This window comes from Silene latifolia, chromosome 3 (genome assembly GCF_048544455.1).
Source record: "Silene latifolia isolate original U9 population chromosome 3, ASM4854445v1, whole genome shotgun sequence".
In the NCBI taxonomy this organism is placed as follows: domain Eukaryota; kingdom Viridiplantae; phylum Streptophyta; class Magnoliopsida; order Caryophyllales; family Caryophyllaceae; genus Silene; species Silene latifolia.
Window position 1 is genome coordinate 42,319,192 of NC_133528.1, and position 72,089 is coordinate 42,391,280.

A 72,089-nucleotide genomic window follows, 5' to 3' on the forward strand; every position below is an offset into this window, starting at 1 on the left:
CACCTTGACGGGCTCATCTTCCACTTCCTCGTCAGTCCCATAACTTAGGCATCCAAGACCTCCTCTCGAAACGATAGGCTCTGTCGCAGCTGGAGCATCCAGCGGCTCTTCCTTCCCCAAACCGGCTCCTGCATTATCTAAAACAACAAATTCTTCCTCCTTCTTGCTCCCAATCTGGGGCGGAGGGGTTAATATAGCAGTAGTAATAGGGACAGTCAGTTCAGGAAGCACAAAGTACGATTTCTTTTCAGAAACCGTGTTACAGGTGACAGGCCACATGGGGTCCTTTTTCTTTGCCGGCTGGGCAAAAACAATGGAGTGCTTTCCCACTTTGAAAGTCAGGGTACCTTTACCGACGTCGATGATCGCACCAAAGCGGTGTGCGAAATGGTCTACCCAAAATGATGGGTATATGGTCATCCTCAGGCATGTCAAGGACAACAAAGTCAACAGGAAGAAAAACTTCCCTATTTGGACGGCACGTCCTCTAGGACTCCTATGGGCTCGACCGCAGATCGGTCACCATCCGAATCTGTCATCTCGTAATCGCAAACCTGGTCAGTTTAAGCTTCCTAGCTAGGCTTAAGGGCATGACACTTATGCTAGCTCCTAGATCACATAAAGCCTTTTCGATAGAAAAGGTACCTATGCTACAAGGGACGGAAAAACTGCCCGGGTCTTCTAACTTATGGGGCGCGCATGTGAGACAAGTAAGAGCAAGACTCTTTAGTTAACGCAACAATATGAACATGTTCAAGTGATTTTTTCTTTGACAACAACTGTTTCATAAACTTAGTATATCTTTGGCACTTGGTTAACTAACTCAAGAAAGGGTACCGAACATTTAAGCTACGAATCACTTTCTCAAATTTGCTAAAGGATACCTGTTCCTTGGTTGGCAAGAGTCTCTCCGGATATGGGGCTGTAAGGAGTACCTTAGCCCTCTCTTCTAATCTAATGCGCCGGCGTCCTTGGACTTTGGCTGAAAGTCCGTCACCTTCTCTTTGTTGAAGCTGGACCCCTCCTCAGACCGTCTCAAATGAGACCCATTGACCGTCATTGGGTCGAACTTCTTAGTCGGGACTGACCCATCAGCATTCAGGTCTGCCCCTAAAACCTTCGGGACTGTGGTACCCTGAAACAAGTGGTCTCGCAAATCATTTGGCATTAAAGGACGAGACTCTTCAATATCAGCAGTGATAGTGGTCGATCGACCACCCCCCTCAGTCGATCGACTGGTTTGCACAGTTCCAGAAGCTCCTGGAACCCGTGTTTCAGTCGATCGACTAGGGATATCAGTCGATCGACTGAAATTCCTGGCAGACTCCTTTTTCTTTGATTTGTTCGTTGAAGCTTTCTCTTTGCTTGTTCCTGGCTCATCTTTCTCGACAGCATCCTCAACCATGGCAGGACCGTCAAGGGTAGACCCGCTCCTTAAGGTGATTGCATTTAGGGTCTCCTTTTGTTCGGGTTGAGTGGGTAGGTGTCCGGGAGCTCGAGTGTTACTTTTACTAGCTAGTTGAGCAATTTGGCTCTCAAGTAACTTCATTCCGGCCTCTCTTGCTTGGGACTCCTTTAGCAACAGATTCTTAAGCTCCGAAAACTCAGAATTTTGCGTTTGTTGCTGCTGCGGCACATAAGGAGGCTTCTGGTATTGTTGTTGCTTTTGATGAGGCGGAACATACGGCTTCTTTCTTTGTGGTGGATGTTGGGTTGGATTTTGGACATTTTGGCTTCTCCAACTCAAATTCGGGTGGCTCGGCTCGAAGTATGTGTTCGTCTGCCTATAGTGTTGGAAGGCAGCGCAAGATTCGAATGGACTAGGGCAATTTTTCGAGACATGGCCCTCAACTCCACACCTTTCACGAGGCACGAAGGGACCGTCTGTCACAGCGTTGACTTGGTATATCCCTCCTTTAGAGACCCCTCCTAGCTCATACTTGTCAAATCTTGCAGTAAGAGCCTCAAGTGCGACTACAGAGGAAGATTCAAAGCAGCTCTCCTCCGATTTCCTCTCGAATTCCCATACTCGGCCTTGTGGGTAGCGAGATCATCAATGATCTTCCACCCTTTGGTTGCTCCCAAATTTTCAGCGAATCTCCCATTGGCGCAAAGCATCCAAAATAGCCCTCGATCGTCGTACAACCCATTGTAGAAATGATTGCACAAACTCCACTTCGCAATCCCATGGTGCGGTATGGTCCGCACCAACTTCTTGAATCGGACCCATGCCTCGTGGAAGTTCTCATCTGGCCCTTGTTTAAAGCCCGTAATTTGAGCTCTAATAGCGATCGTCCTTGAAAGGAGAAGTACTTCTTGTAGAACGCCAATGCCAGTGTATTCCAATCAGTGATCTCCAGAACGGTCTTGTCCAAATCCCTATACCATTCCCTTGCGGTATCACGAAGGGAAAAGATGAACATGGTCTCCTTGATTTGGTCCGCGGTCACTCCAGCTGGTGGGGGAATAGCGCTGCAGTAGTCAATGAAGGTCTCCATGTGCTTTGCTGCATCTTCATTTGCAGCTCCCCCAAACTGGTTTCTCTCGACCATAGTAATGTAGGCAGGCTTTGGTTCGAATTTCCTGGCTTCTCCCGGTAATTCGAACCCTTTGTACAAATCGGCGGCTGTCGGCTCAGAAAAACTAGCTATACTCGCTTCCTCGGCCATGACTGAAATTTCCGGAGAAGTAACTGTCTCGGCTGAAGATGTAGAAACGGGCGAAGAAGGTGGATTCTCCTCGAACAGCTCGTTCTCGTAAAAGCTAGAGTGAGAACTAGGCTCTTCCAGCTGTTGCTCTTGAAATAATCTCCTCTTAACGTGCAAAGATCTTTCAATCTCTGGATCAAATGGCAGTAATGGACCACCCTGAGACCTGCGCATAAGAGGAAACTACAACAAAATATAAGAACAGTTTAAGGAACGAATGTTCCTTAAACTAAGAAAGACTAAAAATAAAGACAACTAAAATTAGGACTATTGCCTCCCCAAGAACGGCGCCAAAATTTGATACCCGTCATTTGTGAGTACCAAAGATAAAATTTATAAACTCCTATTAAGACTAACCTAGGCTAGTGGTAACAGGGTCGATCCACAAGGAGGCAGTTGTAAATTCTAGTTGTTCTATGATCAGTCTAAGGTAACTATTATGGGGGTTGAATTGAGTTGGTCTAAGTCTAAAGCAAACAAAGATAATAAACTAAAAATACGATTTAAACAGATAAAAGAAAGGTACTAGGATATTCGGGTCATTACGACTTCGGCGGCAAAGCAAACTAGGTCGGTCTGAAATAAACACAAGTAAGGCGGGAAATAAGAGGTCCTCTCGGTCCACTCCTAACAATTAGCATCTCTCGATCTCGCTAAAGGTCCCTAATGTCACTAATACTAACTTTCGTCCTGAAAAGCGACTAATGGCCTAAACTATACCTATCTTTCGATCTTAGCACAGTTTAGTCGAATTAATTGTGGTCAAGCAACCTACCCTACCTTTCGGTCTAATGGGTCGGTCACAAAAGAGGTATCTAACTGGTCGCATGCATTCGATTCGTTAAATACAAGATTAAATTCAATCAAAACGAAAGGTAACCTTACAAGGTCAGTCGATCGACCAACAATGTCAGTCGATCGACTGACACGCGGGTTCAGTCCGTATCTACCCTATTGCCGCCTAGCCATAAATCGCCTACATCCTAGCACAAGCTATTTAGCTACTCATGGCGAAGGTAAAAACAACAATAAAACTTATGACTATTACGGAATTCATACTTAAGATAAATAACAACAACGATGAAGCGATAATTGGCTTGGGAATGCTAACTATCAATTCTATACTAATAATAAAAGCAATAAATAATAAACTGAATACTAGGGCAGAAGAGATACCGAAATTCAAGAGGAAAGATTAAGAACGAAAGAGCAGAAATTCCAATGCAAAAGTCGATATATCAAACCCTAATTACTCGGAAAATAATCTAAAACTATTGTGATCTGAAACTTAATGTATTCTCTGATATTAACTAGATGCCTATTCGATATGCTGCTGTTACGTTATATAGGAACTAACGCAACAACTTATCCCAAAACCTAAAACTTCACGGGCTTTCTAAATCTCGTCTGGAATCGAAGTCTGGTCGATCGACTACTCAGGATGGTCGATCGACTGAATGTCAGCAAACAGTAGCTTCTGGGATCCGATAGGTGGTCGATCGACTGATGATACTGGTCGATCGACCGGATTAGCTGCTACTCGACTTCTTTAAACTCGTGGATTCGTCTTTCGGGCCTTGGATTGCGCACCAAGCTTGTTCCTTAAGCGGTTCCTTAACGTCATTTGCAATGCAGCTTACTCGGGGACGGATTCGGCTTGATTTCCCGCTAAATTCTCCACATTTCTGCAATAAAGTACAAAAGTACGAAAGTAGAGGAAAATAGAGAAATATGGGCATATATGGCACAGTTGAGCTCTGAAATGCGTGTAAAAAGAGATGTAAAACATCATATAAATGGCACGCATCAACAGGCAACTACAACGGCCCTTTAACAACGCTTATTCACGAAAATCATCAAAACACGTTGTAGAATTGATGCCGCAAATTTTACCAAACTTAATTACAACGGTTCTGTGTCGTTAACGTTGTTATTGGTTTTAACAACGGGTCATACTTTCAAAACCGTTGTTAATATAAAAACTAATAACAACAGTTACATTTTAACCGTTGTTAATAATTTGGCGCAAAATTAGTGAAAAGTAATTAAAACGGTTTGTTTAGAACCCGCTTTTAATACTTTTTAACAACGGTTGTAGACTCAAGAACCGTTGTTATTAATGTTATGAAAATCTTAAAAACAACAGTTTGCTTTATTCTGCTATACGCTACAAAACACAAACACAAGCTAATACTGCTACTATATCATCCTTCATTCCTCCCTGATCGTCTGTCTGTCTTCATCTCCGTCACTGTTGTCACCGTCTTCTCTCCCTCATCGTGCTTATCAATCAGGTATATATATGTTTCTTAGCAACGCTTATAGATATAGGATTTTTTGGGTTATTATCTAATTTGTTGATAATTTAGCTTAATTGCTTTCCTAAATTTTGTTTATTTGTTTGCTTATTATTGTATTTTCTGAATTAGTTGCCTATTATTACGAATGTAGAATAATGACTCGAACTTGGATGATTGATGCAAATATGAGTGACCGCACCTACAAGGATGGTTTAGCTGAATTTTATGAATTCGTTTCGAACAATTTGAAAGGTTCTTCTAGTATTGCATGTCCTTGTGAAAGATGTGGTAATATTAGCTATATGGATATTCCGGACGTTAAAATACACCTAGAAAAGTAGAGATTTAGTCGATCCTATACACGTTGGATTTTTCATGGGGAATCATTAGAGGAAGAGAATAATTCTGAAGAAGATGATGTTGAGGTACACGAAAGGCTAACTGATGATCCTGAGTTTGCCGAGTTTTTTGAGTTGGAAGAGTTGGAAGTAGAGAAGTTGAATGTTGGGTCTATAGATAATGAAGAGAATGATGATGAGTCGATTGCTTTTGAAGATGTAGGTGATGACACTAGTAATTGGGATAACCTTAACAACATGTATGAGAAGTTGTGTGAGTCTGAAGCACCTCTGTATCCTGGTTGTAAGTTCACAAAAATGTCGGTTGTGGTGAAGTTGTATAATATCAAGGGGGCTAATGGGGTGAGTGACACGTGTTTCACTAGTTTTTTAGCCTTGATAAAGGAGTTGCTTCCTGATGGTAATGTTCTACCTGTTAAGACATATGAGGCGAAAAAACTAATAAGAGGAGTGGGCATGAAATATGAGAAAATACATGCATGTCCAAATGATTGCATATTGTATCGGAAATTATATCAAAACTTAATCAATTGCCCTAAATGTTTGTTGTGGCGTTATAAGGATAAGGAAGGGATCCCGGCTAAGGTGTTGTGGTATTTTCCATTGATACCAAGAGTCATAAGGATTTATGTGAATCCCAATGATTCAAAAATGTTAACTTGGCATGAAACAGGAAGAATAAATGATGGAAAGCTAAGACACCCGGCAGATGGTATGCAATGGACATCGTTCGACGCTAAGTATCCCTAGTTCGGCAATGAACCTAGAAACTTACATCTAGCGCTGTCCACTGATGGAATGAACCCACACGGAAACATGAGTAGCCAACATAGTACTTGGCCAGTAGTGTTGGCTATTTATAACTTACCTCCATATGTGTGCATGAAAAGAAAGTATTTGATGTTGTCAGTGTTAATTTCCGGCCCTAAACAACCTGGAAATGATATAGATGTATATTTGGAACCTCTTCTAGATGATTTGCGATTGTTGTGGGATAGTGGGATAGAAGTATTTGATGCATATAAGAACGAAACTTTCAATTTGAGAGCGATGTTATTGTGTACAATAACTGACTATCCAGCTTATGGCGACCTTTCTGGGCACACAGTTCATGGGAAAGAGGCTTGTCCATTGTGTAGGGAGGATATCGAGTCTGAATACTTGAAGTCTTCTCGTAAGTATGTGTATATGGGAAATAGGAGGTTCTTGTATCATGACCATTGTTATCGCAAGATGCAGAAAGCATTCAATGGAAGACAAGAACTTCGTCAACCTCCTAGAATTTTGAGTGGGCATGAAGTTTATCAGAAAGTAAAGCATATTGAGATAGATTATGGGAAGAAGAGCGGCTCTAAATTGTCTACTCGTGGGTATAAGAAAAGATCCATATTTTTTGATAAACTTCCATATTGGCCGACTGGAGGTCGAGGCATTGCCTCGATTTCATGCACATTGAGAAAAATGTCTGTGATAATATTATCAATACCCTTCTGAATGTTCCTGGTAAAACAAAGGATAACGCCGCATCTAGGGAAGATATAAAAATGATGGGTATTAGGCTAGAGTTGGCACCACAGAAGAGAGGTAATCGTACATTTTTACCGCCAAAGCCAGACTTATACCCTTTCACGGAATGAGAAAAAAGAGTTATGTGCATGCTTGAATGGAATTAAAGTGCCACATGGTTATTCGTCGAACATCAAAAGCCTAGTGTCGATGCAAGACCTAAAACTCACCGGGTTAAAGTCACATGATTGTCACACTTTGATGCAACAATTACTACCTGTGGCTATTCGTTCCATTTTACCTGAAAAGGTAAGATATGCTATAACTAGATTTTGTCTCTTCTTCCAGTCCATATGCGAGAAAGTCATCGATCCCGATGACGCGGATTCATTGCAGGACCTCGTTGTAACCTCTCTTTGTCAGTTTGAAATGTATTTTCCACCCTCTTTCTTCACTATCATGATTCATCTGACCATTCACTTGGTTAGGGAGATTTTGTACCTTGGGCCCGTGTACTTGAGATACCAGTATCCTTTTGAAAGATTGATGAAAGTCTACAAGGACTATACATCTAATCCGTATCGTCCGGAAGGTTGTATTGCTGAACGCGCTATTTTAGACGAAGCTCTTTCATATTGTTACGCTCATCTCTCCCCTGAGGAGTTGATTGGCGTTCCTAAGAATCGTCATAGTGACTGGATGACCGGAAAAGGTATTCGGGGCCGGGTTGAAAAAATTGTGACACGTGAAATGTTGCATTTAGCACACATGTATGTGCTAAACAACGAAGATAAGGTGCAACCTTATATTCAACAACACAAAGATGAGCTCAAATACGATCACCCAAACAAGACCGAGAAGTGGATTGCGAACGAGCATACGAAGACGTTTGCAGAGTGGTTTAGGAATATTGTCTTAGAGTGTACGGATCAAACTAGTGATGACATCTCTCCTAGGTTACTACATCTTGGTTTAGGTCCAAATGCCAGGGTCACCTTTTACAACAGTTTTGCCATTAGTGGATATACTTTTTACACCCGCGAGCAAGATGAGTTGAGCACAATGCAAAATAGTGGTGTGAGTTATGAATTTGAGGCAATGCACTTGGCTACTTCAAAAGATAAAAAGCCTATTTGGGGAAAATGCCTTTATTATGGTGTTATTCAAGAAATATTAGTACTAGATTACATTGATTTCACAATGCCTTTGTTTCGATGTAACTGGGTTGATAACAACATCCATTGTGTCCGAAAGGATAAGATGGGATTTACGTTGGTCAATCTGGGTAAGGTTGGCAATAATAAGGATGATCCTTTCATAATAGCATCCCAAGCTGAACAAGTGTTCTATGTCACCGATCCTATGGATAAGAAGTGGTCATTGTCTTGTCTATAAGGAGTAGAAGGAGTAGTCCATCCGATAATGGTGATGATGATCAGGATGTCGTTTTTGAGGGAATGGATCACTCTACCACTGTATCTTATTTCGACGATGTTGACACTGATCATGAGGACACTGAAAGCATCTATATGCGTGATGACCATGGTGAAGGTATTTGGGTTAACGAAGAAACTATGACATCCAAGAAACGTCCCCGATCCTGAGATAATTCATCAGGACACAGTGATATGGACGACCAACATTTTGAGTCATTTTCAGACCAATAATTTGATGGTTTAATTTATTGGTAAATCAATAATGGTCATTGTTAAATAAAAATTCCCAAATTTGCATGGCATGGTAAATCCTGTAGCTTAGATATGAAGTATGCATGCATGCTGGTGTTGTCTTATTTTCTTGATCTTATTATTAGATGTGGATCTTTGGTGTTGAATTTCTTTGAATAATGTTGCAAAGATATGGTGCTTCGATGTTACAAAGTATGTATTGTTACAGTTTGGACCTGTAATGGAATTACTGATAATTTAAAAAAAAAAAAAAAAGGTTCAACAATAACAACGGTTATATTTAAATTACCCGTTGTTAATACTTTCAACAACGGTTATAGTTACATTACCCGTTGTTATTACTTTCAACAACGGTTGTAGTACCCCTTCCCGTTGTCATTGATTTTTTTGACATATTTCATTTTGGCGCAAATTTGATGAAAATATATTACAACGGGTATATTTTAACCGTTGTAATAAAGTTTTGACAACGGTTGACTTTTATTGACCCGTTGTTATTAACATATAACAACGGTTTTGCTTTTAGAACCCGTTGTCAATAGTTTGTCTTAATAAAAAACTAATTTACAAACACATACAGCATACCATACACAAACACACACAACACCAGTTCAACCGTTGGTATCCTGAGTTTATTCTTCTCTCTTCCTCGCTTTCTACATTCTCGTCGTCGGCCGTCGCCCAGTTTCCGACGCCCAGATTCCGTTGCCTTCCCTTATCATCCTGCTCGTTCTCTTTATCATCATCATCATCAGGTATGTTCACTTTAGCTTTGTGTTTCGTCATTAGGGTTTTAAGACGATCATCTTTTTTCTTTTTCATGCATCTGTTTTTTTTTCGTCTTCTTTGTTATCTTTATCATCCCGCATCATCTACTTCACTCCTCTTATTAGGGTTTAGGATTTTAGAAGCTCAATGATGCGTACATATTATATAGACTTTTACGGTCTCTTTTGGCACGCATTTCTATGTATTTGAGTGATATTATGTCGCTTTATACCCCGAATAGGCTACTTTGTGCTTTTATTGCTATTTTGCATATTTGTAGCGGAAACCAACCTTTTGTGGCCTCGAGATAGTATCTCTGGAAGATGGACAGAAAAGAGGACGAAGGACTCATGCATGGGGAAGCGTGAAGACGAAAGTTAACCAAATTAAGCAAGTCAGGACTACTACGGAAGCTGAGAAGTGACTGAAGATCTCGATCGACCACATTTGGCTGTCGATCGAGAACACAGAGGAACACAAGCCCTCGATCGAGTTGTCCTGTGCTCGATCGAACTATCAAGCCCTCGATCGAGTTGCCCTGTGCTCGATCGAGAGCCTTAACCTCTCGATCGAGAGGTTCTCCTTTACGTGGGCTATTAAAGCCCGTAGGTTAATAAAACTACTCGTGAAGTTTTGTTATAAAAACAAAAAGACGAGTTACTAGGTTAACATCTTTGACCTATCATTCATTTTCCCATATACATTTTTACTGCGTTTACTGTTCACTGCTTGGAATTTTACGATCTAGGATTTGGTTGTTCTTTACGCCGGATTTGCTATTATAGTATAATTCTTTCCCTTAATCTCTTCTCTTGTTTATGTTTTATATTTGCTCTTTTAGTTTCATTATTAATTTCGGCCCTAATCTCGTTATTGCTTTATACTATTGTCACATCATGTTTTCCGTTAGCATTTCGTTATTAGTTGTGTTAGTTAATATAACTAGCATGCGTAGCTAATTTCTTTATATGCCGGGATGAGGGAAACCGTGTTAGAAGCATGTTAGGACGACTACTAAGGTAGTTATGCGGTAGGAACCAGACCTAAGCAATTTATTTGTAGATCGGTTAAATGAGTGCACGCAGGAGACCGTCTGTTTAGTTAACCCCCGACCTGGATCGAAAGATTGGAAGGGTAGACTTGCTTAGTTCTGATAATTGACTCCTATGAGGGCGAAAGTCAAGTAGGATGACCTTAGGGCGACTTTAGACCGAAAGGTATAGTCGGGTTTGAGACCGAAAGGAGATAACCTAGCCCTTCCTACTAATAAACTTGCCGACCTAGTTATCCCGATAGTGCTTAGAACACGGCGTACCGAAATCCTGGCATATCTCTCTTTATCTGATAGTTTATTTACATTTCTCCCTATTTTCTCTTTATACCCTTATTTTCTCTTCCCCTTAAACTTTAGTAGTTAGAACATCAAATTCAAAACCCCCAGTTTGTGACCGACAGATTAAACTACAGTTAATAGAAAAGCCTCTCTGTGGATTCGACCCGACTTCCCTAGCTATTTATAGTATAGGCTTGTTGACATTTATTTTTGGTGTTGAACGACACACATCACTCAATCTGTTGTTTTAAATTTTCATTCCTATTAGGGTTTAGGGTTTTAGATAATACTCTGCATGTAAGTTGTTAAGTTGTTCATTTCCTATTTCATTCATATTTGGGTTTTAGGATTATCATGGGTGAAAAACGGAAAAGAAGTCAAAAGAATAATAAGCCTGGTGAGAGGGGTGCTACGAAGTGCCCGAGAGCCCTTGCAGCTATAGCCGCTAAACAACCGATGGAAATAACATGGAGCTCGAAGGGTTTCCCTACTGGTCCAAATGCGGGTTTTTTATCCAGTTGGATTGGATGTTGCACAAGACAGTTTGTGCCTATCCATTTAGATGATGTTAGAACTTTGAATCCAAAATTGGCGGAGTTATACTTGGCTCGTGTAAAGGAAGCCTTTATTATACCCGATGAAAGCCATGATAAGTATTTAATGCATAAGGCAGCGGATGTCCACAGGCAGTGGAGGTGTGACGTTGCTAGGGATTGGTTGTATGTGGACAAGGCAACGGGGGAGATGCGTAAGAGCCCACCGGCAAACAAGTGTCCCACCATCAGTGAGGAACAATGAGATCTTTTCAAAGAGATGAGAACTACTCAGAAGTTTCAGGTTAAATATCCTCGCCTTTTAACGATTTACCTATCATTTTTTTAATTAATGAGTCCTTTATATAATCTTTTTATATAATTATTTGAAGGCTGTTAGCAGAAGAAATCGTGCTAACATTTCATGCAAGAAGGGGAAATGGTATGGTTCTCGAGGCGGTTACAGAAAGATAGAAGAGAACCTCGTAAGTAGCATGCATTATTCCCCGGCCTGTGAGACTATTTTTTTAATCACACTTGGACTTGCATTGATACACATTTACATGTATAAATGTTACCATGTTAATGTGTAGGTGGCAAAGGGAGTGACCAACTTGGATCGGCATGTAACTTATAAAGAAGGGCACACGCCTAAAGGATCCCGGTCGTCGCGTGACAAATATGATGAGGAAGTGTTGGCCAACATAGTAAGCATTATTTTATTAAGACGAGTTCATTACTAACTTTATTATTTTAGTCACAAATATAATATGAAGTTTATTTAATATATTATAGGACAACGTATTGAAAGAGGTAGAAGAAGGGAAATTCACTCCCAGTGGTCGTAATGACGTTCTTGCTAGAGCGATCGGCCGACCCGAACATCCAGGTCGTTTGAGGGGCGTCCCGTTACAGGTTGGAGTAACGAAATATTATGGGACAACTGCCCCGATAAAGAAGAAAAGGAAGACTAAGTCTGAGAAGGCTGACATGGTACCATTTATTCTATTATTTTCATTTAAGTTCAATTCACATGTTATTGTTGGGATAAAAATTGCTGAAACATTACATTCTAATTGGCACGCAGCTTCAGTTAATGGCATCTGTACTACTAAAGTTGAATGCTGGAGGTGATACCCGTCGTTGTGAGTACCAAAAATAATATTTATAAAACCTATTAAAACTAACAAAAGCTAGTGGTAACAGGGTCGAACCACAGAGAGGCAGATGTAACTATTAGTTGTCTAATTTCAGTCTAAGGTAACAGTATGTGAGGATTGAGTTGATTTGGTCTATAGCTAAAACAATAAAAGTAAAATAAACTAAACAGTAGATAAAATCAAGGATTAAAAGGGTGCAAGGATGGTCGGTTCACTATAGTTTCGGCGGCAGCAAACTAGGTAGGTCTAAAACAATCACGTGAGACGGGAAAATAAGAGGTCCTTTCGGTCCACTCTCACAGGTAGCATCTTTCGATCTCGCTACAGGTCCCTAATACCACTAATACTGACTTTCGTCCTGGAAAATGACTGAAAGGTCTAAATTAATCTATCTTTCGATCTAATTAATCTAGTCGTCTTAATTAAGCAGGCTATCTCCCTTCCCTATCTTTCGATCTTTATTGGGTCGGTCAAATCCTACGTATTCAACTAGTCGCGTGCACTCGATTCGTCAAACACAATAATTAAAACAATTAAAACGAAACAATCTCAGCGTGGCCAGTCGATCGACCAGGGAACCCAGTCGATCGACCGGCATGCGATTTCAGGCCATGTTAATTCTAATGTCGCCTAACCTACAGTTCCCCTACATCCTAGCACAATTAATTTAGCTACTCATAGTAGGAATGATAACAACAATGAAATTAACGAAATTAACTACTGAATTCATGCTTAAATTAACGGAATAAAAGGGTAGCATAAAACGATAATTATGGCTTCGGGAAACTAACTAACAATTCTATACTATGAATGATAAAGTAATGAAACTGAAAATAGGCAGAGGAATACCGGATGAAATTGCAGAAGAAAGATCCGAAAACCGAATGGTATTGAATACCCAACAATATTAAGAACCCTAATGAATTAACATAGCTAATGAAAACTGAATGTATAAAATTCTGGATGTATTAAAAACTGGATGTTTGTATCTGTAAACTACGTTACGTTATAAAGGAAAAGTACGCAACTCTTCTCCCTAAACCTAGAACACATTGGGTTTTCTACTCCTCGTTCTATTGATTCACGTCATAGTAGCGGCTTGGTCGATCGACCAAAAGCAGCGGTCGATCGACCGCTCTATGCTGAACAGTAGTTCCTGGAAGTCGTGCGTTGGTCGATCGACTAAAGGAGCCAGTCGATCGACTGCTTTAGCTGATACTTGACTTCTAATTCTCGTGGATTTGTCTTTCGGGCCTCGAAATGCTCACCAAGCTCGTTCCTTGAGTAAATATTTCATGTCAAATGCAATGCAAGATACTCGGGGACGAATTTAGCTCAATAGCTACTCATTTCCGCATAAATCTACAATATTACATAAAAATACGAAAGTAGATGAAATGGGGCAAATAGTAGCCTTAAACCACATAAATGAGCTCTGAAATGCGTGTAAAATAGGGTGTAAAACATCATATAATTGACACGCATCAAACTTCCCCAAACCAAACCCTTGCTTGTCCCCAAGCAAGAACTAGAGTCGATCTATAGGAACGAGTTCAATCTCAGAGCGAAATGCAATTGAATAGCCTAAACCAATTTAATGCAAAATTAACAATCAATCAGTAACGTGAATCATGCAAACGAGTTATGGAGTCGTTTAAAACTGCTGAACCGTCAACTATGGAGACTCATCAAATTGGACTCTCACGGGTCGCTCAAATCACTCAAATAAGCACAAGGTGAATTTGTGTAAAAGATAGAAAGAATTCATTTTGTTAGTGACACTCACCTAACTACGACCTATAAGAACATTGCCTGCAGTATAATATGAAAGTAACCTCTACAACCGTACATATGTATTCCAACCGAACAAATGACCATGACACATGCCGAGGTATATATGGGATATGTGAGGAAATGGGCAGGAAAGGCAAAACCTTTATGGGAATGTGAGGGTACAGGTGATCAAGCTAGTACCGTAACAAAACCATATTACAATATCCACTTCTTGCTCAAACTTCAATCGACACGGTGCTATAGCAAGCACAAAACTCACAATCTCCGAAATAACCAACTCCCCATAAGGTACAAATGAAACATGGGAGCAAAAATCGCCATTTAATAAAGACTTGAATCATGCGAATTGATTTTTCTTTTTCTCTTCTCGGGCGGCGGTCGATCGACCATAATTGGCAGTCGATCGACTGCCTCTACAGTACAGCACTCTTTTTTCTTTTTTTCGAATCATTTTTCTTCTTTTCTTTTTTTTTTCTTTCTTTGTTTCCTTCTTTCAATTTCCCAACATCATCTCAAAATGAGCATAGCTACCAAAAACGAAGTAACAATCCCAGAACATAAACTACTACCTTGACAAGGGCAGGCTAAATGTAGGATGCAGTTAACGGGACAAAAAGGCTATTTTTGGCAGTGTGGAGCTTATGGGTAAAATGAGAAAAGGGGACCTCTACCACATGTGTCAACTAACCACAAACCGAATGCATACAGGTATTAAGCAGATTAAGTTCATATTTATGCACATTTATGTAACATGTCTCATAAGGAGTACTACTCACAATCCTAGATAACCCAGTCATAGATGTCACCAGTTATAGGCTCTAATCCTCAGAAAATATGATGTAGTTTGCCAAAAATCAAAGTCAAGTCTAAGGTCCAGCAAAATAATTTAACGAAAACTCGTAGATATGCATATATGATTCTACTAATAACATGTCAATTAGCAAGGCTTAGGCAAAAACAGATGCAAATGTAATGTCATCATTGAAATACTACCATTCCGACTCAACCTATATGCTAAAATAAACGTGAAATTTTTTGAAATTTTAAAATTTTTCAATTTTTTTTTTGAATTTTTGTGTATATAAAGGAATTAAACAACAATGCAAACTTAAATGTAAACGTGAATGCAAAAACATATGAAATGCAACGCAAAACCCTTCCCCAAACCAAATCGCATAATGTCCCCATTGTGCAAAATCATGTAATGAAGAAAAGGAAAACGGGAATTTGCGAGAAAATTAAGTAAAGGACATGAAGTAAGGCTTAGAAACTCACAAGACTTTAAGCGCAGCAAAAGAAAACCTCCCCAAACCAGCATGAGCTAGGAGGTTTCAGTAGCCATTAGTGCTACCAATAGGTACCTGAAAAGACAACAATACCACGCATAAAACGAGAAAACAAAATTGGGACGGTAAAATTATGTGCAAAAAAAAATGAAAAATAGAAGAAATCAGAAATTAAGCAGAGAAAAAAGTGAAGGGAATACTCCCTTGACTCCGCAAATCGATCAAACTCAGCAGGGGAATGAACGAAAACAGGTACAGCAGCTCTGGGTGGTCGATCGACCACATCACCCAGTCGATCGACCAAGGTGAACAGCAATAAAAGCTTCTGGAAATCGCGGCTCAGTCGATCGACCATAGGAGGCAGTCGATCGACTGGCTGACCTGCTGTAACTTTCTAATCTCGTCTAATTAGCTCAATAACTTGAGCTATCAAGGTCTATAAACCTGCAAATGCACATAATAACGCGCCCAAAATTGCGCAAAACCCAAAGTAACCGACTAAAGTATTTAAAATCCTAAGCAACCGAAATAAAATGCGAAGTCTCGCGCACACAAAAGCAATAAATAAAAAGGTTCAATGAAAGCAAATAAAATGTATAGTTTGTGAAAAAGTCTCAATCAACTAATAGTTGATCAAGAACGGCCATGGAATGGCCCACTTGACTGGCGTCTGGCTATAAGAGGTAGCCTCAACAGTGCTCAGCTTCTCAGCTGCACTTGTCTCAGCAGAACTCAACGGATCAACATGTCGGACATCTTCCCATTCAATAACCTCTTCGGACTCGTCGGAATCCAGATCAGACTCCGTTGCTTTGACTGGCTCATCTTCGGGCTCCTCATCCGTGCCATAGCTAAGGCATCCTAGACTGCCTCTTTGAATGATTGGCTCCTTCACAGCTGGAGCAACATGTGGCTCTTCCTTCCCCAAACCAGCTCCTGCAATATCTAAAACAGAAGAATTTTCCTCCACTTTGCTCCCAATCTGGGGCGGAGGTGTCACAACAGGAGTAGGGGTAGAGATAGGCATATCAGGAAGCACAAAATAAGATTTCTTTTCAGAAACCGTATTACAAGTTACGGGCCGCATGGGATCTTTCTTCCTGGCCGTATGGGCAAATACAATGGAGTGCTTCCCTACCTTAAAGGTCAAAGTACCCGAACCAACATCAATAACTGCACCAGCAGTGTGCAGGAATGATCTACCTAGTATGATAGGTATGTGGGCATCTTCGGGCATATCGAGCACCACGAAGTCAACAGGGAAGAAAAACTTCCTTATTTGCACGGGGATGTCCTCTAAGACTCCTATTGGCTGGACCGCAGAGCGATCAGCCATCTGTACTGTCATGTTGGTCACTGCGAACCTAGTCAATTTGAGCTTCCTAGCAAGATTCAAGGGCATTACACTAATACTGGCTCCTAGGTCACATAAGGCTTTCTCAATAAGAAAGGTGCCAATATTACATGGGACTGAGAAACTACCCGGGTCTTCTAGCTTAAGGGGTGCAGTATGGCTCAAATAAGAACATGACTCCTCAGTTAGTGCGACAGTATGCACAGTTTCAAGTGACTTCTTTTTAGATAAGAGTTGTTTCATGAATTTCGTGTAAGCAGGCACTTGATTGACTAATTCGAGGAAAGGAACTTGCACATTTAAACTACGAATAACCTTTTCAAACTTATTAAATGATACTTGTTCCTTTGTCGGCACTAATCTCTCCGGGTAGGGGGCTGAAAGTAGCAACTTAGCCCTCTCCTCTAAATCTCTTATGCCAACATCGGTGGACTTAGGCTGGAAGTCCATAACCTTCTCCTTGTTGTAGCTTGTCCCTTCTTCAGACCGTCTCAAATGTGAACCATTAATCGATAAAGGGTCGTACTTTGGAACCGGAACGAACCCATCAGCAGTCGGGTCTGTCCTCAATATTTTCGGGGCAATAGTACCCCGAAACAAGTGGTCCCTCAAGTTATCGGACATCGGAAGACGAAAAGAATCACCGTCAGCAGCAATTTCAGTCGATCGACCAGGTTGGTCAGTTGATCGACTGACTTCAACAGGACCAGAAGCTACTGTTTGTCGTACTTCAGTCGATCGACCGGGTATGTCAGTCGATCGACTGACATACCTGCTGATCATCTTTTTCTTGTTTTTATTCGCCACTGCCTTCTTCTTGCTTCGTTCCGCCTCATCCTTTTCAGTGACGTCCTCAACCATAATGGGACCATCAAGGGTAGACCCACTCCTCAAGGTAATGGCATTAAGGGTCTCATTTTGATCAGTTTGAGTCGGTAGATGTCCCGAAGCTCGAGTTGTATACTTGCTAGCCAATTGGGCAATTTGGCTCTCCAACATCTTCATCCCGGCCTCTCTAGCCTGGGATTCCTTCAGCAAAAAATTCTTTAACTCATTGAAATCAGAACCTTGGGTTTGTTGCTGCTGCTGTGGGACATACGGAGGCTCTTGGAACTGTTGTTGCTTATGAGGGGGCGCATAGTTCTAATGCTGCTGTTGCTGTGGAGGTTGAGTCGGATTCAAGACATTTTGGCTACTCCACCTCAAGTTTGGGTGGACATTCGGCTCATAGTATGTGTTTGTCTGCCTATAATGTTGAAAGGCAGCGCAAGACTCGAAGGGACTAGGACAATTATCTGAAACATGTCCCTCAACTCCACATCTTTTTGGCACGAAAGGGGCCTCGAAACAAAGACATTTACATGGTAAATCCCTCCTTTGGAAGCTCCTCCCAACTCATACTTGTCAAATCTCGCCGTGAGAGCTTCTAATGCAGCTACAGAAGGAATTCAGCAGCTCTCCTTTGATTTCCCCGGGAATTCCCATACTCAGCTTTGTGAGTGGCCAAGTCATCTATGATCTTCCACCCCTTAGTCTCCCCCGTGTTCTCCTGGAATCTGCCATTAGCTGACGCATCCAGGATAGCCCTCTGATCTTCATAGAGCCCATTGTAGAACTGATTGCATAGGCTCCATTTCTCAAACCCATGATGCGGAATGGTTCGCACCAGCTTCTTGAAACGGACCCATGCCTCATGAAAATTCTCATCAGGCCCCTGTTTAAATCTCGTGATTTGAGCTCTAATAGCATTCGTCTTCGAGGCAGAAAAGTACTTCTTGTAGAATGCCAAGGCCAAAGAATTCCAATCGGTGATCCCATTAGCAGCTCGGTCCGGATCTCTCCGTACCACTCCCTTGCAAAGATCGCGGAGTGAGAATATAAGCATAGTCTCCTTTATCCGGTCCCGGGTCACACCGGTCGGCGGGGTATAGAGCAAAGCAATAATCAATAAATATCTCCATATGCTTGGCCGCATCTTCATTTGCAGCTCCCCGAATTGGTTCCTCTCAACCAAGTTGATATAAGAAGGCTTCGGTTCGAATTTCCTATCGCCTCCGTAATTCGAACCCCTTGTATAGATTTGCAAATTTGTCGGCTCGAGTGACTTGCTATAGTTGCTTCTTCAGCCATGACTGGAAGTTCGGAGATGTGATCGCATCGGTGAAGAAGTGGAAATGGGTGATGAAGGTGGATCCTCCTCGTATAGCTCGTTCTCGTAGTAACTAGACAGAGTACTCAGCTCTTCCTCTGTCGGCAATATCCTAGATGATCGTCTCAACTCACGCAAGGTCTTCTCAATCTCAGGATTGAAAGGTACTAATTCACCACCCTGTGACCTGCACATAAGAAGAAACTACAAAAAGAATATAAGAATAGTTTAAGGAACGAATGTCCCTTAAACTAAGAAACATACTAAAATAAAACAACTAAAAATTAGAACAATTGCCTCCCCGGCAACGGCGCCAAAATTTGATACCCGTCGTTGTGAGTACCAAAAATAATATTTATAAAACCTATTAAAACTAACAAAAGCTAGTGGTAACAGGGTCGAACCACAGAGAGGCAGATATAATTATTAGTTGTCTAATTTCAGTCTAAGGTAACAGTATGTGGGGATTGAGTTGATTTGGTCTATAGCTAAAACAATAAAAGTAAAATAAACTAAACAGTAGATAAAATCAAGGATTAAAAGGGTGCAAGGATGGTCGGTTCACTATAGTTTCGGCGGCAGCAAACTAGGTAGGTCTAAAACAATCACGTGAGACGGGAAAATAAGAGGTCCTTTCGGTCCACTCTCACAGGTAGCATCTTTCGATCTCGCTACAGGTCCCTAATACCACTAATACTGACTTTCGTCCTGAAAAATGACTGAAAGGTCTAAATTAATCTATCTTTCGATCTAATTAATCTACTCGTCTTAATTAAGCAGGATATCTCCCTTCCCTATCTTTCGATCTTTATTGGGTCGGTCAAATCCTAGGTATTCAACTAGTCGCGTGCACTCGATTCGTCAAACACAACAATTAAAACAATTAAAACGAAACAATCTCAGCGTGGCCAGTCGATCGACCAGGGAACCCAATCGATTGACCGGCATGCGATTTCAGGCCATGTTAATTCTAATGCCGCCTAACCTACAGTTCCCCTACATCCTAGCACAATTAATTTAGCTACTCATAGTAGGAATGATAACAACAATGAAATTAACGAAATTAACTACTGAATTCATGCTTAAATTAACGGAATAAAAGGGTAGCATAAAACGATAATTATGGCTTCGGGAAACTAACTAACAATTTTATACTATGAACGATAAAGTAATGAAACTGAAAATAGGCAGAGGAATACCGGATGAAATTGCAGAAGAAAGATCCGAAAACCGAATGGTATTGAATACCCAACAATATTAAGAACCCTAATGAATTAACAAAGCTAATGAAAACTGAATGTATAAAATTCTGGATGTATTAAAAACTGGATGTTTGTATCTGTAAACTAGGTTACGTTATAAAGGAAAAGTACGCAACTCTTCTCCCTAAACCTAGAACACATTGGGCTTTCTACTCCTCGTTCTATTGATTCACGTTATAGTAGCGGCTTGGTCGATCGACCATAGGCAGCGGTCGATCGACCGCTCTATGCTGAACAGTAGTTCCTGGAAGTCGTGCGTTGGTCGATCGACTAAGGGAGCCAGTCGATCGACTGCTTGAGCTGATACTTGACTTCTAATTCTCGTGGATTTGTCTTTCGGGCCTCGAAATGCGCACCAAGCTCGTTTCTTGAGTAAATATTTCATGTCAAATGCAATGCAAGATACTCGGAGACGGATTTAGCTCAATATCTACTCATTTCCGCATAAATCTGCAATATTACATAAAAATACGAAAGTAGACGAAATGGGGCAAATAGTAGCCTTAAACCACATAAATGAGCTCTGAAATGCGTGTAAAATAGGGTGTAAAACATCATATAATTGACACGCATCAGGAGGCAAGCTTTCCGAAGAAGAAGTGAAGATGATAGAGGATGTCATTTACAAAGGGGGTAATAAGGTACAACAGATTGGTCAAGAGGCCGCTACTACCTTGGCAATACATGAGAAGGAAGTAACGGTCTACGAGAATCAGAAAGATCAGGTACCTAATGCTTCTGAAGCTGTAACAACTAAAGCCGATCAGGTACCACCTAATACTTCCTTATTTTTCTTTTCTTTTTTTTTGGGTAAGATCAGGGGGTGTGTTCCCTGCCAACTCTAATACTATAACTTCTGACATCGTGCCATTGGTTAATTTTATTAGGTAAATAATGGGTCTGAAAAGGAGATGCAACTTGAGAAGACGGCTGATGGAAAATAGCATACATCCCCTTCAAGTCAGTTCCCTGTTTTCAGTAAGGTATGCATACATGAAATGTTTAATTAGTTAAATTTATATGAATTCTATTAAATTTTGGGATATAATAATGTATGTGTATATTCAGGCCGTAAACAAGAGGGTAGTAGTTATTTTTGCTGACCCTAAATTCGAAAATCCAAATGTGCGTGTTGGCTGGGGTCTCGTAGAAATGCACACCAAATCAGGCGCGGTAACTGTAGTAGTTCATGGCGAAAAACTTTTGCCGAATCATAGAAAAGTAGAGATAACTACAGTCTTTCCAGGCCATGAAAACTTTCAACTGCCTGTCCCAGTTCGTGACGACATTACCATTCTGGGAGATGCGGTTGGGAGTTTCATCCAATGGCCTGAAACTCACATCTACTTGGCTCGGTCGTCTCCGCCTCAAAGAACTTAAAGCGAGTTGGGGTTAGAAGAAATACCTTTATATATATGTTACATTTTTAATTGTTGAATGTTTTTATATGTTAAATTTATTTGTTATTTTTTTTTGTAGGGAACAAAAAAGCGAGCTTTGGCGGATAAGCCTAATGTCCGGGGACTTGATGAGGTATTTAATTAACTTCTCCATTTTTATGAAAACCTCCCTTTAATTTTTTTTGTTTATGTATTTCTAAAAAGCATGGAAATTTTTTGTATGTAGGGAACAGAAAAGCCGGCTAAGGCGGATAAGCCTAAGTCCCCGGACATGCCAACTACCTCGTCCAGACAACAACTTGATGAGGTATTTAATTAACTTCTCCATTTTTATGAAAACCTCCCTTTAATTTTTTTTGTTTCTGTATTTCTAAAAAGCATGGAAATTTTTTGTATGTAGGGAATAGAAAACCCGGCTAAGGCGGATAAGCCTAAGTCTCCGGACATGCCAACTACCTCGTCCAGACAACAACTTGATGAGGTATTTAATTAACTTCTCCATTTTTATAAAAACCTCGCTCCCTTATATTTTGTCTGTATTTCTAAAAAGCATGCATGGTAATTTTGTGTAGGGGACAAAAAAGACTGATAAGCCTAAGTCCCCAGTCATACCTGCTACTACTACCTCATCATTGAAAGAGCAGGTTGATGAGGTATTTAGTTAAGTACGCATTTATTTTTATTACTCCAACTAGGATATGTTACCTTTGGATTTTTTATTATTTTAATTATCTACATGTGTAGGCTGGTGGTAGTAGCACAAAATCAAAGAATCATTATTTCCCAGACCTGAAAGAAGTTAGGAGTTTAAACTCCAAAAAATATACTGGGAAGGATTACATGCAAAAAGTAAGAACGGTGACGATGAGGAAACTGCATGAGGAGGCTTGCCGTCGCATAGCCACCGAGCAATTGATAATTATTCCGCTCGAGGAGGATATTCTAGGGGTTGAGCGAGAAGAACTTATGTCATGGGATATGCTAGCCATTTGGGCTGGCCTAGACCAAATTGATGTCCAACACCTATTTGTTTGGATGAAGTAAGTTTCTTAATAAATAATTTCATATTCTAATATTCTGACTACTAGATAGTGTTTTAATTAAATACCGGAATTAATACCGTAATAATGTAGGATATTGAAATTGAGAGTGATCCCCGAGAAGAAGATTCCAGTTGATCAATACGGATTCCTGTGCCCCTATGTTTTATCTTTATTTTATCTGGAATTCTCGTTCGAAGATCGGGTAGATTATATTGCTCAGCAATTGGCGACAACCAAGAAGCTGATTTTTGCCGCTTATAATGAAAAAGGGTAATAAACAAATTAATATTACGTTTCCCCCTACAATTGCATTTTCATAACTAATATATGTACTTGTTAAAAATGATGATGTTTCTTGATGTAGGACTCATTGGGTGCTAGCAACCATCATGCCGACAAAGAAGAAAGTTTTTTGTTTGGACTCTTTACATAATCCACCAAGCGAGACTTTTAAGCGCTTGATTAATAAGTAAGTTTATAATACTGATTTATTTATAACAACATTAAGTTTCAATTTTTATTTATAGCAAAAAGCTCATTTTTGTCCCTAAAAAAAATGAGTGTTTTTTTTTTAAAAAAAAGGGCCTTTTAGAAGAGAAGACCTAACGAGCAGGATCAACCCACTAAAGATTCTGATGATGGCCCTGATTTTATTACGATAACAGGGGTACGTGCTCAAATACAATACATTAAGTGCAAAAATCTGTGTTTAATACTAATACAATACCTAAAGTTCAAGATTCTGATGTGAGCCTTCTCTCGTCTGTTTGTTTTTATGTAATAATAGGCCCCTCGCCAGCCGGATAGCATACAATGTGGATACTACGTTTGTCGGTTCATGTTAGAGATTATTAGGCGAAGATATATCCTTATTCCAGAAAAGGTTAGTAATTTAATAATGTGTTTATTACTTTTTTTTAAATTAGAGCTGATGTTGTCTTGCTTGCTGCTATACCATGATGTTGCTATGCAGTATTTGATGTTGTTACAATAATGTCTTGTCTTTAATTTGTTTTTTCCGCAGTATGTAATCAACCCGTCACCAGAGATTCAGCAGTACTCAAGTGTAGATATAGACGAGGTAAGGGACATGTTGGGCAAATACGTCTTAGAAAATAGAAATGCATGATACTCAGAGTTTAGATCAGTTTATTAGTAAATTTTTTGTTGAAGTTAGGGAATGCTGATTAGTTCATGTAAATTTAACTCCTTGTAAGTATATATATATATATATATATATATATATATATATATATATATATATATATATATATATATATATATATATATATATATGATCTTCTTTGTTGTGGTTGAATTGAATCTATTGAGTTCGATGAACCCAACCGTGATTTATCTTTGTCTTTGGTATATGGTCTTTCTTGATATATGCAGGTTTTTGAATGGCATGAAACAAATTTAATTTTTTAAAACATTAGGAGTTCGTAATAAAAACGGTTACTAAAAAAAACCGTTGTCAAGACCTTTAACAACGGTTACTAAAATAAAACCCGTTGTGAATACCTTTCACAAATACCGCGCATAATATTCAACAACAGTTTTTAAACGAAGAACCGTTGTTAAAAGTCTTCACATTTTTGGAGGGAAAGTTACAACAACGGGTTATAGACTAAGAACCGTTGTTACTACAAATTTCAACAACGGGTATGTAGCATATACCTGTTGTTACTACAAATTTCAATTTTGGAGGGAAAGTTACAACCACGGTTATACATATGACAACCGTTGTTATATTATTCCCACCAAATTTTTGAAACACTTTCCACAACGGCTTACACGCAACAACAACGGCTTTTAACCGTGATTAATACTTTAGACAACGGATTAAGTAAATAACCTAACCGTTGTAAATACCTTATACAACGGCCGCTTTAACAACGTCCGCTTTTTGTTTTTACAACGGTTTTTTCCCGTTGTTATAGCCTGTATCTGTAGTAGTGTCGGTGGCGTAAGAATGCTTTCGACCGGATCTTTTTAGATCGGTCGGTGTCGTCTCGGCAAGGGTCTCGAAACGATGCGAGAGATGTTCGGAGTCGCCACCAAGCATTTGTGGGATGCTTGGAACCCGTTCGAATCCACTTTATACCTCGGTCAAACGAAGCACAAAGCAGGGATTGACATAGGTACTAAAGATAAGGAATCGTCCCTCTTTAGCATCCTATCTCTAGAATGACTCTCGTACGCCCTAGATAAGGTCGTCCACTATCCAAAGTTTCTGAGTAAGAGGTGAAGGTACGTATTGGGAAGCCCTTTAATCAGACACCCAATCCCGTCCGCGGTAGCGGCCTCTACTGATCGATCTTGGTTGGTTAAATGCAAAAATTGATAAAACTGTTTAAATGCATGAATGCGCATCCAATAGTTTAAACCTAACATGTGAGCTTTCTAAGTCGGTTTGTTTAATCCAAGTATCAAGTATAAGATGTCGAGTTGGATTTAACGTTGATTTGCATGCAAGACGGAAATTAAACATCCATTTACCGAATTAGGTTTATGGTGCATAACGTGATCCATTTCTCTTAGTAAGGCATTTTGCAAATATAATGTTGAATGGGTAGATTCGTCGTCTGATCCGTCCTATATTCGGGTTAACCGAAGTCAGGATCGTCTTGGACAAATGCTGGAAGGGGAACAGACCCTGCATCAGGCAGCCATAAGAGGCGCGAGCCTGTTGGCAATGCAAAGGGGCTTCCCCTGGTTTGAAAATAGAAAAATAAGTGGCCTATTTAGGCGCGGGTTAACAGACGATGGAAAACGCCTTCTGACCATTGAAAAGGGTTTTTAAAATATATTGAAAAATGGGTGTTAAAACCCGTCTTGATTTGAAAAGGCCGCTTAGGCCGCTTTTGTGTTGATTTGAAGAATGAGACTTGAATAATAGTCGTTGTTTTGACAATATTCCATGTCGGGTTCAACTTTGCAAGCTTGACATGAATAGTTTTGAAAATGGTTATGAACTAATTGTTTTAAGTTCATTTGTATATAATTAGTCAACATTCATCATCGTACTCGGGTTGAAATTCGATATGGTATGTAGAACCAAGGATGACTTTGTATTGGTGACTAATACATTTGCTTTGAAAATATAAAGGAATGATAAAGGCTTTAAAATACCCTTCAAAATGTAAGGAAATGAAATAAAAGGTTTTAAAATACCTTTTAAAATGTAATTAACCAAATATTATCACCGAAACACGGATTAAACCGTCATGGTATTAGGAACCAAGGGTGAAAAATATTTTATGATTAAAAATTTATCATGAAAAATGATAGATTTGAAAATATTTGAAATGGTAAAAACCGATTAAAAATATGAAATAAAAATGGAGGAGATGAAGAGAGCAAACACGGTTTGGATTTAGGTTGGGCAGCTGCTTTAGGCGCGAGCCTGTATGCTACGTAAGTAGCCTCTGCCTCAACCAAAAATCCGGTTTTGGCTCATTCTTCCCATGTTTTGGACCATTTTATGCATGATTTAGCATGTTATAGTCATGAAACAAATGAAAACGTGATAAAAGGAGATTTTTACACCCTCATACTTATATGCTTGGCTTATGGCGAGAAATCGACGTAAGTGTATCAACTCGTTTGATCGGAAAACTCGGTTTAAAACCGTTTTAGTAAGTAAAAAGAGTGTTTTGTTAAGTTTAGTGATGTTGTAGTGGTCGAGATGGTCGGTCAAGTGATTTAATGCACAATAACGGTACCAAACAAATTGTGTAATGCTTGTGTTTACGATCGGTAGGTCGTAAACACGTGTCGATTTTGTGACTTAGGAAGTCGGATATAGAAGTTTAAGGGAGAAGGAGGGGGCGGAGTCTCGCGTAACCTTCAAATGGTGGCATTTGAGGGGTATTTATAGTAAAATGGGTGGTTGTGTGAGTTTTGAACGGCGTGGCCGCATGGGCTGCTCAAAGAGGCGCGAGCCATGTCGCACGTCTTCGAGGTGTCTTGTCACTATCACACTAGGAAATCATCATTTGTTCTGTCCTAGGATTTGGATGAACATGTTTGGTACTTGACTATGTAAGATTCCGGGAAATCTTAACATAGAAGCATTTGAATGGTTTTGTTTTTGTGTTTGACTCGGTTTGACTCGTTGTTAGAGTCGGGATTTGAATTTTGAGTCGGTTTTTGGTCTGGCGTCGATTTTGACTCTAGTTAGTGTCATTGCGATCCCGTAGTCATGCATTAAACATTCCAGGTACTTTTGAAAAGTTTTGAAATGTTTTATTTTCAAAATCGTTAAGTTTTCCGACGTAAAGTTGTACACAAATTGTCGATCAAACGCTGCGATTCCTAAGCATGTTGTAGTCCGATAATCATCGGGTGGTTGTTGGAGAATTGACAGATACTGGGTATCTACAAACATAAGTACTTTGCGGCGGGGCTTGATCATAAGCATTCTGACTCATTTCAGGGAAGAAGTTAGAATATGGAGTACCTTGCCTGAAAGATTGGAAGGCATGAACTTGCTCAATGGTACTCATACACTTGGCCGCAATGTGGCCATCTATCCCACATCTCTCGCAGGACACCTCTTGTTGAACCATATGAACCGTCTCTTTCTTTCCCAAAGACTGAGTAGTCTTCAACTCGGCTATTTGAGTAAGTATAGTCTCCAATTGTGCCGCAACCGCATTATCTGAACCGCTTCCTCTGGGATTACCATACTCAACAGTGTGAGTAGCTATCTAATCAATGATCTTCCAACCGTTACCGTCATTAGTGTTATCTTGGAATCTCCCATTGGCAGCTAAATCAAGTAAGGCTCTATGATCATCATACAACCCGTTGTAAAACTGATTGCAAAAGAACCAAATTTCGAAACCAAGGTGAGGGTCGGACCGCACTAATCTTTTGAACCGTATCCAAGCTTCATTAAAATCCTCAGCAGGACCTTGTTTAAAAGTTGTAATCAGACTTCTCAATGCATTAGTCTTCTGTGGAGGAAAATATCTCTTGTATAATGCAAGAGCCAATGAAGTCCAGTTGGTAATTACGTCGGTCTCCATGTCTAAAACCCTTAACCACTCAGCCGCATCATCTTTCAAAGAAAAGGAAAGAGAGTTTGTTTCACCTGATCTTGAGTTACTCCAGCTGTTAAAGGGATAGAACAACAATAAGTGACAAACTTCTCCACATGCCTTGCAGGGTCCTCTCCAACTTTTCCTCCAAATAAATTCCACTCAACTAGGATTATGTAGGAAGGCTTGATCTCAAAAGTCCCTTTATCAGTGGTAGGGAGCTTGAAGCCTTTAGGAATAGAAGCAACTGTGGGTTCAGAGTGACTTTCTAATGTATGCATCTTTGGTGTTGTAGGAGTAATTGGCGCAGAAATAAGAGACTCCTCTTCAAAGGATGAATCTTCTGCAAAAGTATACCACTCGTAGTCAAGTGTACTCAAGCCTTCCACTTGACTTACTTCTCTTTGAAATTTTCGTCTGTACCGAAAAGTCTTTTCTGGCTCGGGATCAAGGTATAATCTCTAACATGTTTGACCTGGGCATACACGAAATCAACAAGAAAAGATAAAACTGTCTCAAGGAACTAAAGTTCCCTGAAACAAAAGACAAACTAAATTAAAAACAAACAGAAAATTGTTGCCTCCCCGACAACGGTGCCAAATTTGATAAGGTTGTTTTTAGTCGTTTGCCTTAATCAAAATAAATCCTAACTTAGTACTAACAAAATAGCTAGGGTTAAGTCAGGATCGAATCCACAGAGAGGCGGTGATTATCTAGTTTGTTTATATTTAAATCCGTCTTAAAGGTAACAAGTTATGAGGTTTTGATTGGTTTGATTTCTAACAACTGAAAGCAAATTAAATAAAGATGGATATCAATAATATTAAGAGAATCTAGGGATCGGGTTCACTGGCTCGTCATCAAAGGGTAAGATTTAATTCATTAATTGGGCAATTTATATTGTTGAAAGTCATATGATCGGTCGATCCTAATATGTCTTTTTAGATCTAACTTAACATGAAGTCGCTATTATTAGGTCGGTCTATTTCAATTATCGTGGCCTATACTGGTATTAACCCTGTCGGTGATAATCCTAGTTTATGCGATACTAATTAATCAATTCTGATCAGTAATCAACTAACTGGATGTAAAACAATAATTGAACAACAATAGAAAGCAGTTTAACAATCTTCATAATAACCCCTTTTCTAACAACCTGGATTCCCCTTCACCCTAGATGATAAGTTTAGCTACTCATGCTAATTATAATAACAACATTAACAATAATAGAAGGCATAATTAAGAACATGAAAGATGAACAAGCAATTGAAATTACAATTATTGAAAGATTAGAAGAATGTCGTAAAGTAGCAATGTTTCGATCTGGAAGAAAGAACAATAAATATAAAACTAAGTATTTTGGAGAGTTTTTTAGAGTAGCTATACTAAACCTATGGAAAATAAAGCGTAATTAACCTAGGATACGAGTTTAGGTATTTATAGTAAAACATAACCGACTTAAGGAAATTTGCGAGAATTATAGAAACTGGAGGTTCCTCGATCGAGCCTATGTGCACTCAAATCGAGGCACTAATTCTCAGATACCCCAACTCTCGACATTGTACATACTGGTTCCCTGATCAATCCCGGATGTACTCTATCGAGTATGTAGGTTCCTCGATCGAGCCTCACTGTACTTGATCGAGTACACAATTTTCTACTTCGCGCACTGAACTTCAAACGACCTCCATTTCTTCGTTGCTTGTCGGAAACAAGCGATTTTCACGGCATTGGAAAGCTAAGAAGATAAGCTTTCACCTTCTGTTGGAATCTCTTAGATATCAGTTGTAAAACTTGAGATATGGCTCTTCAAAGTAGGCACTAGTAATAAGAAGCTATTTTCTTCGTGTTTTCTTCTTAACTTCTCTTCCTTCATTCTTATGGATTCTCGTGCCATGCTTCGTATATTCCTTCATGCCTACTCCGTGATGCCCATTTCATTTCTTTATTCCTCAAATACATCATTCCTGCATTAAACGTCAAAAAGCGGAAGTATCGACATTCTAATATAAAAGACATGTAAATGATATAAACTAGCACGAAAACCGTATCAAAAGTAATTAAGGGGAGACATAAATATGTATATAATTATGACTCATCAGTCCTCCATCAACTGGCACCCCAACACCCGAATCCCTACATCCCCTGCCTCTACTTCCCATGCTACTGTCACTCCTCTCTCCACCAATCAACCCCCCCCCCGGACACCCCTATTCGTACACCTCCACCACCCCCACGACCCTCTCATTCTCAAGGCAGTAGGGCCTCCAACAACATATTTAAGCCTCGGGTTCCCATGAACCTCTCCACTCAACTCCATCATCCTAAACCCACCATCCTCAAATCTGCACTTGCTTCTCCCGTTTGGTACACAACCATGAAAGCTCAATTTGATTGCGCTTTTAGCCAATAATACTTGGGACCTTGTTCTTTCCTCGCCCACCCAAAACATTGTCGGGTGTAAATGGATCTTCCACATCAAATTTGAACCCGCCGGTACCATTGACAAATACATAGCTCGTCTCGTCGCCAAGGGGTTTCACCAACATCCTGGCCTCGACTACACTGAAACCTTTAGCCTTGTTATCAACCGGCCACAGTCCAAACTTTACTAAGTCTTGTCGTATTTATAGATACCTCATTTCTACACCTTCCACCAACCACCCAGTGATGATTGGGCCGCATGTTTGGTACACGGAACGATTTATGACAGTCCCTAACTTTATCGTCAAGTGATAGCTCAAATACTTGTTTCTACCCCTTGGTCGTCATCTACACGCCGATACGGTCATTTTGACAGTAATTAGAGTTCATTTGGAGTCCGGGCCAAAAAACCGCTTCATTTTCTAAGGAACCGTTTAAAATGCCGAGTCGGAATATTCTAGAATATTCCGGATATTTACTCCATAATTTAATTTTATATCTTTTGGTAAAATATCAACCATAAATCATATTTTACGGAATAAGGAAGTAGAGATCTACCGCAATTCCATAAAAGAAACGCGGAAATCTTTCTTCCGCAGGAGGAAACCTCTGGGGAAATGACGCAGCAGATGTTGCGCCTCTTGGAAGGATCGCAGCAGATGCTGCGCCTCTTCTCCAACCTGTTTTCGATGTTTACAGAATATTTCCGTGATTTCTTTCCAAAAATTTGAGTCATTCTATAACTCCTCACATATTTTAGTATAAAATAGAGACCTCCGGTCTCCATATTTTTCACGCGAGTATCCGCCCTTCTCTTCTCTCTTTGCATTCTAAGACCGCGCTCTAAGCTTTTGACGCCTACATGCTTGATCAATCGACCACGTAAGCTCAGATCATTCTGAGTACCAGTCACGTTGCATGACCGACCAATTTAACCCTACACATCAATCAATCAATTAATCTAAAATCCTCCAACGAGGGCACTTTCTACAAACATTCGAGTCGAGCAATCAATAAACGTTAACTTAGTTAATCTCGTTTCATCAAACATGTAAGTCTGAGGGTGTAAATCCCATCTTTTTTATTGTATTTTATTATTGTATCAATTAATGTAAGATTCACGTCAAAAGTACATTCAAAACCGATCTGAAAAACCTTTATTACAAACTGTTTTTACGAAACAGCAGTTACCAGACGTCGAGAAGAAACGCAGCAGCAGTTGCGCCTCTTTGAAGGGTCGCAACACTTGATGCGCCTCTTCCAGAGGCTGCCGCTGCTCCTGCTCTTCTTCTTCTTCCTCGGGTTTCTGTAGTTTTTGTTCCTTTCGTTTTATTTTCTTATTTTCTTTCATTCCTTCATACATAAGCCACGTTTTAATCATTCCTTTCAATTATTATGCTTTATTTTTTACTTAAATCCCTTATAACTCGATATTTGCGGGTTTTCGTCATTAAATCAAACCCGGATTTTAGAGGCTCGATTTGTTCATGTCAAGTCTCTGAGATTCGTCCTTTGTACATATTTCCATTGTTTATTTTCAGTTTATCAATTTCTTTCAAAATTCGTTCCTTCATCGTAATTGAACCTAAATCGATTTAATTCGTTTTTAATTCATTTTCACTCGTTTTAATCTGTTTTAATCCGTGTTTATCGCTTTTATGACCATCCCAGATGTAATAAACCTGCTAAATCACCTTCACTTGAGTTTAGTATCGATAATCAATCGTAAAACATACCAAAGAACATTAACTACCCGCGGTTCTGACTTCACAGTCATAGCTTAGCTCAAGAACAGACGCAGGAATAGCTGCGCCTCTTCTAAGGGACGCAGCAGATGCTACGCCTGTTCTGGGATGAGTTCTATCCCTGAACTTCCGTTCTCGCTTTGACCTAGTCTCTAATTACGTAATTATTTAACTAATAATCGTAGTATCACCCTTAATCTGTCCTATTTAGTCATTTTAATTTTTTACCTTTTATTTCCCCTTCCTTTTCTTCAAATTTCCGTTTCGAGTGTATTTTTAACGTAAATCAATTAACCTTTGTAATTTTATTGTAATATTTATTTATCGTATTTATTATTTATGTATGGTATTTATTTGTTTTTCACATGTAATTAATCCTAATTCCAACTTCGACCAATCTGTTTGCTAAATTACGTGTTCACCGACATAGTTTAATTCACATGCTAGGTTTAAAACATTGTTTGTTACATTGCATGCATATAATCGACGACATATCAAATATGAATAACTTCTCTAATCATCAGTAGAGGCCGCTATCGAGGCGGGCGGGATTAGGTGTTCAATAAAAGGACTTCCTAATACGTACCCTCATCCCTTACTCCAGATCTCTGTGAACATCCGTGTTCATTGGCATCCACGAGAGTTATTCTAGACATAGAATGCTAAGGGTAACGAGTTCTTAGTCTTCATGTCACTACTTTGTGTCTTGACATGGCACAAGGTATTCGAACGGTTCCAATTTCCCATAAAAATTGGTGGCGACTCCACAAATGCACGCTTATTTCAAGCGCCTCCGCGCGCGCCGCGGTGTGGCCCACGTCCACAGTATTGCACTTCCTTCACCTCCGATTATCTTTTGTGACAATGTGGGAGTTACTCTCTTAGGTGCGAACCCGGTATTTCATTCCAGGATGAAGCACCTAGCCCTTGACTTTAATTTTATACATGAGAAGGTGTAATCCGGGGACTTGCGAGTTACTACCGTGGCAAATGATGATCAACTCTCGGATGTCTTAACTAAGCCTCTTGCACGAGCTCGTTTGCAAATGCTTCTTTCGATCGGTCGTCCGTCTTGCGGGTACATGATAAGATTACGTAAATTATGTTAATATCTTGTGTATAACTAATTATCTTTTGTAATCTTTTTGTAATCTTTTATTTATCTTATTCACATGTAATTCTTGTAATTTAGGTCTTGTATTTATACCTTTGCTTTGATTAATAATAATCATCAAGCTTTAATCTAAAACTTTTCTACAGGGTCGAGTGATTTTGGGTTTTGTGTTTGCTTTGTGTCTGTTGGTACATGTCATTAAGGGGTTCGAGTTATTCTAGTCGGGTCATTTCAAGTTAAGTCATTCAACCTTCCCGTAATGGGTCGCTGAGGATTGGAGCATGTTGGGACAAGTGATTAAGAACAATGTTACGAGTAAATTTATTTTTCCAAAGAATGTTTTATTATTTATATTAATGTAATAACGTGTTTTAAAACGGTTTTTCTAAAAAATAAAGGAAAAAATTAAACGAGGTTTGTATGAGAAATTGCAATATACTTACTTTTACTCTTTTTTTTTTTGATAAAAATGATAGATGAACATCTCAACCAAAAACCTCAAGATGATGATTGAAGTCCAACTATTATAATTATTCCTATTAAAAATATACAATATTTTTTCCTTTTTCGTTCTCTTATCATGTGTCCAATGAGCATAGGTTAGAAAAAACCTGTTTTGAAATTAGATCGTTTTTAAACATAGATCATATTAACGTTAGTTCAGATTAATTTCGTATCTCGAATTAGTCTTTATAGATCAGGTTATTCAGATACGATTTGTTCTACGTCTGCCAGGTCGGGTATGGGGAAACTGGGGTGAGATTGAAAGACAAAATAATGACAAAATCCTACCGAGTACCGACAGTGGTAACGGGCCAAACCAAGTTATTATGGATAGCGTACCAAGGACTCTAACAGTCGGCTTCTTTTACATGTACTACATTTTCCCTCCAATTTCTGCTTGTTTCTATGATTCATTTCCCCAATTCAATTTCTTTCCAATTATTTTCAACCTTTATCATAATTTTATTTAATTTTATTGAAGTTCCCTTACTGTTTGTATAGATTCATTAATTTTTACTCATACCAAAAACCCTTTTCAATTTCAATCAAACCCATTATAATTTATTCACAATTCATCTCAATTTCAGTTTTGAAAATTTGTTAATTCTTACTACGATTTATGAACTTTGAGGGATTAATTCATGTATCAAAGTTATGATTAATGCCAGTACAAAGAGGATTAGAGAGGAGAACAATCCCTCGAACCCCTCCTTTTCAATTACTACTAACACCAATAAAAAGAATAAATTTGCCATCTTTTCAACTAATTATAAGGCTACTGTAGTTTGGGTTGATTTACTTCAGTTTACCAGTGAAAATAATGGTGGTGGTGTTCATAATGTGGGACCTATATCAGCAGCTCTTCAACCGGGCCGGGCTTACACTGTCGGCCGGAGTAACCGCCATGCCGAGTTCATATTCAATGATCCTCGTGTTAGTAAGCAACATTGTCAGCTTTTATATGATGGGTTTCTTAAGAAATTGTATCTTCTTAATGGTGCCCTTTTGATTTCCTCTTCTGTTAATTGTGCTCATTCTGATGATTATGGTAGTAATTGTTACAATAATTGTGTTGTTGATGAATTTAGGAGTAGATTAGTTGTAAAGGATAGGATTGTAGAAGAAACGGGTAGGAATAATAGTTCTTGTTTTAGTTGTAGGTATGTTTATAGGAGTGCTTTGAATGGCGTGTTTGTGAATGGAGTTGACGTTAGTGAGGGTTTGGCTGTTGAGTTGGGTGTTGGAGATGAGGTCTTGCTTGTTTGTCGAAATAGGACTCGTGTTTGTAGTGATTTTAACTCGAGGATTGGGTTTGTTGTTCGGAAGATTGTGTTCCATGAGGAGCTTATTGAACCGGGTTTTGATGGATTTCGGCTTGAGAGTCCTAGATTGGTGAGGCCGTTGTTTGGTAGTCAGGTGAACAAGAGAGTATTTGCTCTTAGAGTGGGTAATTCAGAGCCTTTGAGCTCTGAATGTGATGAGGTTGTCGGTAGAGCTAAGTCTCTTTTGGCTCACTGCAGTCACATAGCTGGTAGTTATGATCCTGTGTCTTGTATTAGACAGTGTATCGGTACCAACCCTACCATATGTGGGTCATATTTTTGCCGAAGTACAGAGAAAAATGTTTTGAGTTCCAAGCTAAACGGTGCCGTCAAATCACTGAGGAAGAGTGTGCCTCAGGGAAATGTGACATTTTTGAAAGAACAGTCCATTGAGACTTCGGTTGTCAGAGATGCCGAAAGTTTGAAGGCTGCCATGGTACACTCAACTAATGTCGCAGTTTCTTGTGAGACAATTGTGCCACTGCAACCCAAAATCGACAATTTATTTCCTGTAGAGTATGCTGGGGATGCTTTTGGTAGTATGTGTAATCACAAGGCTACTGATTGTTCAGAAGCAAAGTCTTTGATTGGGAGGAATGAACCCATTATTGAAGCCTTTGGTCATAAAGAAAGTTTGAAGAAGATCACTCCACCTGGCAAGAACTTCTACTTGAACCGCCTTGATAGCATGCAGCAGTGTTCATCTGGACAAGAAAGTATAGTTTCGTTGCCTGAACTCCTGCATCCTATTGATAGCATCTCAAGAATGTTCATTGCAACTTTTACTAGCGATATTAAATGGTAAAGTTACTAAATAATTTCAGTCGTTTGTGCTTCATGCTGTAGGTCTTTTTAACTATATTCTTACATTGTCAATTGTCATTTAATTTTATCTAGGTTTCAATGACAGGTTTTTGTCATATTGTGGTATTCCTCCCCATGTACCCATTACAATTGCTTGTCATAACAATGATCGATGTTGGAGTGCTGACCCTGGAAAGAGGACTAGTGTGCCTGATCCGGACTTCCCCAATTTGATCGTTGTGTGAGTCTAAAGAGCCACAAATTTTTGTTTTTTCTTTTTTCCCTAGATTGTTAGTAAGATATTTCTGTGGCATGTGCTGAAGTAATGTTTTTTTAATTTCATGGACCAAATCTTAGACTGTCTTCTCTTGACAGATATCCTCCTTTCCCAGAAGTTATAGCCTTTGGTAAGGATCGGAAGAACAAAGGTGTTGGCTGTCATCATCCAAAGTTGCTTGTTTTGCAACGGGAAGACAGTATACGTGTCATCATAACATCTGCTAATCTGGTACCAAAACAGGTAACGGCTTGTTTTTTCCCCCCATCTTTTTCAGTCCTATTTTTGCTTAATAGATGACTCCTTATTACCATTAATTTTTCAAGACTTCATTTTTTCTCTCTTGCCCACATAGAGCTATAGAGTTTCATTAAAGGCTGCATTTTTTTTAATGTGCAACTGTTTGATTTCTGTCTATAGTGTGAGGTTTTGAACTTGTATTGCTACAAAGGATCTATGTTACTCCGACTTGAGGACTTATTCAAGTATCGGGGTTTGTCGTGACTAATTTTTGAAACAAGGACTCTGTTCTAAAATAAGGATAGTGTACAGGGATACGTTTAAAAAGGAAATTTAACTAAAAACATCTGAAATGGTGCATTTTTTCGAAAGTGAAACAAAGAGCTACTTAAATTCTCTTAAAGCCGTATTGCTGATGCGAGACTCCCATTTTTATTGATAATAGTAGAAGTGTGATTGGGAAGGGTCGATACGGATGTCATACCTCGGATATAAGTATCCTAAGAAGCATTCGAAGACCTAGTAGTATTATTACAAGGCGAGGTAGAGGCAGATGTACCAGACGGGGCAGTTGTAGATGATGATGGCTTTAAAAAGTGAAAAGGCAAATGAACACAGTTAAGGATCTGTCGACTATATTCTCAGTTCTGATACCTTCTCGTAACCATATGGCTGTTCTGGCACTTCACTTTCACTATAACCATTTCATTTCTCGATTTTTGCCTGGCCATATACTGATATACACAGTAGATTAGTGGATAGTACTTCTAGCTAATGCTTGATTTTTTGTGATGAAAGTCTAACACTTGTGTTGTCTCAATCTGCAGTGGAGGAGTGTAACAAATACTGTGTGGTGGCAAGACTTTCCCAGCAGAATCGTCCCTGATTACACTTCCCTTTTTAACAATTTTGATGATGACATGAAGACTAACTCGACATCTGATTTCGCTGCTCAACTGGCAGGATTCATGGCTAGTCTTATTACCGACATTCCTAGTCAGGCGTATTGGATTTTTGAGTTGACTAAGTATGACTTTACAGAGGCTAATGCCCATCTAATTGCGTCAGTTCCTGGGATTCATTCATATAGGTCTATTTCTACAGCTTCAATTGTGAGTTCTTTTCCATTTTTTTTTCATTCGTTCTTCACCTCCTTAACTACACCTTCTATAGTTTCTGCGCGTCTTCCTCGAATTTATAAATTTTCAGGTGATAAGATCTTTAGAAAGATTTGTCACTTGATAATTGATGAAGAAAACTCCAAGTATCTGTGATTTATAACCATCATTGGAGTGATCTAGTTGGACTAATTTTCATATCGTTCTAGTTATTGTCCATGTAATCTCCAACATAATTCTCAAGGAAGCTCTTTGCTGGGATTAAAGCGTGGGATGTCTCAGCCTTTATCCTTAATCGTTCTCATCGTCATTGGTTTCATATACAATGATGATTTTGTACAGTTCTTTTAGTGTCATGCACATTTCTTATGGCTGATATTTCACTGCAGGCCTATGAATCTAAACAGAGTGGAAAGTTTCTTGGTTCTGTTGTAGCATCTGTTGTTGGTTTAAGTCATCGCTTTCAGGGCGCAGCAGATTCAAACGGTATACAGCTGAAGAAATTGGCTGCTTATCTTGGCCAATCTTCTGAAAAAGGATATGGAATGTCGGAGATCATATTAAGAAGAGAAAAAAGTGTCCCTCAAGATGTCAATGCTGTGAGTGTACTTGTTTCAAACCCCAAACAGTCTTGCACTGGAGGTAAAACACAATTTCTTGATGCAGGATACTCATATCAATGTTGGATACGGTTACGTATAGAAGTGCCGAAGTCGTCATGACTCGTTTTTAAAGAAGATACGGATATGGAGACACATTTTAAAAAATTAAGTATAATTTGAAATTTGAAATTTTTAGTTTTTATATTCTTACATGGGAAATAGAAATATGTTCAGCAAACATGACTTTGATGACGTTTTAAATCATATTTTCTGCTTCATATACCACTTGTTCTCTACTTTTTTCATGTGAGCCTCCCAATTTTTCCTGACTGGAAGTGTTGAATAGTTAACTGTCAGACAGGAGTATGGTCCTATATGTGACGGTCGAAGTAACATTGCTGATAGTCTTTCGTATTATACGTCTGTGTTGTCCATGAAGTCTTTTCAGACTTGTAATATGCTCGGCATCCTTGATCTGACTTTTTACTTGACATGTATAATGTCTAAATGCAGAGTAACTTGGAAGAACTGTTTGAACGATTAACTTGGTTAATGTTTTGCCTCGTGTTCTTTTCTAGATTATGTACAACTTGGCTTCCTTCCTCGAACAGTTGCAAAGTGGATATCTCCATTATGGGACTTTGGATTTTTCAGGTTCCATGGTTATGTTTGTCCTAAGGAGGCTCTTGCAGCTGCTTCTGGAGAAAGCAGCACAAAAGTGCCATTAGTCCTTTATGTGTCTCAGGTATGGTATTTTGATTCGCATAGAAATATAGAATATGGAGGGCAATGATACATGTGGATTTTTAGTATTTGACGTTATTTGAAATATTTAATGTTTTTATTTAATTTTTAAAAAATTATTTGTTCTTTTCGGATTTATTACACCTTTTTACCAACAACTTTCTTATATATTAATACTTGGTTCACTTTTAAGGTATTCTGGACCCTTAAATTTTACTCCGGTTTTCAAAATCGTTTTAATCTTTATTCTCGATTTAAATTCCCAGTTTTTATAAAAGAAATCCGGACTTCGATTTTAAAACTTATAAAGTTATCTGGCTTTTGTATTATGTTTCACTCCCCTTTTGTTTTTCAATTTTTTTCGCATTTTGAGGTGTGCGTTCACCGTGGACGGTTCTAAAGGATGATTCATGTCAGCAGACCCCAAATCATTTTGGGATTAAGGCTCTGATGTTGTTGTTGTTGTTGTTGTAGGGGCCTAACTCCGGGGAACTAACAAAGAGGATGAAACCTGCACATATTGTTGCCTTTTCGTCTCTTATCGCTTCACTTCAGAGGTGTACTGGACTCTGGCGATTAGAAGAGGTAATATTTGTGATCTCGAAGAGCCTTTTTTCTGGCTTTTCATTGTGGTTTCATAGTTATATATTATAGCATTCACTTTTTTGTACTAAATAGTGTGCTGCTTATGAAGATATTGCATCGATATAAATGGCCTGAATCTTTGGAGTCGGATTTCATCTATGGTAAGCGTCATGTCTGGTTCTACCTGCTATGATTTGGGGCTTTGGGCCATGATATTTTTAACGTCATTTGTTATAATTATATAATGTAGTGTGTACTTTTTAGGTGCTTCGTCCATTGGGACATCAGTCGGTGCTCAATTTCTGGCAACATTTTCTGCAGCTGCTGGCAAAAAATCGCTACAATTATATGATTCAGAAGAATCAGATCCAGAGGTGGGTTTTCTACAACGGTTTCATTCTAATCTCAGTGTTGCTAAATTATAGTGGGTTGTTGCTCTAGACATGTGTCTTGTGCTCTCAATAGGCCTATTGATTTTCTGGCCATCTCCTAATCTTCATTTACTCCGAATCTCTGATGAAGATTTTCAATGACTGACTTAGCTTATTCCGCTTCTTTTTATTGTGAAGTATTCCCTCCACTCCAAATAGGTTTACACTTTCTTAACACATATTCTCTTGTAAGCATTTTGTTACGCAGATTTAATTTTTTTACTTATGAATCCATTTTAAACCATATTAGTTCAACGGCCTTACAGAGAACTACAAAGTAATTGACTTTAAAAAAAAAAATCACATATTTTGAGAAATGCAATCTATTGTATTGGAGGTAGTATGCCATTCCATTCAATTCTCGCTGCAATGATTATGGGGTCATTGAAAAATAGTATGTCCTGACTGTTAACATAGCCCACATAGGTGTAATCTAGGTTGCACGGACACTCCTCCTAATCAGCGTTCCCGTGTCGGACACCCGTGTCGGACACGACACTCGCCGGACACACGTCAAAACGTGTCGGAAACTTGTAAAGTCGTGTCTAACTTTCATCTTTTATTTGGGCACGTGTCCGACACCTGTACATGGTATTTTGAGCCGTGTCCATGGTATTTGGACACACCTTTAAACGGAATCAAGTTGTATTTAAGGTAAATAGCGTGAATTGTTATATGGTTGAATTTGGTGGAGAAATAAGTTGAATTAGCGGTAGATGATGTTCATTAGACTAGTAATGAGATGTCGAAATAGTTGATTATAAGTTAGTTTTTGGTTTTGAAAATGAGAATGAATTATAATTAACGTCAAGTTTTACCTTTACTTATTTAAATTTAATATTCAAATAGTTTTTCAGAAATAAAAGCGCACATAAATAAATATAAATGATATATTTTATTAAATTTAAATGACGTGTCCCGTGTCCTAAATTTCATGAGATGCCGTATCGCGTGTCCGTGTCGTGTCAGTGTCAGTGTCCGTGTCCGTGTCCGTGCTACCTAGGGTGTAATGCTACTACATCCGACCCCCTCTACCCTGCTATTTGCAAAACCCCTTGTGACGCTGGGATAATGATATTGTTAGTGATGTGTGTAATTTGCTAAAACCTTTTCGCATGTTTTTGGCAGTGGGGTCGGTGGAATGCTACCCATGAAATGAAAAGCCCATCAATTAGAATCATTTTCCCGACAATTGAGAGAGTGAAGAGTTCTCATTTTGGAATCCTGCCCTCAAGATATACGCTATCCTTTTCAGAGGCATGCAACTTTTTTTCCTTGTATCTATGCTTGTCATTCATGCACTATAGTTTTTATCCCTGTAAAATGTCAAGAGGATTGTTGTTTCATACTCTTCTCTGTCTTATAAGTGATTTTTTTTCTTCATCCAGAAAACATGGCAAAAGTTGAAGATGGTAGACATACTCCATGATGCCATTCCTCATCCTAGTGGTCGGGTTGGACATCCCATGCATGTCAAGGTAATATGTCTGTTATGAGTAACCTAAATTATTCAAATATTTCAGTGCTGCAAAATCTAGCAAGAGTTCCTCATGTGTGTTTTGGATCAAAGGCGTTAATGTGTTATAGTATAATCCTGGGAAACTGAAACAACTACTATGAACCACTCAGTACACAAACCTTTGTATGAAATAAAATTGTGTTTGTTGTTTGATTCACATTCACATACTCAGTGGTTTTCATCCATCTTCCCTTCTTCAAGGCTTCGTTTGACTTGGCGCGTAATGACTATTGTGCAAGTCAGAGCTTATTCATCATATATAAAGGTTACTATTAGCAGAGTTGGGATAAGAAACCCTTGAAGTATAAATCATCCTTGTTGAATGCATCCAAATTGCACTTGTCTAAATTATAGGGTCGAGTCTCAACTTAATTCCAAGATACGGAGTAGGAGTATAAGGTAAGAAGGGGAAATAAGGTGTTCTTGAAGGGGTTAGATTTTCTTCATTGTCTGACATTTGGACATACGTCAGTGTGACGCATCATTTTAGGCCAAACATGAAACTCACTTCACAAATTGCTTTGTCAGATAATCTGATATCGTGTCGAACTTGATACTTGGAGCCGAGTCGTTGTAACATAGTAATGTTTTATCCTAGTGGGTTTTACTTTAAATTTGAATAACCTAACATAGAAATCTACAACAGGTAGCAAGAAGACGCTTTAAATCTAAGTCAGGAGCATCATTTGGCTGGGTTTATTGCGGGTCACATAATATAAGTGCAGCGGCCTGGGGACGAACTGTTTCGAATCAATCCAGGAGCTCATCAAATGGAAACTCTTCTGGTTCGAGGCTTCATGTCTGCAACTATGAACTTGGCTGCATATTCGTCTTTCCTCCATCAGGCTCCAAAGACAGCCCTCCAAACATGGACGATATCAGTCTACCCTTTGCTACGCCTGCCCCGAAATATGGGCCGAGGGATAGGCCTGCAACAATGCGCGCAATGAGCGAGGCTTTGGCTGAACTTGTGGCCCAAGAGGGAATGATATTTGCTGATGTAGCCCCTACGGAGGAGATGGTGGAAGAAGAACTCGAAGAAGAAGATGAAATTGGAGTTGGGAATTATGTAGGGCCGGAGGCAGAAGAGGAGACGGCTTATGCGGATGTGTTGTGGCACCATGTGGACTCATCTCAGAGCTGTTGAGTGTGTTGACTGTCTCCAATCTCATCTGTTGAGAGGTAATGGAAGGTAATGGAGAAGATCTTTTTCCATTCAGTCCAATACCTTATTCTATAGTTTTCGGTAATATTTTTCCACCAAGCTTATAGTGAGTGAAAAACAAAACAAAACAATACTATACTACGTATTTACGTAATAGTTAATGTGATTCTTGAAAAGTTAGTCTCCTTTACTTAACATTAAAAAAGACCAAATATTATCCCACTTGAGCATTTACGATAAATCTTTTGTTTTTTTTCTAACACCCGTCTGAAACAAGAATTCATCTTGAACGATATACTAGTATATAGTTGAATAATGCATTCCAAATCGCCAAATCCTTATTCTATGGTGTATAATCTTCACGTAGTAGGTGGCATAGTATAAGAGTCAATAAGATAGTCAATGATGGTACATTGCCGAACTTATGTATATGTGGAAAAAAAACCTTCCATGCAATCGAATTCACGTAATTAATACTCCTTTCATCACGGTCATTTTTTTACCTTTTGTTTTGGCACAATTATTAAAGAAATGATTGCAGACTACTTGTGGACTTGTGGTTAGTGTTATTGAATGACAAGTTGATCGTAATCGATATGGATGATCAAATCATACATAAAACACTTCAAATATAAAAAGATAAACAAATATGTTGTAACGGAGACGTCCCGTTACCCAAACAGTTAATTGATACGCGGTGATAAGAACAATAAATAACGAATGTAAATAAAGTTGACACAGATTTACGTGGTTCACCAGTAAAATAACTGGCTACGTCCACCCTGCGAGGAGATCAAATTTCACTATAGTGGAGAAAATAGTACAACAGTAGACCGGCACACACGCGCTCAATATGAGCCAAAAGTACTGGTACACACGCGCTCAATATGAGCCAAAAGTATACCCTATTATAGCAACAAATATAGTAGTCTCAAAGGAACAAAAGAGACTACCCCAATAAGACGAAGGACAAATAATCTTGAGGCCTACCAAGATCTGAACAAACTCCTCCGATCTTCAAAGATGTCTGAACACCAATAATAGAGCCCGGAACAAACTGAGTTTTCTTCTTCAGAAGGAACCTCACAAATCAACCCTCTTTATTGTGCTCTCAAATCTCTCTCTTAATTAACCTAGAATAATATATGGGTCTTTATATATATTTATTCCACCCAAAATAAAATATCTAGACTAATAAGAATAAACTAATAGGAAATTAATTAATTTCCTAATCACAATACCACGGAAACTTAAGTGCGCAAAACTAAACATACAACAAGAACACTAGGAAACACCAAGTGGGGTCCACACCCACTAATTTTCCCAAAAACATAAATCACTGCACGCCAAATCAAGCTTCTTGTTACAGTAATTCGTGCGACCCGTGAATGTATTGGAGTGACTCGCCCGTGTTACGGCTGGCTGCATCTTGCTTATCCGTCTTCGAAACAGATTCGGAGCACAATTCCTAACAAATCTCCACCTTGACTTGAATTATTCAAACACGAACCCAACATAGAAGAACCAAACCCAAAGCAGCTTTAACAGAATCGATCCTCAAGTCACTACCTGTCCCGGTAGTCTCCACTTTGACTTGAACACAACTCCCAAAACGGACAAACGAACCAAGTGTGCAACAAATGTGACCAATATACGAAGTACCCAATGTAGTAAGCTGAAAACTACCAATTGTACTAAGTACCCAACATATCTTCATACCAACAAGAAGGCTAAACGTAGCAAACTCCGAATAGGACAAAAGCTACCAAACGCCAACACAAATATATAAGATACCCAAAGTCACTATGATGGAACGGTGTACCAAAACAACACACACAAGACTCCAAACAAAAATCTCCTCCAAATTACATGGCTAAACGTACCGTCGTACCAAACTATCCTAAAAGGAACACAAGTGCCACGAACAAAACAAATGTCTCACTTGAGTAAACTAGGTGTCATGACCACCACAAAAATGTGGGATTTATCTGTATGCACCCCTTTAATTTAAGGATTATAACGAATCATAAAGTGATGAATACTAGTCATAAAATTAAATTGCATAAACAAAAACATAAAGGATTAAGAAAAAACCTTCAGTCCTAGCAAAAACGGCCTAAGAACAATATCAAAGTTGATATTCGCCTATCAATTGCACCCAAGACGATATGAGAAATGCCCTTTTGATTATGCTAGAATCGATCCAAAAATTAACTGATTAATTTTTAGGTTTTTTTGTGTTTTTCGTAGAGATGAGAGGCAAGAGTGAGATAGAAAAATTAGGTTAAAAAATTTACTCCTATCTCTCCCTTTAACCGTGTATGAGAGAGAGATTAGGGTAGAATTTTTTACTAATTACTCGGCCCATAATCCAAAATTAGGAGAGTTATTTCTCTTATTTTCGGTTATTCCAAAAATGTATAAAATGTGTAAATTGTCATCTAGTGAGGATCAAACCCATGACCTCTTGGTTTGAGTACCCTCACTATTACCACTATGACACACCGATTACATTTAATTACGAATTAACATATTAATTCGTCCAAGCTAACATTACATACATTTAATTAAATATAACTTATTATATTCAATTTACGAATTTACAGTTAATTCGTCTCAACTAATATTATTTAATCTTCATTAAATAATTGTCTCATCAACACATTGACTAACTGTTTAGTCATATAAGGCATCAATGTGATTATATTTCTATAACCACATCTCTCATACACATCCTATAGGTGTGACCTTTAGGGACCAGTTGATCACCGCCATTTGTATGATAATAACGTCAAACTTTCTAGCAAGCCAACCGTTATTAGGTCATCGTTAATCAACTGATTAAAATACGAAGTATACCCTTGTGAACCTGTAAGAGATTTACAAATGTTATCACACTAATTTGTGGAGGACACAAGCTCCAACAAACTCCCACTTGTCCTCACAAGTGTATGTGCGATAACCGATTCTCATATCCGAAAATTTCTCCCAATCAATGTAAAACAATTTGCAAATCCGTATTCACAAAGGTCGTATTTTACAAGCGATCATTATCAAGAGTGGTTTCCCCGACTAGAGAGTAACTTAACTGATAAACGAATCATCATTCGAGCATGGCCATGCATTTCGATTACATAACTCCTCGAGTGGCCCCGAGAAATAACTATACCCGATAAGGGTTGGATATTTTCCTCAACTCGAATCCTGCAGATGTAAGCACAGTATGAAATGACCCAGAAAAAATCTACTTAGCCTCCAGTTACGGCAGACCGTGAGAAAGAAACCAAAGTCACCCAAAAACTGCTTTAATCTCAAGAGACAGTCGATAGTCAAAAGAATCGACTCTAGGAACACAATGTATGTCCTATCCACGACCTGGCACCGAATGTTTTAAACATTTAGGACTCCATTACGTTGTCACAAAAATTTGTCCTACGAGGTATCGTTATAATCTCGCATTTGTGATCGATCAGTCAACAGTTTGACTTATGGCTCGTTGAACCCACCATCAATCGACTGCACAATATAATAGCCGGAGTTATCAGCTCACATGGGCGATTACGGACCAAATAAATATAATGTAATTCAGTTCACTTTGTGGCGTTCAATGTTGTCAGTATAATCCACATGAAAAACAAAATATTATAATAAAACAATGAAATTATAAATAGTATATGAAAAAGATAATGTATCAAATCCATAATCAAGTACTACAACTCAGGAACACGTTTAATTCCCATGGAAATAACGTGCCCTACATGCTTATCATAATTCAACGGTTTAGTGAGAGGATCCGCGATGTTATCATCCGTCGCAATCTTGTCTATCACTATCTCCTCTTGCTCCACGTAATCACGGATCAGATGAGCTTTCCGATGTACATGTTTAGATTTGTTGCTAGACTTTGGCTCCTTAGCCTGGAAGATGGCACCTATATTGTCACAATATATGGTGATCGGGTCATTCGAACTAGGAACTACCGTAAGTCCTTGTAAGAATTGACGCATCCATATCGCTTCCTTTGCTGCCTCCGAAGCGGCATGGTACTCGGATTCAGTAGTAGAATCTGCTACAACACTCTGTTTGAAACTCTTCCAGCTGAACGCAACACCATTAAGAGTGAAGACGAACCCGGACTGAGATTTTGAGTCATCTCGATCCGTTTGGAAGCTAGCATCTGCGTAACCGATTGCGCATAGCTTAGTATCGCCTCCATAAGTCAATACCCTATCCTTAGTCCTCCGTAGGTACTTGAGGATATTTTTAACAAATGACTATCCGTGTGTTTCACCTGGATTCTTTTGGTACCGACTCGTCATACTCAATGCATATGCCACGTCTGGACGTGTGCATATCATGGCATACATGATTGATCCTATTGCAGATGCATAAGGAACACGACTCATGCGCTCAATCCCTTCAAGCGTCGTGGGTGACTGAGACTTGCTCAACTGCATCCCAGACGTCATTGGAAGGTTCCCCTTCTTGGATTTGGTCATGCTAAACTTCTCAAAAATCTTATCCAAATAAGACTCCTGACTAAGTGATAACGTCCGTCGCGATCTATTTCGGTAGATACGGATTCCCAAAATGCGTTGTGCCTCACCCGGATCTTTCATCTGGAAATGGTTTTTCAACCATTCTTTAACGAAGATAGAAGAGGAATGTCATTCCCAATCAAGAGTATGTCATCGACATACAATATCAAGAATACAATCTTGCTCCCACTCGACTTGATATATAAGCATGGTTCTTCGACCGATCGAGTGAAACCATACTCTTTTATCACCTGGTCGAAACGATGATTCCAACTCCAAGAAGCTTGCTTAAGTCCATAAATGGAACGCTTAAGCTTGCATACTTTCTTAGGATGTTCAGGATCTATGAAACCTTCGGGTTGCACCATGTACAACTCTTCCTCCAAATAACCGTTTAAGAAGGCGGTTTTCACATCCATTTGCCAAATTTCATAATCATGAAAAGCGGCAATCGCTAAGATTATCCGAATGGAACGTAGCATGACTACAGGTGCAAAAATCTCATCATAATGCAATCCGTGCACTTGAGTGAAACCTTTTGCCACTAGTCGTGCCTTATAGGTATCTGGTTGCTCGTCTACAGAACGCTTTATTTTGTAAAGCCATTTGCACTGTAGAGGTTTTACCTTATTAGGTAAATCAACTAGATCACATACGTCATTCTCATACATGGAGTCCATCTCGGATTGCATGGCTTCGAGCCATAACTTTGAGTCGGAACAGGCCATAACACCTTTATAGGTAGCGGGTTCATTACTCTCTAGGAGTAAAACGTCATTCTCCTCGACCATACCAATGTATCTGTCCGGAGGATGAGAGACTCTACCCGACCTCCTAGGTTCCTCGGGAATATTAACCGTGTCATCAGTTGGAGGAACAACTTCCTCCATCTGTTCCTCGGTTGTTGGTTCTGGAATCTCCGACAGTTCGAAGGTTCTATTACTCGTTTTGTTCTCGAGAAATTCTTTCTCTAAGAACGTCGCACTAGCCGCAACAAAAACTCGATGTTCGGTAGGTGAATAGAAGTAATGACCAAACGTTCCTTTTGGATAACCTATAAAGTATGTCTTGACCGATCGCGGGCCGAGCTTATCCTCGTGTCTCAACTTGACATAAGCCTCGCAGCCCCAAACCCGAATAAAGGACAAGTTAGGGACCGTTCCCTTCCACATTTCATATGGAGTCTTGTCGACAACTTTAGTCGGACTTCGGTTAAGTATAAGAGCAGCTGACAAAAGAGCAAAACCCCATAATGAATTAGACACTACCGTGTGACTCATCATGGATCGAACCATATCAAGTAAAGTTCGATTTCTCCGTTCGGACACACCATTTAATTGAGGTGTTCCAGGTGGAGTTAACTGCAAAACGATTCCACAGTCTTTCAGGTGTTGATCAAACTTATTTGAAAGATATTCGCCACCCTGATCTGAACGGAGTGCTTTAACCTTTCTACCCGTTGGTTCAGACCTGTTCGGTATTCCTTGAATTTCTCAAAGGACTTACTTTTATGCTTCATTAAGTAGACATATCCGTATCTACTCAAATCGTACGTGAAAGTGATAAAATATCTATAGCCATCTCTAGCGGTAATTGACATAGGTTGTAACACCCCCATATCAAAAGGAGCCTTAACTAGGTCTTCCTTAGCATATAAGGACATTACCATCTTGGTTGCCCGAGGACAGTAATAATCAAGTGTCGATAAAAGAACTATTATGTTATATTACAAGTGTTTTAAACCAACTGATGATATAAAAGATACAACTCAAAGACTACTTGCTATAACTATCAAATATCGTGAAGACTCATCCCTGCCCGGACGCCAGCTATCAACGACATCAACACCTGCTAAGACAGACTGCTCACCATAAGGGATCACGGAAGACACATAAAACAACAAGACAACCACACAAGGTCAGTACTGAGATAAGATACAATAAAGCCAACAACACCCAACAATTCAACACAACACAGTCAATCACACACACAAGCACACCCACGCCCACACCAATCGATCTCCGTCACCGACCGTCCACTGGACCAGCCCTGCTAGTGAGGGACCGCAGCCGTACCCACCAAATCCCCGCTCATCATACCGAGCGATAACCCTGTCCCATTAATGTGCACATCCCCTTCCGTGGCGGGTTCCACGAAGGGCGAAACTAGGGCGTGAAGTCACTCCCGCAAGTGACTCCACTCAGCCGAGAACGCATCTCGAGAACCAGAGACCAACAATCACAATCACAATACAACAGCAACAACCGTCTGAATGAATCAACAACACACAACAACCACAATACAACCACAACAACCGACACACTAGACCATCTACAGAAACTGAGTAGGCGAACCTACCTTTAAGCAACTGCAACCAATCCATGCCAACATACGACATATCCAGCAACCAAGCAAAGCCTATAACCACAATACAACATCTATTACTACCAAGCAAACCCTAATCGTAAAGACAAAGACAAGGATGATGATGACGACATACCTATAAAGAGAAATCCGGCAAAAGACCGCTACCCGACTCAAACTATGCTCTCCTAAGGCACAAGGACCTTCAAAAGGCTTCCATGGAGGTTTTATGGTGAAGGGAAGGGAAAGAGGCGACTGAAGGATAGGAGGAATGAGGCGGAAATGGTTTGCGGATTTAACAAAACGCGATTAAAAACCCTCGCTGAAAACTCGATACTCGATCGAGTACCCCACATACTCGATCGAGTGACCCCCTATTCGATCGAGTAACCACGCTACTCGATCGAGTAGCCTCTACTCTATCGAGTACCACTCATAACTCGTAACCCAAGATGGCTTTGGCATGCACTTCTAAGAACTATTCCCGCTCCCAAGGTTAGTCAACGCTGGTCAACGGGTCTCTAAAAGGGCGGGTATTACATAGGTCCACAAACATCAGTATGTATGAGTCCTAATAGGTCACTAGCGCACATTCCAACACCTTTAAAGGAAATTCGAGTCATTTTACCAATGAGACATGATTCACACGTGCCATATGTAGAAAAATCGAATGCGGGAATAGTCCCATTATCGACGAGTTTCTTTACGCGTTTCTCATTTATGTGTCCCATTCGACAATGCCATAGATAGGTTTGATCTTTGTCACCAACCTTTAATTTCTTATTATTCATGTGTAATACTTCCGCGGTTTGATCTAAGATGTAAATTCCATTCATGGAAACTGCTTTGCCATAAATCATTTCATTGAAAGAGAAAATACAGCTATTATCCTTTATTGAAAATGCAAAACCGTCTTTAGCAAGTACGGAAACAGAAATAATGTTCTTAGACAAACTGGGTACATAGTAACAGTTATTTAAAAATAACTCAAAACCACTAGGGAGTTGGATTACATATGTTCCCTTCGAGACAAGAAGAACTCGTGCTCCATTCTCGACTCACAGGTCCACATCACCTTTTTCGAGAGGTATGATGTTCTTTAGGCCCTGCAAATGATTACACAGATGAGAACCACAACCAGTATCAAGTACCCAAATTCCGAAACTTGCATGGTTAATCTCAATCATATGAATATAAGATGACATACCAACAGGAACTACGCGGCCTGCTTTGACGTCCTCACGGTAGACGGGACAATTCCTCCTCCAATGTCCAGTCTTGTGACAATGGTGGCACTCAATATCACCGCCCTTGCTCTTTGCCTTGCCCTGTGAGCCACCAGTCTCACCGGGCCCACTCTTACCGTTTCCTGGCTTTTTAAACTTTGGCTTACCTACAGCTAGGTCGCCATGAGCCTTGCCCTTACCTTTACCCTTGTTGAAAATCGTGAGAACATCCTGCTTCATGCTCTCACTCAATTCCATATCCTTCTCGATCTGTACGAGAAGGGAGTGTAGCTCATGAGGACTCTTTTTCAAGCCATTCATGTAGTAGTTCGCCCTGAAAAGGGCAAAACCATCATGAAGAGAATGAAGCATTCGGTCAATGACAATGCTCTCACTGATTTTGCAATCAAGTGCCTCCAACTTCTCGACATTCTCAATCATGTGAAGAATGTGTGGGCTAACCAGTTGGCCCTTCTGGAGTTTCGCATCAAAGAAGCGACAGGTATGCTCATATGTAACGATTCTCGGTGCTTTTGAGAACTCGTTAGTGAGCGTGGTGAAAATCTTGTTCGCACCTTGGGCAATGAAGCGTCTTTGCAAATTAGTTTCCATTGCAAAGATGAGTACGTTCTTTATCGCACCCGCTTCCATAACGAAGTCACTATAAGCGAGTGACTCGTTGACTTCTGTATTGGGGCCTGGGTTTACCGGTATTGGCTCAGTTAAATACCTGAGCTTACCGTCAGCAATGGCAGCATTCCATAGTGCTGCCTCCCAGTCCGCAAAGTTGGACCCGTCGTTTTTCAGACGTGTGAACTGATTCATTTGGTCCATGAATATTTTCAGCCAGGACTCGCGTCCAAGTGTGGCACTAGGCATTTGGATTGCGTTATTTCCAGACATTTCGTTGTAACAGTAAAATAAACGTGTTCTACACTGCGAAAAGAAGAATAAATAATAAGCATGTGCATCGATTTTAATTTAAGTCTAATGATCTAATGTCATAACGCGAAGACTCAAAACATTTATACAATTGACCTTCCTCAAGAATTATATAAATGATCCCAAGACTCAATTATCTGTAAATTGATAAGCCAACCTTTTGGATAATTCTAACTGTTAGAATTCTTGGTCGATAAATTTCTGCAAATTCTATCTTTAGTCCATCATAATCACGAGAAACTCTTCGGACTATAATGTTGAGATAAACTAAGTCAACACAAACTACTTACCCAACGTAGAAGGGGTCATATTATGCCTACCGACGAAGAAGGGATTCATAGTTGTTTGCCCTTATAAAGACTAATCTCAATTTCCGTTTTAGAGGAAGATCCCATCAACTTTATTTTAATTCATTTTAAGTGAACTAATATCTAGCATGCGAGAATGAATAAACTAAGGTGATGGCTTAAAAAAAATGTGACATCTGTATGTCCATGAAAACTAACATACAATCTATATGAGTCAATTTTCATGCATTTTAGTACTAGGTGGTTTGGTTTTAGGCGGAAAATGATGCATAGACTATCATGTGAATGAAAAGCAATAGGAATGAAAAACGTAAAAGCAATAATAAAGTCCTAGTGTGGCCTATCCTATCAAAATGAACATTAAATACAAATTTGGAATCCATCTTTGGACCCGAGAAGCTTGTCTCGATGTTCCATCTTGATCCATGTAGCGGGAGTGAGCTCCAATCTCCATCTTTAGTCTTCTTTGAAAATTACAATAAATAAATTTACATAATAAACCTATTTATTACATTCTAATTTCAAAACCCAAAAACTAAAGAAAAATAAAGGAGATTCGAGATCTCATAATTACATAAAAATTATGTTTCCTTCATTACGAAAACATAATTAACTAAGGCCACACTAAGTATTACAAATTACAACCGATTGTAAAAATACGTAAATAAATTCATTCAACGATTCATTCAACAAAAATAAAATGCATCAACTAAAAATAAATTAAACATACATGACACAATTCCTTAATTATGTTGATTAATTTTATCCAAACCACCTATTTAAATCAAATTAAGTGACTATTCCTCAATTAATCACATTAAATTTAATCTTAATTCATATTAAAGTTGTAATATGAATTTAATCCATCAATATTTTAAACTGCTTTAAAATAATTTGGTATCTTAAAATTGTGAACCGTTTCACAACAATTAATCATACATTGTAAAGGTAATGTATAATTAATATTGGCCAAAACAAACAAAAACAAAATCCCTTTTTTATATGTATCGGCTAATCAAGGAAAAACAAAACAAGTTTTTTTTTTCTCGGCAATAACAACAAAAACAAAAAAAAAACAGCCCTTTTCTTATTTTGTACACGGTTTTATCTGTAAAAACCGAAACAAGACAATTTTTTTTTTTTTAAAAAAAATCTGTCCTCTGTGAACAGTAACCACGTGAACAGTACAGGAAAAAAAAAATTTATTTTCTCGGATGCTTTTCAAATCGGCATAAACAAAAACAGCCGCAAAAAAAAACTTCAATCGGTTTTTCAGGAGAAACCGAAAGAAAAAAAACAGATTTTTTTTTTTAATAATATTCATTCATCCGTGAACGAACTTGAAACGAAAAAAAAAAAAAATCCACGGCTCAAAAAAATCCAGCCGATTATATTTTTTTTTTCTCGCAAACCCTAATTATTGTTTACAAACAATTTTATGAAAATCATCAAAATTAAAATTCGTGGCCTTAGCTCTGATACCACTTGTGGGATTTATCTGTATGCATCCCTTTAATTTAAGGATTATAACGAATCATAAAGTGATGAATACTATCATAAAATTAAATTGCATAAACAAAAACATAAAGGATTAAGAAATAACCTTCGGTCCTAGCAAAAACGGCTTAAGAACAATATCAAAGTTGATATTCGCCTATCAGTTGCACCCAAGACGATATGAGAAATGCCCTTTTGATTATGCTAGAATCGATCCAAAAATTAACTGATTAATTTTTAGGTTTTTTTGTGTTTTTCGTAGAGATGAGAGGCAAGAGTGAGATAGAAAAATTAGGTTAAAAAATTTACTCCTATCTCTCCCTTTAACCGTGTATGAGAGAGAGATTAGGGTAGAATTTTTTTACTAATTACTCGGCCCATAATCCGAAATTAGGAGAGTTATTTCTCTTATTTTCGGTTATTCCAAAAATGTATAAAATGTGTAAATTGTCATCTAGTGAGGATCGAACTCATGACCTCTTGGTTTGAGTACCCTCACTATTACCACTATGACACATTCATCTTGTTGATATTAAATATAACCGATTACATTTAATTACGAATTAACATATTAATTCGTCCAAGCTAACATTACATACATTTAATTAAATATAACTTATTATATTCAATTTACGAATTTACAGTTAATTCGTCTCAACTAATATTATTTAATCTTCATTAAATAATTGTCTCATCAACACATTGAATAACTGTTTAGTCATATAAGGCATCAATGTGATTATATTTCTATAACCACATCTCTCAAACATATCCTATAGGTGTGACCTTTATGGACCAGTTGATCACCGCCATCTGTATGATAATAACGTCAAACTTTCTAACAAGCCAACCGTTATTAGGTAATCGTTAATCAACTGATTAAAATACGAAGTATACCCTTGTGAACCTGTAAGAGATTTACAAATGTTATCACACTAATTTGTGGAAGACACAAGCTCCAACAAAAAATGCCTACACCAAGACAACAAAACTCAAATCGAAACCAAACAAAAAACAACATTCTAAGTGAGCACAAATTACCTCCATCAAAGCTACAAATTGTTAGACAAGATAGTCCAACCCAAAAGCTCCAAAGAATAAACTCCCGTCGAAGTTTCAAATGACCCCTTAAGAGGTCCCAAACGGCTCTATTTCAAGAGCCACAAATGGCTACACCTGGAGCCCCAAACCGCCCCACCTTCTTGGGCGCAGACCACCTCATTGAGGCGAAGAGACAAAAGTAGATAGCTTGTCTTGAGAACCCTGTAGCTTGACCTGTACTGGAATAGACTCCATCTTACTGTCAACACTACCATTCTCACTAAAGCTATCCAAACCCGAATCATCCAGAAGATCACCAAGTGACCCAAACTGGATATGCTTCAAAGTATAGTTCACATATCCAAGTTGCATATGCCTCAACTTAGACTCGAGAGAGACAGAAGAACGATTACCTGATGCTCCAACAGTCAGCACAGTGCCTTGAAGGACATAAATAGTTCCTTCCTTAACACCTCTCCAAGCAACAGAAGAACCCTTACCAACACACAAAGATCCACCATCACCTTGAAAACTGTAGCCCTGATCGACTAACATCCCAAGTGATACAAGATTTCTCTTCAAACGTGGAATATGCCTAACACCTTCTAGGAAGACAACAACACCATCACATGTCCTAACCCGAATAGTCCCAACTCCAAGCACCTCACAGATAGACCCGTCACCCATGACAACATTGACCCCATGTGAAGCTTCATAAGAAATAAACCATTCCCTAAATGGACACATATGATAAACGCATCCCGTATCCAAAATCCAACTATTTGAAGAACGTGGAACAACATCAACAACGAGAGCATAATCTTCCTCAGAATCGTATTTAGCAACCTTTTGTGCAACAGCAGAAACACCAGCTTCCTTCAACTTAGGACACTGATTTTTCCAATGACTTGGTTCTTTGCAGTAATTGCAGACATTCTTACGAGGACCCTTAGACTTGGCTTTACCCTTACTAGAACCCTCCTAATTAACAACAAGCCCTACAGGACTACTGTCTACAACACCACCTGACGTTAATCGGCGCAAATCCCTAGTGTGAAGCGCTGACCTCACTTCCTCTAGGGTCAAAGAATCTTTACCAACAACAAACGACTCCACAAAAGTCTCAAACGAATCTGGCAAAGAAACTAACAAGATTAAGGCGGCATCCTCATCATCTACCTTAACATCTAAATTACGTAGATCAAGTAAAATAGAGTTAAGACGGTCTAGATGGTCCTTCAGAGACGTACCTTCTTGCATACGAAGACCAAACAAACGCCGCTTAAGAAGCAACTTGTTGGTTAGAGTCTTTGTCATATACAAAGATTCCAACTTCAACCATAAACCTATAGAAGTTTCCTCATCCGCAACCTCAACCATAACATGATCAGCTAAACATAACAGAATTAAAGAATGAGCCTTCTCCTCCAAGACTACATTTGCATCTGTCTTTGCTGTCTTTCCTGCATCAGACGAACTACCTGCTGAATTTGCCTTTGAGATAACAGACCAGACGCCTTGCTGTCTAAGTAAAGCTCTCATCTTTAACTACCACAGCCCAAAACTATTTCTCCCAGTGAACTTTTCAACATTCAAAACATTCGTAGACGACATCTTTTCACCTAAATCAAGAAACCCAAATAACGCCTAAAACACAACTAACGCGGAAGCAGATCCCAAATCAGAACCCTAGCTCTGATACCAATTGTTGTAACGGAGACGTCCCGTTACCCAAACAGTTATTTGATACGCGGTGATATGAACAATAAATAACGAATGTAAATAAAGTTGACACAAAGATTTACGTGGTCACCAGTAAAATAACTAGTTATGTCCACCCTGCGAGGAGATCAAATTTCACTATAGTGGAAAAAATAGTACAACAGTAGACCGGTACACACGCGGTCAATATGAGTCAAAAGTATACCCTATTCTAGCAACAAATATAGTAGTCTCAAAGGAACAAAAGAGACTACCCCAATAAGACGAAGGACAAATAATCTTGAGGCCTACCAAGATCTGAACAAACTCCTCCGATCTTTAAAGACAGACGGACACCAATAATAGAGCCCGGAACAAACTGAGTTTTCTTCTTCAGAAGGAACCTCACAAATCGACCCTCTTTATGCTCTCAAATCTCTCTCTTAATTAACCTAGAATAATACCTAGGTCTTTATATATATTTATTCCACCCAAGATAATTAAAATATCTAGACTAATAAGAATAAACTAATAGAAAATTAATTAACTTCCTAATCACAATACCACGGAAACTTAAGTGCGCAAAACTAAACATACAACAAGAACACTAGGAAACACGAAGTGGGGTCCACACCCACTAATTTTCCCAAAAACATAATTCGTGCGACCCGTGAATGTATAGGAGTGACTCGCCCGTGTTACGACTGGCTGCATCTTGCTTATCCGTCTTCGACACAAATTCAAGGCACAATTCCTAACAAAATAAATAAGACACCCCTAAATGGAAAGGGGTAAACAAACCGCCGAAACGGAGTGAGTATTAGTTAAGGACTTAATGTGATATAGTTGAACTTTCTTGCCCTTCTAACATCCTTGGCTCTATATAAAAAGTTGTTCGGTTATACTTTGAGAATTATCAATAAAATCAAAATTTAATGAAATAAGATCACAAATATATAAATAAACATCAATACTTTACTTAGCCATGGCTATGGGATATAGTAAGGTTCCGAAACGTAATGTGACGTTATTGCTAATTGTATTGTTGTTGTTCACCTTAAGCCCAACAGGTAAATATTACTCCCTTCGTCTCAATTATTATTTACCAATTTTATTAATTGTAAGGGATATTTTAATCAAATGTAAAACAACTACACTCATAACTCATACTAAGTCATAACTCTGTACTCGTATAGTCGTACTAATTTGGACAATTTAATACACAAGCACAAATCGGAGTAATATATAGGCAATCTGGAAACAATTTACCTTCGCCGCAACAAGTGGTGAATATTTACCAATCCAACGGCATACGATATACGATACATGAGAATCTATTATCCAGATCCAGCAACTCTCCAAGCAGTACATGGTTCCGGCATACAACTATTCCTAGACGTCCCAAATGACCAGGTTCAAAATTTTGCTCAAAACCCATCTCTGGCAGTCCAATGGGTGCGACAAAACGTTGCGCCATATGCGTCCTCTATTTCCTACCTAGCGGTAGGGAACGAAGTTCCTCAAGAGGTAAAACAATTTGTGGGACCGGCCTTGTCAAATGCTTTAAATGCCCTTAACTCCTTTAACGGCTTAGCGGACCAAATTAAGGTCACCACGGCAATTGGTATGAGTGAAATTATAAACTCGTACCCGCCCTCGGCTGGTGAATTTGGCGATTTACCATTCATGGACCCGATAGTAAATTTCCTAAAACAGAACGGTTCACCTTTAATGCTTAATGTTTACCCGTACATTACATATGTACAAAATATGGCAACAATTTCTCAAGACTATGCATCATTTACGTCTCCTGGACCCGTGGTCACGGACCCTAACAACGGGCTACAATACCAAAATGTTTATGATGCGCTCGTGGATTCAGTTCACTCAGCTTTAGCTAAGCGGGGTGCACCCAACACCCCGTTTGTCACCTCCGAGACAGGATGGCGTTCTACCGGAGGTGATAGCGCGTCACTGGGCCAAGCAGGAACCTACTATAGGGGAAGAACCCATCATGCCAAATTCGGAACTCCATTAAAACCCGGTCCCACCCAAGTGTACTTATTTTCCATGTTTGATGAGAATCAGAAGCAAGGGGATGCCACTAAGCAGCATTATGGGATCTTTAATACTAATGGACCGCCCAAATACGACGGCCTCAACTTCAATTCCTAAGACCATTGTAACTTGTAAGCGTTATTATTATCGATCAAACATGTGTTGAGGAATATGGTATATTTCCAATATGTCATCTAAAATTATTGTTTTTCTTTTTGATGGTTTTCAATAAAATAATAGCATTAGGAAGAATTGTCCTAAATCTTTGATTATAGAATTATGTATCATTTACGATCTTGATTATAGAATTATTGGTCGTTTATGAATCTCGATCATTATGCAATTTATATGGATAACCATGTAGGCAATTTATTTCAATTTTTACAAGTAATTACTGCAACGAAAGCTATACAGACACAAGAAAAAACAGTAGTGCAAATACAGAAAGAACATAAAAGCATCAGTTTATCATATTCCGAAACAAATGAACAATGAATCTATAGTTCACTAGAAATGCACAATAATACTCTGTATTCCGAAACTAACTACTCAACAGTCAACAATATCAGTTTAATCTAGTTTTGTTCGAATATAAGTTACCACTTACCAGTCATTTTATTCTAGACTCATATATACGCATGTTTAGGCTCTCGTGATTCTTTCTAACTTAATTTCCGTCAATTCAGTTCACTTCCTTTTAAGTATTGTTCAATTAGAAACTTAAGAGCATTCTTTTAGTATAGTTCATTTCTATTCAAAAAGTTTCAGTATGAAAGAAATACTGTATATTTTAGAGAATTTACTATTTAGACAATGATCTAGTGAATATTTGATTAATCAACTATGAAGCAGTTTTTTTTAGCATAGCACTAAAAGGCTGCTTCTGGCAAGTTGGAGAAATCTATGTACAAATGGGCCATAATTAGGGATGGCAAATTGGCAATGGATCTTGGATCCCGTAATGGGTAGGATATGAATCCTAAAATTTTGGACCCTTTGAATATGGGTAGGATATAGGTCAAAGTGTTTTAAAACGGATCTAAATTTGGATCTACCCAACTAGACTCATATCTTACCCTAGATCCATTTTTATTATTAAAATAAAATAAAAAGTTGTTTGAGATTACTAGGAGTGACTACTTTATTTCATTCTCTTCCACATATAAGGATGACCAATGTCATTATGCAGACTCTCTAAAATTATTAGAGGGAGAAAGTCCTCCAAAAATAAGAAAAATCATAAAAAATAGGAAATGGGGCTTGAATGTTGTACACTTGTACTTGCCTTCTTCTTCCAATTTCTTCTTCTCTATTCCCAGAACTCTATTCTTTTGCATTCTTTATAAAAGTAAGAAATGGGTTATGAATATCTTTCTTTTCTTCATTTCTCATCTCATTCTATAGAACTTTTTTCTCGTGTCTTTTTCCAGAAATTTTTTTCTTTCTAACTTCTTGATTTTTACCTCGTTTAAGATCCGACTTTATTTGCTCTTCATTTTAGCCTAGGAGAGCTTATTTATTCATTTATCTTAAGAATGAAGATCTAAATCAAGAAGTCAAGAAGTTTCATAGAACATTCTTTGAGTTTATTTTCATGTTTTGATTATATCAAAACAATGAACTATGTTAATTTTTGTGTTTAGAGTATTTGCCTTGCTTTGATCTGTAACTATACAAAGGGATTTGTATAGTGATTTGAAGGTAAAGACGGATAGCATGATGAACAACTTTCTATAAGGTTCGGTGGTACTTGATTACTGAATTAGTTTTGGACTATTTTTTGCAAAAGTAGGTTCACCTTGAATTGATTCTCATAGATCTGTTTTCTCTACTTTTGGGGATTAGTTTTTGTTTTTGTAATTTTTTTTTTTGGGCTTTTAAAGATTCTGACTTTCATTTGAGAGTCTTGTTTTTGCCCTTGTTATCTTGGTTCGATTATGGTAATTTGAAAGCCCTTGTCTTTCTTTTACCGCTCTCATCCGCAAGGATGTTATGGGTTAATTTCGATTAACCTAGTTTCCTTACCTTATCAAAAAAAAAATGTCATTATGCAGAACTTGTAAAATATTTTGTAAGACTTGGTTTTCTTTTATTTTGTAGGAGTATATCATGTTACACAAAGTAGTCGGCCACTTTTAGTATTACTTTGATTCGCATTTGGCACTCTGCACTAACGTATTCTCCACGAGTGATAAACTTTTTGTTAATGTGCTGGAATTTGGACCCACATTGTTACCCAGATTCGTAAGGTATGGATATGGGTCTAGCTATTTTGGACCAATCGGATAAAAATAGGATATAGGCCCAACATTGTTATCAAGGATATGGGTCTTAGTCTTATAAAACCCTACCCATTGCCATCTAGGTAGTTACTTCTTCTGGGTGTCCCTATCTTCAATTCCCAATAATACTTGGTATACAAATTCTCATTTCATATGATCTTAATTTTAAAATTAGAAAAATGTCATCACTCCTATATTACTAAGAGAATAAAAATTCTCTTAATTTTTCCTCTAAAATGCATCAACCTTAATAAAGAAACAATTAATTTTTTTTAATTATTATCTTTTCCTTCAAATATAATCTTATTATAATTATACTCTAATCTTTTAATTAAATTCGAAATTATGATTTTCTTCATTGTAATAAAATAAAATTGGTAGAAAAACTATAGACTAAAAATTATAAAAATTTTCATAATGCAATAATGATCTGATTGCTTCTGAAAATAACTTAACACATACTTACTATTAGGTTGACAAAAAAATTCATTAAAAAATTGGAGAGAATTATAAAATGAAATCCGTAATTTTATGGTAAAAAAAGTATTTTCATAAAAATATACATTCCATGCATAACTTTACTCAATTCTCATTGATTAGTTTTTCATTTCATTTTTTGTTTTGCTTCATATCATTATACAATGGAGTGAAATATTAAATATTAATGAGGTCTTGATTTTATATATATATATATATATATATATATATATATATATATATATATATATATATATATATAGAGAGAGAGAGAGAGAGAGAGAGAGAGAGAGAGAGAGAGAGAGAGAGAGAGAGAGAGAGAGAGAGATAGGTTCAGGTGAGTCCTTATATTTGGTTGAGTCCATAAGTCCTCATCTAGACCATTAGATCTCTTAAGATTAATGGTTGAGATTAAAAGCAAAAATACACTTACCTACCAAGTAATTAATGTGTTCTCTCTCATAATTTCAATTCCCAATTCCCCTAATCAATTACCTTCTCTTTTTCATCAACTAATTTGTCAAATTAATATACTATAATTTATATTTCACATATCAATATTGGTTTTAAAAACGAAATTTCATACCCGCGTAAAATAATAGCGGGTTCGTAAAAGACTCCTTAAATATTCATTCGGACTCCGATTAAGGCGAAACAAAAGTCGAAATTTATTATTTTTTCGAGCCCGTCGCAATAGGAATAATTTTCATATGCTATTGAGTTTTCGAAATTTTAAGTACTGCTAATTATTCAGAAATTGCACCATATTTGTTTGAAGTTACATACCCGGTTGAAGCTACAACATTTCTACTTGAAACTAATTAGAGTTACATTATTTAATCGGAACTTACACCATAAAATTACACTATTAAGGTTAAAGTTACACTCATAAAACACTATATATTAATTGAATTTACACCATTTTTACTTGAAACTAAATAATTAATTTACTCATTAATTAAATCACACTAAAGTTACACTCATAAAAGATTAAAGTTACACCGGCAAAAGACTAAAATTACACCAATATAAGACTAAAGTTACACTCGTAAAAGACTAAAGTTACACTCGTAAATCACTAAAATTACATAAACTTTTGTTAAAATTACAACAATTCAAAATAATATGCGTCAAAATTAATTTGTAGTAAAAAATTACACTATTAGGTATTAAAGTTACGCACGTAAAAGACTAAAATTACACTCGTAAAATAATCTTAACTCATTAATTAAATTACACTAAAGGACAAAAGTTACACCATCAGTGACTAAAGTTACCCTCGTAAAACAGTAAAGTTACATAATCTTGTCTTAAAATTACACAAATTTAAATTAATATATTCAAATTCACACCATCAAAGACTAAAGTTACACCCGTAAAAGGCTAAAATTACACTCGTAAAAGACTAAAGCTACACTCGTAAAAGATTAAAGTTACATAAACTTATTCTAAAATTAAAAAAATTAAAAATAATATCCGAATTCATAATAACATGTCTTCATCGATCCATCCAAATCTCACATCTTCATCGCCAATCTATATCGCCAAAAAAGTTACACTCGAAAAACAATCTTAACTCATTAATTAAATTACACTAAAGGACAAAAGTTACACCATCAATGACTATAGTTACACTCGTAAAACACTAAAGTTGCAGAATCTTGTCTTAAAATTACACAAATTTAAATTAATATATTCAAATTCACACTATCAAAGACTAAAGTTACACCCGTAAAAAACTAAAGTTACACTCGTAAAAGACTAATGCTACATAAACTTATTATAAAATTAAAAAAATTAAAAATAATATCCGAATTCATAATAACATGTCTTCATCCATCCATCCAAATCTCACATCTTCATCGCCAATCTATATCGCCAAAGAGTCATCAACAACGATTTGGGCTTGGTTGACCGTAGTTCCGAACCTATAGTTCAAACGAAAAAACATCTAATTTATTGACAATAAAAAATCACAAAAAAGGTATGTAAAAAACACATGTGACAATCACTCAATGTATTATTCACTAATCATGGGTTTGAATTTAAATTAACAAAGGAAGCATAAGTTTTCCAAGAATTTTTTTTTTACTTATAAGAACTCATCCATCATAAAAAAATACGAAATTATACTATAAAATTATTTCAAATACCAAACAAATGATTCCAATAAATCTCAACAAACAATTAACAAGAAATAAAAAAACAAACCTACCTTTAGATTTCGAGCATAACTGAGCAGTAACGAATATTTCGAAAACTCAATAGTATACAAAAATACCACCATTGTAACGAGCTCGAAAAAATAATAAATTTAGGCTTTTATTTCACCTTAATCGGAGTCCGGATGATGATTTACGGAGCTTTTTATAAAACCGCTTTTATTTTACGCGGGAATTGTAAACACAACAAAAAATCTGATTTTATGAGACATGAAAAAGAAAATTATGATTTGATGAGAATGGAGAAGAGAATTATAGATGAGAGAATTAATAATGTATAGGGAAATGGAGTCATGAGAGAGGGAGGAATTAATGTTTGCATAGGGAATGTTATTTGTGTGTTTTTCCCTTTTAATCTCAACCATCCATTATCTATGATCTAAAGGCTTAAATTAGGACTCAAGGACTCAACTAAAAGAGTAGGACTTACATGATCCTATATATATATATATATATATATATATATATATATATATATATATATATATATATATATATATATATATATATATATATATATATATATATAGTGTTGAGATCATATAAGTCCCCCTCCTAAGTGTGAGTCCATAAGTCCTCATCCAAGCCATTGGATGAGGAAGATGGGTGGTGGAGATCAAAGCACAAAAAGGTGATTAATTAGCTAAATAAACACTCTCTCTTACTACCTTAACTAATCCACCCTAATTATCACTAATTTCACCATATATAATTTATTATCACACCCATTTATCTCTCATCTCACACAATTCATTCACCTTCTCTGTAAAAAAACCCAATAAAATCAAAAACCCAATAAACTCAAAATCTAAAAATTCAAAAAAAATTCCCCCTCTTTTCCTCACCAACCCACCCCTTCACTCGACACCACCATACCCGACACCACCACCATCTGACGCCACCACCACCGTCGGCCTTTGCCGACAATACAAACCCAGCCCTCAGTCGACACCACCATACCCGACACCACCACCATCTGACGCCACCACCACCACCACCACCCACGACTCAACCACCATACCACCCTTCACACAGCCACGCACAATCAGGCAGCCACCACCACCAACGACCCTCAACCTCACGCACACCACCGTCAGATCTGACCCCTCAACCTCACGCAGCCACCCGCCTCACGCCGCACTGCCACTCCTCTTTCTTCCATGCAGCCACCACCAAGGGTTGTGTTGTTGTCGTTGTTTGGTGTTTGTAATTGTTGGTGTTGTTGTCGCTGTGTTTGTCGTTGTTTTGTTTTGTTTTTTTTATTAATTCTTCATATTTCTTTTTTTAAATATCGTATTATTTTATATTTGTTCGAATCTCGTTTCTTATATGTCGTTTTTTCTTCAAATTTCATTTTTAAAATATCGTCTTGTCATTTATTTTCACAAATCTTGTCTTACACATTTTCTTTTTTTTCCGATTTTTGTTTTACAAATTTCATATTTAAAATATCGTTTTGTCATTTCTCATTACTAAAGTTACACTTTTCCCTATTAAAGTTACACTTTTCCCTATTAAAGTTATACTTATTAAAATTACAGTTTTCTCTATTAAAATTACATTTTCTCTATTAAAGTTACACTTATTAAAGTTACACTTTTCTCCATCAAAATTACAGTTTTTTCTATTAAAATTACACTTTTCTCTGTTAAAGTTACATTTTTCTCTATTATTAAAATTACACTTTTCTTCATTAAAACTACACTTTTTTCTATTAAAATTACACTTTTTTCTATTAAAATTACATTTTTCACTATTATTAAAGTTATACTTTTTTCTATTAAAGTTACATTATTTCTGTTAAAGTTACATTTGTTTCTATTATTAAAGTTACACTTTTCTCCATTAAAATCACACTTTTATCCATTAAAATTACACTTATCTTCATTAAAGTTACACTTATCTCTATTTAAGTTACCATCTCAATGATTAAAGTTATACTCTCAATGGACTAAAGTCACTCTCTCAATAGACTAAAATTACACTTTCAAAGGATTAAAGTTACACTCTAAATGGACTAAAGTTACATTTTTAATATGGATTAAAGATGGACTCTTAGTGGACAAAAGTTTCACTTTTAATATGGACTAAAGATACACTCTCAATGGACTAAAATTACATTTTAATGGACTAAAATTACACTTTTAAAAGACTAAAGTTACAGTATAAGTGACTTAATTTACTTACAATGAGTTGTGTTAAAATTTGAAAAATTCAAAATAATATTTGTCGTAAAAACTAAAGTTACACTCGTAAAACGCAAAATTTATCGTAAACTTGCTTCAAATTTTCAAATTTCAAAATAATATCCGTCAAACCGTTTTTTTTTGTTAAAGTTACACTTTTTTCCGTTGAAATTACACTTTTAAAACAGTGAAAGTGTTGTAAAATTTGTATAAAGTTTTTGTCAAAAAAAAAAATTGTGCTCAAAAAAAAAAATTTGTGTATAATAATCAATTAGTGAATGTATAATTAAAGCTAGAAAGAGAAAGTGGGATTAATTAGTGTATAGAAAACTCATTAGTGTTAAGTATGCTTTTTTGCTTTCAATCTCAACCATCCTTAGTGAGATATCTAAGGGATGTAGTGAGGACTTATGGACTCAAATATATAGGTGAACTTATAAGAACTTCACACACTCTCTCTCTCTCTCTATATATATATATATATATATATATATATATATATATATATATATATATGGAAAATTGATAATCACTACCAACTTTAACAGTCTTTTTCATAATCACTACCAAGATAAAAAAAGTTTCATAATCACTACCCTAAAGTCATCTCCGACTTAAAATCAATACCAGTTTGCATTTTCCGTCAAATTTTACAAAAAAGTGACCAGTTTACCCCTGCTTCTAACTAACTCTTCAACTCCTCCACTCTTCAACTCCTTTTTTCATTTCATACGACAAATCCATCTACTCCTCATATCTCTTACTAAACCCAAAAAATTTCCCCCTTTTCTGAAATTATTGATTCAATCTTTCTGGTTTCTCGTATTCTTCAATAAATCCGTGTTTGTTATTGAGCTCTTCGTCTATCCCAGGTAAAATTTCAAATCTTCTACTGTAATTATTGTTCTTTAGGTGATGTTATTGCAATTTTATTTCGATTTCTTGTTTTATTGTTACTAATCATCTACTGTAATAATTTCATGTTTGTTTTTGAATTAGTTGTTGGTTTTGATGTTGAAATTCTTAGTTTAATTCAAATTTTATGTTTGTTTTTAAATTAGTTGTTGATTTGGATGTTCAGTTCCTATTTTAATACCCATTTCATGTTTGTATTTTACCCAGTTGTTGCTTTTGATGCTGATTTCTTATTTTAATCACACTTTAATCAATTGTTTTATGTAGAATGGAGGACGTGTCACCTTTTAGAATGAACATTAGGCTCCATTTTGGGGGTGATTTTAAATATGCGAATCGCAAAACTCAGTATGTTAATGGTTAGACTAATGTTATACCTGAGGTTTATTCAAATCAAATGAGTTATAGGTTTTTGTATGACATAGCCAGAAAGGTAGTTGACAAAAACTATGTTCCTATAATATATTATAGGCAGTTTGGGAAGAATCTTACAAATGGAAGGGTAGTAATTGCTAGGGATGAGGATATGGTTGAGGTAATAAAGTCAAGGGATAAATTGAATAGGCTAGATTTGTATGTGAAGACCTTCCCTGACTTTATTCCAAATGTGGTCCCAAATAATCCTTCTTTAAAGGCACAAAATGCATCCAGTTCACATGCTTCCCCTTTACCCAAAAATCTACCCCCAGATTCCAAAAGTAATCTACCCCCAGATTCCAAAAATGAAGTAAAGATAAAGTCTTATCCATCTCTAGCTACAAGAAAAAGTAGTCGAAATCACCCTAATAACAGCATAACCATTATTACTCCTCCTATATCTCCTAAATCTCCTGCTCCTAAAACTAACACTGCCACACCTATAAGAAAAAGTCCAAGAAATCATCTCCCCAGTCCTCATATTGTCATTGATAAGGTAGTTAAGACTAAGGGGAAACTCCAACCAAGGAGAAGGGCAAACAAGGGGAATAGTGAGGAAGAAGGGCTAGCTAAGGGCAAGTCAGTTGAAGTAGAGAAGATTCAGGGAGTTCAAAAGGGAAAGGGGAAGAAGAAGTCAATAGATAAGGAGAATACTGAAGTGGTTAGCAAGGGAAAGGAGAATATTCAGGCTGTTGACAAGGGCAAGGAGAGAAGTCAGGTTGTTGAGAAGGGTAAGGGAAAGAGGAAGTCAGTTGCCATAGTAAACCAACTTGATAAGCTTCAGTGGGAGCATGATTTTGAGGTAAATGATGTGGACTCTGAAGATGACCATTTTGATGTCGATTTCAATTTGGGGGAAGAAGATTTAAGGGCAACTGATATATTTCTATCAGCTGAAGAGGGGTCATTAATTAAGAAAGTTGACAAGTCCCTGTCACTTTTTAGGGTAGTTAGAGGTTTTGAGGATGTGGATCCAGTAGTTGGAAATGAAAAGTATGTTGATGATGATGATGATTTGAGGAGTTTGGATGGATCTGATGATGAAGGGAGGGTATTATGGCCAATGTTTAACCCTGAGGTTGACTTCAAGAAACCAGTTTCTTTAGAAGTAGGCTTAAATTTCCCTAACAAGCACTCATTGAAGAAGGCTCTCCAACATCATGCCATTGAAAATAGGTATGAATTTTATTATGAGCACAATGGCAACAAAAGGTTAACAACATACTGTAGACACAAGTGTTTGTGTAAGTGGAACAAAAAAAGGACCAATTTTGGTAAGTGTATTTGTAAGTCTACTAGAAAGTGCACCTACACTATTTATGCAATTCCAATGGGGAATGATGGGGTCTGGCAGCTTAGAACTGTTGACTTGAGTCATAAATGTGTATTCACGGGGGTTAATAACAAGGTTAGTTCAGAATATTTGGCTGAAAGGTACCTGGAAGATTGGAGGTTGGACCCAAACATGAAAATCCATAAATGGCAAAAACAGATTAAGAGGGATTTAGGTGTTGATGTAAAATATGGGATGTGTTGGTTGGCTAGAGCAAGGGCTAAGTTAACTATTTATGGGGACTGCTCTGCACAATATGGGAGGGTATGGGACTATGTGTCAGCAATAGGCAAGTTCATTGAAGGATCAACTGCTATTGTTGTGGTTGACAACATTGAAAGACCACCTCCTTATTTTCAGAGGATGTTTATATGTTTGAAACAAGTCAAGGAAGGGTTCTTAAGTGGATGCAGACCTATTATAGGGGTGGATGGGTGTCACTTGAAGGGACCATATCCAGGGCTCTGCCTAGTTACTGTGGGGATGGATGGAAACAACAATATTTACCCAGTTGCTTGGGCTATTGTGGAAATTGAAAATGGAGAAAGTTGGAGTTGGTTCCTTAGACTGTTAATGGAAGATCTTGGCAAGGAAGAAGGGCAAGGCATGACAATCATGTCAGATAGACAGAAGGTTTGTCTTCTTTATGTTATTGTTATTTGTTGCATCTGTTATTGCTATAAATTTGTTGCATCTGTAATTTTAACTGCTATTGTTATTTGTTGCATAGGGAATAAGGGAAGCCTTCAAAGTTGTTACCCCTAAAGCTCATATCAGATATTGTGTGAGACATATTTGGGCCAACTTCAAACTCCGGTTTACAGGATAATCTTCAAAGAGACATTCGGAATGCGGCTAGAGCATCAACAGAGGTAATGATTTTAACAAGTAGACTTTCAGAGCATTTTAAGTGTTTAAGTAGAACAATTCATTTGAGCATTTCTACTTGCATTGTAACAGGCATAATTTAAGAGAGAAATGGCTGGGTTGAAAAGCTTAAGTGAAAGAGCTTGGAAGTACTTGGATGACATTGGAGCCATCCTTTGGAGCAGGCATGCTTTTAACACATCTTGCAAGTCAAACATGTTAACTAACAACATGTGTGAGAGCTTCAATGCTGTTTTGAAAGAGGTAAGGGATAAACCAATTTTAACCATGATGGAGTGGATTAGGAGATATGTCATGAAAAGACATTATGAGAAAAGAGAAGGTGTGAAAGTTTTTGATGGTAAGGTGATGCCTTATGTGGATAAGTTTTTGAAATGGGCTAAGAATGAGGCTGATTGTTGTGATGTATGGGCATCATCTAATTTTTCTTTTGAGGTGATGTATATGAGCAAAGAGTATGTGGTGGATCTGTCAACACAAACTTGTACATGTGGTCATTGGCAGCTTTGGACTTCCATGCCAACATGCAATTCCGCCATCAATAACCAGAGGGCAAATTATGAGGATTTTGTTCATGAGGCATATACAAAGGAGAAGTACATGGCAGCCTATGAACACCCTATACCTCCAATGCCTGGAATCAGTCAATGGGAAAGGGTGGATATGGTTGAACCCTTACCACCTCCTTATAGAAAATTGCCAGGAAGACCAAGTTTAAAAAAGAGAAGAAAAGAGGCTGGTGAGAAAGGTAGTACAGACCAACAACAAAAACAAGGGTTACAAAGGAGGTGTGGAAAGTGTGGAGAAATAGGGCACAATGTCAAAACATGCAAGAATCCTGCTAGGGCTCCAATGAAGGACCACTGGACCCACATCGATTGGACTAATCTGGTAAGGACTGCGGTGACAAAAGAAAGGCAAAGAGACTTCATGATTTGAGGTACTTCAATTTGTAGCTTCGGAAGTCAAACTCAACCAAGTCAGGAGTCAACTGCACCACAACCTACCAACACCAGAAACTCTCATATGCAGGGACAACAGGCAGATTTAAGGGCATGAATGAAGCGTAGAAGGGCACTAGCGTTTAGTGACAAGTAGACAAAAAGACTTTGATGTATTAAGTTCCTATTGTATGTGTTGTTGTGTGTGTTTTAAGCAAGTAGGATGTTTTAAGTGTATTAAGATACCATTTTTTTTACTTTGTTGTCAAGACTTTGAACTATCTTTTCTTTGATGAATGAAAATGATGAACTTGCTTTCCATGGAGAATTTGTTGTTAAATTAAAGCATGTGTGTTAAACCAAGCAAGCCGAATTTTCATTGATATGGCAAATGCCTACTTTTCTTACATATGATAATGGCAATTGATAAACAAGGCCTAAATTGCCAGCCTAAAATACATTGCCATACATCAAAAACAACACAAGCATGACAAATATGAGAGTATAAAAAGCCTTTCTCAATAAACTAGGGCCACTACTCTCATAAGCAGGGAAGAACACATCCCTTTCAAGCTCCATAATCTTCGACCTAAGCAATGAATTTTCTGCTTTGAGCTTCTCGTTGTTCTCCTTCAAATGATCATTTTCAGACTTGAGCAAATTTTTCTCACTAGCCAAAAGTTGCTTATCCAACATAACTTGATTAATAGCATTCCTTTGCCATTCACTTTGATCAAAATCTAACCATTGCCAAAAATCACAATGACGAAATTTGCAAGTCATGAACCTTCTACCTGGGTTTTCCCTTGTCCATGACTTCATGACAGCACATGGGACACGACAATGGCACTTAATTGCAGTCCGCATTTGGCCTTCCATTTCCTGTTTCAGACGCAAACATTATTGATAAATACAAACCAAGAAACAGAGAAAAGAAGAAAGAAGAAGAAATTAAGAAAAAAGATAGAGAAGAACGAAAATAAATTGAAAGAGGAAGCATACATACCTAAAGTATAAACAAGAACAACAAGAAGAAATTAAGGGGAAGGGAAGAACAACAGCTTATAATTAACAAGAGGAAGGGCAAAATTGGAATGAAATAAAGGATTTTAGGCGGGATTTTTAAATTTCAAGAATTAAATGACGTTTTCAGGCAAACTGGTATTGATTTTAAGTCGGAGATGACTTTAGGGTAGTGATTATGAAACTTTTTTTATCTTGGTAGTGATTATGAAAAAGACTGTTAAAGTTGGTAGTGATTATCAATTTTCCCATATATATATATATATATATATATATATATATATATATATATATATATATATATATATATATATATATATATAGAGAGAGAGAGAGAGAGAGAGAGAGAGAGAGAGAGAGAAAGAGGAGATCATGTAAGGCCATGTATATGTATTAAGTCCATAAGTTCTATTATGAGCCATTGATGGAGGGAGATGGAGGGATGAGATGAACTCACCAAAAGGTGGTTAAAAGCCTAATAAACACACTTCACTAATCCACCTAATTAAACACTAATTTGCTATATATTTGTTTCCACTCACTCATTTCTCTCTCATCTCACACATTTCACCCACCTCCTCTCTAAAACCCCAAAAAATAAAAAAACCCGAAAAATCCAAATAAATAAAAAAACCCAAAAATAAAAAAACACAAAAAATCCAAATAAATCAAAACCCAAAAAAATAAAAAATCCAATTAAATCAAAATCTTTTTTCCTTATACACCACTACCTCACCCAACACCATCCACCCACCGCCACCGTCTCACCACCCGATCTCGTTAACTATTATAGACTAAAGTTATACAAAATGTGTACAACTTCAAAGACATTTTGTACAACTTCAATCAACATTAAGTATAATTTCACTGACATTATATATAACTTCAATCCACATTGTGTCCAACTTCAATGACATTGTGTTCAACTTCACTGTTATTATGAATAACTTTCGTGCATATTTGTATAACTTTAGTCCAAATTTGTATAACTTTAGTCCATATTTGTATAACTTTAAGTCCAAATAACTCTAGTCCATAAAGTGACATTATTTAGTCCAAAATTGTATAACTTTAGTCCAAAATTGTATAACTTTAGTCCAAAATTGTATAACTTTAATGCACGCAGTGTATAACTTTAATAGACAAGATGTATAACTTTAATGCACCCAGTGTATAACTTTAATAAACAAGATGTAGAACTTTAGTCCAAAATTTGTGTAACTTCAATTTATACAATGTATAACTTTAGTAGTTAATAGTATAACTTTATTTTGATTATTGTATAACTTCAGCCCAAAATATGAAACTTGAAAAATAACAAATTAGAAATTAAAAACAACAAAGATAAAAAATTAGAAAATACAATACAATAATAAATAATCTAACAAAAAATATAGTGGACTGAAAAAAGTAGATCTGAAAAAAATAAATAATAAAAAAAAATC

At 37.7% G+C, this 72,089-nt stretch overlaps 2 protein-coding genes, 1 long non-coding RNA gene and 1 pseudogene across 3 annotated transcripts; all 4 read left to right on the forward strand.

Moving 5' to 3' along the window:
• Positions 1-11,598: 11,598 nt before the first annotated feature.
• On the forward strand, positions 11,599-12,089 carry LOC141646061 (uncharacterized). The gene is made up of 3 exons (XR_012545312.1): positions 11,599-11,680; positions 11,789-11,902; positions 11,991-12,089. It is a non-coding gene; the product is annotated as an uncharacterized LOC141646061 (long non-coding RNA).
• Positions 12,090-33,834: 21,745 nt separating this feature from the next.
• LOC141647583 (uncharacterized) lies at positions 33,835-42,519 on the forward strand. The gene is made up of 12 exons (XM_074455831.1): positions 33,835-35,601; positions 35,711-35,845; positions 35,980-36,124; positions 36,949-37,233; positions 37,629-37,881; positions 38,420-38,586; positions 39,060-39,170; positions 39,280-39,331; positions 39,435-39,544; positions 40,730-40,858; positions 40,990-41,079; positions 41,767-42,519. The coding sequence occupies exons 1-12, from the start codon at positions 34,133-34,135 to the stop codon at positions 42,265-42,267; spliced, it is 3,447 nt and encodes a 1,148-aa protein (XP_074311932.1). The 5' UTR covers positions 33,835-34,132; the 3' UTR covers positions 42,268-42,519.
• A 14,368-nt stretch (positions 42,520-56,887) lies between these two features.
• LOC141648996 (glucan endo-1,3-beta-glucosidase-like) lies at positions 56,888-58,077 on the forward strand (annotated as a pseudogene).
• A 10,693-nt stretch (positions 58,078-68,770) lies between these two features.
• Positions 68,771-69,619, forward strand: LOC141648997 (uncharacterized). The gene has a single exon (XM_074457701.1). It carries the CDS (start codon positions 68,771-68,773, stop codon positions 69,617-69,619), a length of 849 nt encoding a protein of 282 aa, XP_074313802.1.
• Positions 69,620-72,089: the final 2,470 nt, after the last annotated feature.

Excerpts from the sequence above, each read along its gene's own strand:
- LOC141647583 (XM_074455831.1), top strand. The coding sequence starts at position 34,133 with ATGATTAATGCCAGTACAAAGAGGATTAGAGAGGAGAACAATCCCTCG. Across the intron at positions 35,846-35,979 it reads TTCCCCAATTTGATCGTTGT|ATATCCTCCTTTCCCAGAAG; the intron begins GTGAGTCTAAAG and ends TTCTCTTGACAG. Across the intron at positions 36,125-36,948 it reads CTAATCTGGTACCAAAACAG|TGGAGGAGTGTAACAAATAC; the intron begins GTAACGGCTTGT and ends CTCAATCTGCAG.
- LOC141648997 (XM_074457701.1), top strand. The coding sequence starts at position 68,771 with ATGGCTGGGTTGAAAAGCTTAAGTGAAAGAGCTTGGAAGTACTTGGAT.